This window comes from Salmo salar, chromosome ssa25, assembly GCF_905237065.1.
Source record: "Salmo salar chromosome ssa25, Ssal_v3.1, whole genome shotgun sequence".
NCBI lineage: Eukaryota > Metazoa > Chordata > Actinopteri > Salmoniformes > Salmonidae > Salmo > Salmo salar.
Window position 1 is genome coordinate 39,760,261 of NC_059466.1, and position 67,164 is coordinate 39,827,424.

Here is a 67,164-nt window from a genome sequence, read left to right on the forward strand (position 1 = left end):
ACTCAGTCACCGTATCCGTGTATTCGTCGATGTTATTCTCAGAGGCTACCCGAAACATATCCCAGTCCCCGTGATCAAAACATTCTTGAAGCATGGATTCCGATTGTTCAGACCAGCATTGAATAGACCTTAGCACGGGTACTTCCTGTTTGAGTTTCTGCCTATAGGAAGGAAGGAGCAAAATGGAGTCATGATCAGATTGAGGGTGGGGTAGGGCCTTGTAGGCATTTCATTGAGTAGCAGTGGTCCAAAGTTTTACTAGCGCCAGTATTACAGTCAATGTGTTTGTAGAACTTTGGTAGCGTTTTCCTCAAATTTGCTTTGTTAAAACCATCACTTACAATAAATGCGGCCACAGGATATGTGGTTTCCAATTTGCATAAAGTCCAGTGTAGTTTTTTGAGGGCCGTCGTGGATTAGGCTTGAGGGGAAATATACATGGCTGTGACTATAACTGAAGAGAATCATTTTGGGAGGTGATATGGTCGGCATTTGATTGTGAGGTATTCTAGGTCAGGTGAACAAAAGGACTTGAATTTCTGTATGTTATCATAATCACACCATGAGTGTTTAATCATGAAACATACACCCCCACCTTTCTTCTTCCCGGAGAGTTCTTTATTCCTGTCTGTGTGATGTTGCACCAATTTGTAAGTCGCTCTGGATAAGAGCGTCTGCTAAATGACTTAAATGTAAATGTAAATGATGTACTGAGAACCCAGATGGCTGAATGAACGGGGCCAGTATGTCCCGAGAGAGCCATGTATCCGTGAAACAGAATATGTTACAATCTCTGGAAGTAGATCCTCGCCCAGAGCTCATTTACTTTATTATCCAGAGACTGAAAATTAGCGAGTAATATACTTGGAAGCGGTGGATGGTGTGCACGCCTCCTGAGTTGGACTAGAAGTCCACTCCGAATACCTCTTCTCCGCCAGCGGTGTTTTAGAGCAGCCTTGGGAATAAGTTCAATTGCCCTGGGGGGTACGAACAAAGGATCCAATTCTGGAAAGTCGTATTCCTGGTCGTAATGCGGGTGAGTTACCGTCGCTCTGATATCCAAAAGTTATTTACAGCTGTATGTAATAACACAGAAAAATTCCTAGGTGAATAATGTAAGAAATAGCACACAAAAATACAAAATACTGCAAAGTTGTTTAGGAGCCAGAACAGAGTTGACACATCTGTCAGCACCATCTAAGCAGAGAATATTCAATCGATGTTCTCTTCTCAACCAGCTTCATGAGGTAGTCACCTGGAATGCATTTCAATTAATAGGTGTGCCTTGTTAAAGTTAATTTGTTTTTAAGACAATCAGCTGTGTTGTGACAAGGCAAGGGTGGTATACAGAAGATAGTCCTATTTGGTAAAAGACCAAGTCCATATTATGGCAAGAACAGCTCAAATAAGCAAAGACAAATGACACTCCATCATTACTTTTAGACATGAAGGTCAGTCAGTCTGCAACATTTCAAGAACTTTTAAAGTTTCTTCAAGTGCAGTCGCAAAAACCATCAAGCGCAATGATGAAACTGGCTCTCATGAGGACCGCCACAGGAAAGGAAGACCCAGAGTAATCTCTGATGCAGAGGATATGTTCATTAGAGGTAACTGCACCTCAGAATGCAGCCCAAATATATGCTTCACAGAGTTCAAGTAACAGACACATCTCAACATCAGCTGTTCAGAGGAGACTGCGTCGAATTAGTGCAAATAAACCACTACTAATCAAATCAATTGAAATGTATTTATATAGCCCTTCTTACATCAGCTGATATATCAAAGTGCTGTACAGATCCCAGGCTAAAACCCCAAACAGCAAGCAATGCAGGTGTAGAAGCACGGTGGCTAGGAAAAACTCCCTAGAAAGGCCAAAACCTAGGAAGAAACCTAGAGAGGAACCAGGCTATGAGGGGTGGCCAGTCCTCTTCTGGCTGTGCCGGGTGGAGATTATAACAGAACATGGCCAAGATGTTCAGATGTTCATAAATGACCAGCATGGTCAAATAATAGTAATCACAGTGAACAGTTGGTCAGGGTTCCATAGCCACAGGCAGAACAGTTGAAACTGGAGCAGCAGCACGGCCAGGTGGACTGGGGACAACAAGGAGTCATCATGCCAGGTAGTCCTGAGGCATGGTCCTAGAGCTCATGTCCTCAGAGAGAGAGAGAGAGAAAGAAAGAAAGAATTAGAGAAAGCATACTTAAATTCACACAGGACACTGGATAAGACAGGAGAAATACTCCAGATATAACAGAATGACCCTAGCCCGCCGACACATAAACTACTGCAGCATAAATACTGGAGGCTGAGACAGGATGGGTCAGGAGACACTGTGGCCCCATCCGATGGTACCCCTGGACAGGGCCAAACAGGCAGGATATAACCCCACCCACTTTGCCAAAGCACAGCCCCCACACCACTAGAGGGATACCTTCAATCGCCAACTTACAATCCTGAGACAAGGCCGAGTATACTAAAGGACAACATTAAGAAGCAGAGACTTGCTTGGGCCATGAAACACAAGCAATGGACATTAGACTGGTGGAAATCTGTCCTTTGGTCGGATGAGTCCAAATTTGAGATTTATGGTTCCAACCGCCATGTCTTTGTGAGACGCAGAGTTGGTGAACAGATGATCTCCGCATGTGTGGTTCCCACCGTGAAGCATGGAGGAGGAGGTGTGATGGTATGGGGTTCTTTGCTGGTGACACTGTCAGTGATTTATTTAGAATTCAAGGCACATTTAGCCAGCATGGCTACCACAGCGTTCTGCCACGATACGCCATCCCATCTGGTTTGCGCTTAGTGGGACTATCATTTGTTTTCAACAGGACAATGACCCAACACACCTCCAGGGTGTGTAAGGGTTAGTGGTTAGCCTAGTGGTTAGAGTGTTGGACTTGTGACCAAAAGGTTGCAAGAGCAAATCACTGAGCTGACAAGGTTAAAAAAAAATGTTGCTCTGCCCCTGAACAAGGCAGTTAACCCACTGTTCCTAGGCTGTCATTGAAAATAAGAATTTGTTCTTAACCTGTTGAGGACAGACGTTCTGCTAGCGGAACCCCTAGCCAACAGCCAATGTCATCGCACGGCGCGAAAATACAAAACCAACTAAAATACCACAATTCAATTTTCTCAAACAATCAACTTTTTTACACCATTTTAAAGATAAGACTCTCGTTAATCTAACCACATTGTCCAATTTCAAAAAGGCTTTACAGCGAAAGCAAAACATTAGATTATGTAAGGAGAGTACATAGACACAAATAATCACACAGCCATTTTCCAAGCAAGCATGTATGTCACATAAACCCAAACCACAGCTAAATGCAGCACTAACCTTTGATGATCTTCATCAGATGACACTCCTAGGACATTGTTATACAATACATGCATGTTTTGTTCAATCAAGTTCATATTTATATCAAAAACCAGCTTTTTACATTAGCATGTGATGTTCAGAACTAGCATACCCACCGAAAACTTCCGGTGAATTTACTAAATTACTCATGATAAACGTTGACAAAAAACATAACAATTATTTTAAGAATTATAGATACAGAACTCCTTTATGCAATCGCTATGTCCGATTTTAAAATAGCTTTTCGGCGAAAGCACATTTTGCAATATTCTAAGTACATAGCTCGGCCATCACGGCTAGCTATTTTGACATCTGCCAACTTCGGGGTCACCTAAACTCAGAATTACTATTAGAAAAATTGGATTACCTTTGCTGTTCTTCGTCAGAATGCACTCCCAGGACTTCTACTTCAACAACAAATGTTGTTTTGGTTCCAAATAATCCATAGTTATATCCAAATACCTCTGTTTTGTTCGTGCGTTCAGGTCACTATCCGAAGGGTAACACGTGAGCGCATTTCGTGACAAAACATTTCAAAATATTCCATTACCGTACTTAGAAGCATGTCAAACGCTGTTTAAAATCAATTTTTATGCATTTTTTCTCGTAAAATAGCGATAATATTCCAACCGGGCAACGTTGTATTCATTCAAAGACTGAAAGAAAAACATGGCGAGTTCTCGTGACCGCGCATCTCCAGTCTCACTGTCCCCAGGCTGACCACTTACAAACTCTGCTCCTATACTTTTCCCAGAGACAGCAGACACCCCATTCCACTTTCTGGCGGCTTTAGAGAGCCAATGGAAGCCTTAGAAAGTGTCACGTTACAGCACAGATGCTGTAATGTTGATAGAGATGCAACAGAAGGACAACAAATTGTCAGACAGGGCACTTCCTGTATGGAATCTTCTCAGGTTTTGGCCTGCCATATGAGTTATGTTATACTCACAGACACCATTCAAACAGTTTTAGAAACTTTAGAGTGTTTTCTATCCAAATCTATTAATTATATGCATATTCTAGTTTCTGGGCAGGAGTAGTAACCAGATTAAATCTGGTACGTTTTTTATCCGGCCGTGAAAATACTGCCCCCTATCCCAAAGAAGTTAACTGACTTGCCTAGTTAAATAAATAATAATTTGACCAAAATGGAGTGTTGTGTCAGATGACCTGGCCTCCACAATCACCTGACCTCAACCCGTTTGGGATGAGTTGGACCGCAGAGTGAAGGAAAAGCAGCCAACAAGTGCTCAGCATATGTGGGAACTCCTTCAAGACTGTTGGAAAAGCATTCCTCATGAAGCCAGTTGAGAGAATGCCAAGAGTGTGCAAAGCTGTCATCAAGGCAAAGGGTGGCTACTTTGAAGAGTCTAAAATATATTTTGATTTGTTGAACATGTTTTTGATTACTACATGACTCCATATGTGTTATTTCATAGTTTTGATGTCTACACTATTATTCTACAATGTAGAAATAGTAAAAATAAAGAAAAACCTTGAATGAGTAGGTGTGTCCAAACTTTTGACTGGTACTCTCTACATACAGTTGAAGTCAGAAGTTTACATACACTTAGGTTGGAGTCATTAAAACTTGCTTTTCAACCACTCCACAAATTTCTTGTTAACAAACTATAGTTTTGGCAAGTCGGTTAGGACATCTACTTTGTGCATGACACAATACATTTTTCCAACAATTGTTTACAGACAGATTATTTCACTTACAATTCACTGTATCACAATTCCAGTGAGTCAGAAGTTTACATAAACTAAGTTGACTGTGCCTTTAAACAGCTTGGAAAATTCCAGAAAATGATGTCATGGCTTTAGAAGCTTCTGATAGGCTAATTGACATAATTTGAGTCAATTGGAGGTGTACCTGTGGATGTATTTCAAGGCCTTCCTTCAAACTCAGTGTCTCTTTGCTTGACATCATGGGAAAATCAAAAGAAATCAGCCAAGACCTCAGAAAAAAATTGTCAACCTCCACAAGTCCGTTCATCCTTGGGAGCAATTTCCAAACGCCTGAAGGAACCATGTTCATCTGTACAAACAATAGTACGCAAGTATAAACACCATGGGACCACGCAGCCGTCATACCGCTCAGGAAGGAGATGCGTTCTGTCTCCTAGAGATGAACGTACGTTGGTGCGAAAAGTGCAAATCAATCCCAGAACAACAGCAAAGGACCTTGTGAAAATGCTGGAGGAAACCGGTACAAAAGTATCTATATCCACAGTAAAACGAGTCCTGTACCGACATAACCTGAAAGGCCGCTCAGCAAGGAAGAAGCCACTGCTCCAAAACCGCCATAAAAAACAGACAACGGTTTGCAACTGCACATGGGGACAAAGATCATACTTTTTGAAGAAATGTCCTCTGGTCTGATGAAACAAAAATAGAACTGTTTGGCCATAATGATCATCGTTATGTTTGGAGGAAAAAGGGGGAGGCTTGCAAGCCGAAGAACACCATCCCAACCGTGAAGCACGGGGGTGGCAGCATCATGTTGTGGGGGTGCTTTTCTGAAGGAGGGACCGGTGCATTTCACAAAATAGATGGCATCATTAGCTACGAAAATTATGTGGATATATTGAAGCAACATCTCAAGACATCAGTCAGGAAGTTAAAGCTTGGTTGCAAATGGCCCTTCCAAATGGCAATGACCCCAAGCATACTTCAAAAGTTGTGGCAAAATGGCTTAAGGACAACAAAGTCAAGGTATTGGAGTGGCCATCACAAAGCCCTGACCTCAGAAAATTTGTGGGCAGAACTAAAAAGGCGTGTGCGAGCAAAGGGGCCTACAAACCTTGTTCTTGTTTAAATTTTGGAAGCCTGAAATTGTGATATGCTAATTCATTACTGTATGCTTAAATAGGCTAATTGTAACAATGCTTTTCAATTTCTCTTAATAGTTGCTAGGCTTTCTTGGATTGGGAACATTGTTTTTATTCATTCCATTTATATTAAAACCTCTATAGGGTAGGTGGGACGAAATCGTCCCACACTATTCAACAGCCAGTGAAAAATCAGAGCGTCAGATTTAAAACCACAAAATGTCATAATTCAAAGTTCTCAAACATAGGACTATTTTACACCATTTTATAGATACACTTCTCCTGAATCGAACCACGTTGTCCGATTTCCTAAAGGCTTTACAGCGAAAGAAAAACATTAGATTATGTTAGGAGAGTACATCGACACAATAACCACACAGCCATTTTCTAAGCAAACTACCAACTAAAATAGTAGTTTACAACATTAACAATGTCTACACTGCACTTCTGATGAACCCGATGCCATATAAAACGGACAAAAAAATAGCTTTTCTTTCAAAAACAAGGACACTTCAAAGTGACCCCAAATACACAAAACACAGCTAAATGAAGCACTAACCTTTGACGATCTTCATCAGATGACACTCCTAGGACATTATGTTATAGAATACATGCATTTTTTTGTTCGATAAAGTTCATATTTATATATAAAAATGGCATTTTACATTGGCGCGTGACGTTCAGAAAATATTTTGCCTCCAATACTGCCGGCGAATCAGCACCACAATCTACAAAAATACTCGTCATAACATTGATAAAATATTAAACTGTCATTCAAAGAATTATAGATTAACATCTCCTGAATGCAACCGCATTGCCAGATTTCAAAATAACTTTACTGGGAAATCACACTTTGCAATAATCTGAGTACTGTGCTCAAAAAAAAACACTAGGCGATACAGATAGCCGCCATGTTGGAGTCATCTAAATTAATAAATAGTATTAGAAATATTCACTTACCTTTGATGATCTTCATCAGAAGGCACTTCCAGGAATCCCAGGTACTCAACAAATGTTGTTTTGTTCAATAAAATCCATAATTTATGTGCAAATAGCTTATTGTTGTTCACGCGTTCAGTTCAGCTACTCCAAATGTGCGCGCGGAAAATGTTACTACGACGAAAAGTTGTATTTTTTTAAATTTATGTTCGTTCAAACATGTCAAACGTTGTAAAACATCAATCTTTAGGGCCTTTAGAACGTGAAGATTCAGTAATATTTCAACCGACGGTTCCTGTGTCTTGAAAAAGGTTTTGGAACGGAGGATCCACTCTCATGAACGCGCCCCAATGAAGTGATGTCATTCTCTGGCTGACCAAGTTCCCAGCCTTCTCATTCGGTCTCTGTTCATTGTAGACGCTTCAAACAACTTCCTAAAGACTGTTGACATCTAGTGTAAGCCTTAGGAAGTGCAAAATGAACCCTAACTCACCGTGTGTTTGATTGGCAATGACTTGAAAGGACTACAAGCACCAGAATTCTCACTTCCTGCTTAGAATTTTCTCAGGTTTTTGCCTACCATTTGAGTTCTGTTATACTCACAGACATCATTCAAACAGTTTTAGAAACTTCAGAGTGTTTTTTTCTATCCAAATCTCCTAATAATATGCATATTCCAGTTCCTGGCCCCAAGTAGTAGGCCGTTTAATTTGGGTACGTTTTTCATCCGGCCGTGAAAATACTGCCCCCTACCTTAGAGAAGTTTTAAGAGACTGTCAATAAAATAGACGAAATGGCCTATTCATGAAAAGGCTACATTATGAGGTGGACTACAACCATTATTATTTTGTTAAAGCCTATAGCCCATTGGTCGATTATTGTGAATTTGTATTAGGCTAAGTAAGGTCTCTGATTTAGCCCAGTCCTGAGCTCAATAACCCGCTGTATTGTAGGCTATGTTGTACTTAAAAAATAGCCTATATATTTAAATTGGTCTAATAGTGAGAATGCTAAGCCTAGTTAGGCTTTGAGACTATAGGCATATAAGCACAGCCTAGGCTACATCCCATTCGCGTAGGAAGTTCCCCATGATACAAGTCAGTATTTGACGTCCATCCATGTCTGGTCGGGAGGTGGAAAACGGCCACTAGGGGGGAAAAGTGAGCACTGACGGGGATGGCTGATGGGAATATTTTTGTTTTAAGGCTATCCCAAACCTTAACCCTTACCTTAACCATTCAGAGTTAATGCCTAACCTTAAGAATTCTGAGTTCATGCCTAAACTTAATCCTAACCTTAAGAATTTGGGAATTAATGCCTAAACGTAACCCTAACCTTAAGAATTCAAAGTTAATGCCTAAACTTAACCCTAACCTTAAAAAAATCGAAATTAATCCCTAAATTGAACCTTAAACACATTGAAATTTGACGTTTGGAACAACTTTGAAATTGTACGTTTAAGAAACATGGATGAATGTCTCATTCTGATGTGAGACTGTGAGAGCTGGTTGATTTGCAATGGACAAACCTATGAGCATTTTAGAATGTTTATTGACTGCTGTGTTTTGTCGGTTTCATCCCGGATGTTTGTTTGCGTTTAGTTATCGCTCGCTCTTGACACGTGCGCGCCACAGTTCCATGGCTCGTGGCCAGCGGAGGTCGGCTATCCCAGCTGTCTGCTCACCTTGGCAGCGGTTGTCTAGGGGTGACAGCGTGTCAGAGCCATCTCTTAGTGCTAGGAGCAGTTGAGATGGAAGAGGACCTGTCAGATGATGACCTGTCAGATGATGGGTTTGGCAGTTAGGAGGACAGTCGACATCTCCCACACCCTCCCTCTGGTAAACACACACAAACACACTATATCTCAACTGTCATTTAGGATTTAGATAGAGAGAGAAAATGAAGATAAGTGTATGAAAGGTCTACTGTTGCAGTAGCTATCAGTCTAACCTGTGGACCTGACTGACTGACTGAGGAAAATGGCCCAGGGCACAGGGTTTAATAAGTTATCTTCAGTAGGTACACCGGTACTCACAGTTACCTATTGTTACCCCAGGGCCTTCAATGGGACACGTAGCCTACCAGAGGAACGCGATGCAAACAAAATAGGTCTTGGTTCACAGGCAGACTAATCTATTCACTGTTATGTTGTTGTTCAACCTCTTTCATCGGCTGTGACGAATAGAGGAACTTTGGCCTTGGAGATGGAGAGAGGTGGGAAGGGGACTCTACAGAGTGAGAGGGTGAAAAACATAGGTGTGTGTGTGTGTGTGTGTGTGTGTGTGTGTGTGTGTGTGTGTGTGTGTGTGTGTGTGTGTGTGTGTGTGTGCGGTCGTGTGTGTGGATGGACGGGCGGGCATTGCTGCATGTGTGCGGGCGTGTGTATGTCTGTGTGTATCCCCTCTCTCCTGTACATTGTTAGGGATCAGAGGAAACTCTGGCCTTTAGGTTATAGATAACCCACTCTCTGGCCTTTAGGTTATAGATAACCCACTCTCTGGCCTTTAGGTTATAGATAACCCACTCTCTGGCCTTTAGGTTATAGATAACCCACTCTCTGGCCTTTAGGTTATAGATAACCCACTCTCTGGCCTTTAGGTTATAGATAACCCACTCTCTGGCCTTTAGGTTATAGATAACCCACTCTCTGGCCTTTAGGTTATAGATAACCCACTCTCTGGCCTTTAGGTTATAGATAACCCACTCTCTGGCCTTTAGGTTATAGATAACTCACTCTCTGGCCTTTAGGTTATAGATAACCCACTCTCTGGCCTTTAGGTTATAGATAACCCACTCTCTGGCCTTTAGGTTATAGATAACCCACTCTCTGGCCTTTAGGTTATAGATAACCCACTCTCTGGCCTTTAGGTTATAGATAACCCACTCTCTGGCCTTTAGGTTATAGATAACTCACTCTCTGGCCTTTAGGTTATAGATAACCCACTCTCTGGCCTTTAGGTTATAGATAACCCACTCTCTGGCCTTTAGGTTATAGATAACCCACTCTCTGGCCTTTAGGTTATAGATAACCCACTCTCTGGCCTTTAGGTTATAGATAACTCACTCTCTGGCCTTTAGGTTATAGATAACCCACTCTCTGGCCTTTAGGTTATAGATAACCCACTCTCTGGCCTTTAGGTTATAGATAACCCACTCTCTGGCCTTTAGGTTATAGATAACCCACTCTCTGGCCTTTAGGTTATAGATAACTCACTCTCTGGCCTTTAGGTTATAGATAACCCACTCTCTGGCCTTTAGGTTATAGATAACCCACTCTCTGGCCTTTAGGTTATAGATAACCCACTCTCTGGCCTTTAGGTTATAGATAACCCACTCTCTGGCCTTTAGGTTATAGATAACCCACTCTCTGGCTTAAATGCTGAGGTATGAATGGACTGTTTGACTGAGGCCTCAGATCATGGATCAGAATCAGTCAGGTACTCAGCAGTCACAGCAGGTCAGCTCTATAGGACCAGGCTATATACAGAATAATTAATGGTCCTATGAGAGAGAGAGAGAGAGAGAGAGAGAGAGAGAGAGAGAGAGAAAGAGAGTGAGAGAAAGAGAAAGAGAGAAAAAAGAGAGAGAAAGAGAGAAAGAAAGAGAGAGAGAGGGAGAGCTATTTCACTTGCTTTGGCAATGTAAACATGTTTCCCATGCCAATAAAGCCCTTAAATTGAAAATGTTAATTGAATTGAGAGAGAGAGAAAGAAAAGAGAGAGAAAGAAAGATAGAAAGAAGAGAGAGAAAGAGAAAGAGAAAGAAAAACAGAGAGAAAAAAGAAAGAGAGAGAGAAGAAAGAGATAGAGGGAGTGAAAGGAGAGAGAACAGAGAGGAGAGAAGAGAGCAAAAGAAAAAGTGAGCAAGAGAGAAAAAAGAGAGAGAGAAAGAAAGAGATGGATAGAGAGAGTCCACCCTAATCATGCATGGGCAGCGTATACTGTAAACCCCTAGAGCCCCCCCTTCCCATCCGGCCGCCCGCCCCGGTGATGGAATGGAGGCAAATGTGTAATGTGATCCTGGCAGCAGCTTACTGATGTAAAGATGGGAGATAAAGCTGGAATTATAGGATGAAAGGGCCCCTTTAAAGGGTTCTCTCATCAGGCGTACAATATAGCCGGTCACTCATTGAATCTCAATGCTGGGATCTGAAGGTGTGTGTGTATATCATGGGGCGGTTTGTTACAGATAACTCGTTTTCAAACTCGTCAAACAATAGAAGCCTTGCAGCTTAGATGAAAGCCCCCCTTTAATTGCACTGTTTTAATTGCACTATCGTTTTATCCCCTCTCACAGAAAGAAACGAGAGCAGAACCTGATGTGTGTGTGTGTGTGTGTTTACATTAAATGCATTGCATTGCTATTCTATGTACAGTATAGAAGTGAGTGATTCACAACTGAAAAAGAGGTTGTTAATTGGTGTTACATGGTAAGGACATAATTATCTTTTTAAATAACTGCAGTCCATAATTGTTTGCAATTGTTCTACGAACCTTGCTCAGAAGTACCTTACACCACACAGTTATAACACATCTCACAATGAACCTTTCTTGGAAACTCAGTTGATTGTGACAGTGTATCAAAGCGTGTATGCTGATATAAACACTTTGTCTGTCTCTCACACACACACACACACACACACACACACACACACACACACACACACACACACACACACACACACACACACACCAAGTCCTTGGTCTGTGGTGTTAATTATTTCCACATTGCAGAGGCAGGTTTACCACCAGAGACTAACACTAATTAACACTTTACTGCTCCCACAGAGGGATCCTCCCATTGGATGAGTCTGAAGCTGAATTCCCTGTCCCAGCCCAGCCCACTATACCCTGAGGAGAGAGTCTGACTCCCTGTCCCAGCCCCAGCCCACCATACCCTGAGGAGAGAGTCTGACTCCCTGTCCCAGCCCCAGCCCACCATACCCTGAGGAGAGAGTCTGACTCCCTGTCCCAGCCCCAGCCCACCATACCCTGAGGAGAGTCTGACTCCCTGTCCCAGCCCAGCCCACTATACCCTGAGGAGAGAGTCTGACTCCCTGTCCCAGCCCAGCCCACTATACCCTGAGGAGAGAGTCTGACTCCCTGTCCCAGCCCAGCCCACTATACCCTGAGGAGAGAGTCTGACTCCCTGTCCCAGCCCAGCCCACTATACCCTGAGGAGAGCGTCTGACTCCCTGTCCCAGCCCAGCCCACTATACCCTGAGGAGAGAGTCTGACTCCCTGTCCCAGCCCCAGCCCACCATACCCTGAGGAGAGAGTCTGACTCCCTGTCCCAGCCCAGCCCACTATACCCTGAGGAGAGAGTCTGACTCCCTGTCCCAGCCCCAGCCCACTATACCCTGAGGAGAGAGTCTGACTCCCTGTCCCAGCCCAGCCCACTATACCCTGAGGAGAGATGCCTACAGAGGGAAGCAGCAGTCTGACTACCAACATGGTCTGCTTTCACCATCTTGCCCCATCTGTTGAATGCAGCGGTCATGAGAAGAAAGTGGAAGAGCAACACTGGTCATACAAAAAAAAACAGACAGAAGTCCATCCCCGTCCACACAGGAGTACAATAGATGGGATTAGAGCTAGGTAAAAATCTATAATGGTCTCCCTCCGTTACACAGGAGTACAATAGATGGGATTAGAGCTAGGTAAAAATCTATAATGGTCTCCCTCCGTTACACAGGAGAAGGAGGTTTCCCAAGAAACTGCCCTGCTCTGCACAGTGGGCTAAATGAAAAGTGGTAGGGAGAGATAAGGGAGGAGATGATATGGGGAAAGGTAGAGAGGGAGAGAGGAGAGACAGATGAGGATATATAGAGGTAGAGAGTGGTATGATGTAAGAGAGCAAGAATAGGTTTGCTTTTCATTCTAGTTTTAGCAGCACCACAGGGAGCCTCTCAGTCCTCACGATGGATCCTCGCTTCTGCAGACAGACTGGATATAGATGGAAAAGAGAGGGGTAGAATGGGAGGGGGGGTTGAAGGCCTTGAAATAATTTCAATGTGAGATAGAGGCTCACCCTGGCTTTGAAAGGCTGAGGTTGTTTGAGCATAATGCTTCAATGTTGATGTGTGTGTGTGTGTGTGTGTGTGTGTGTGTGTGTGTGTGTGTGTGTGTGTGTGTGTGTGTGTGTGTGTGTGTGTGTGTGTGTGTGTGTGTGTGTGTGTGTGTGTGTGTGTGTGTGTGTGTGTGTGTGTGTGTGTGTATTTGTGTGTGTGTGTGTATTTGTGTGAGTGTGTGCGTGTGCAAGCGTGAGTGTGTGCATTCATGTGTGCAAGCGTGCTCCTGTGCCTGGTCTCTCCTGACACACCCAACATCTCTCTGGACACATCTCTCTAGAGAGGCCAAGGCCTGGGTTTGACCACATTCTACAACAGCATCAGTGTGTTTACCCTTGACAAGCCAGTAAAGCAAGGGTTTTAAAAAAAACAATACTCAATTATACTCAATTATTTCAATATATTCAGATTCAGTGTTGAATTTCTTTTTTCTCTAGCCTACTCGGTTTGCTCTTGTGGTGAGTGATGTCAAGTATCCAGCTCTCTCCATCAGGAGGGAAGGAAGGAATCTAAGCAAACATCTGTGAAATAATGGCGGGGGAAATTAATTCTCTCACTAGTGTGCGAGAAGCGTAACGTGCCGTGTGGGTGCCATGGAACGTGACCAGAATGCATGTGCCCGGCCAACGGCATGGAACGCGTTTGATGGGTACGTTAGACATGTGGGCGCGATGCCAATTTAGACAAGCATGCATGCCCGCTTGGTATCTCGCTCTGCATGGCAAGTGTGGGGGGAGTGGGTTGTGTGCACGTCTCCGTGTGTGTGAGAGAGAGAGACAGAAAGAGAGAGAGAGAAAGATAAATAGTCTCTATTCCTTTGGAACTTTTGTGAGTGTAATGCTTACTGTACATTTTTTATTGTTATTTCACTTTTGTTTATTATCTATTTCACCTGCTTTGGCAATTTAAGCATATGATTCCCATGCCAATAAAGCCCTTTGAACTGAAAAATTGAATCGAATTGAATCGAGAGAGACCAAGAGAGAGAGAGATTGGCTATAGTTAAACACTTTAACATCATCCTCAGCTCTTGCGTCTTCCCCAATACTTAGAACCAAGGAGTGATCACCCCAATCCACAAAAGTGGAGACAAATTCAACCTTAGTAACTACCGTGTGATATGCGTCAACAGCAAACTCGAGAAAATCCTCTGCATTATCATTAACCTCCGACTCGTACATTTCCTCAGTGAAAACAATGTACTGAGCAAATGCTAAATTGGCTTTTTACCAAATATCATATGACAGACCACGTATTCACCCTGCACACCCTAATTGATAAACGAACATACCAAAACAAAGTCTTCTCATGCTTTGTTGATTTCAAAAAAGCTTTTGACTCAATTTGGCATGAGGGTCTGCTATAAAAATTGATGGAAAGCGGTTTTGGGGGTAAAACATATGACATTATAAAATCCATATACACAAACAACAAGTGTGCAGATGGTTAAAATTGGCAAAAAATAAAAAATGAACAAATTATTTTCCTCATGGCCGAATGGTGAGACATGGATGCAGCTTGAGACCCACCCTCTTCAACATTCATATCAACAAATTGGCAAGGGCGCGAGAACAGTCTGCAGCACCCGGCCCCAGCCTACAAGAATCTGAAGTCAAATGTATACTGTTTTCTGATGATCTGGTGCATCTGTTCCCACCCAAGGAGGTCCTACAGCAGAACCTAGTTCTTCTGCACAGATTCTGTCAGATCTGGGCCCTGACAGTTAATCTCAGTAAGACAAAAATAATGGTGTTACAAAAAAGGTCCAGTTGCCAGGACCACAAATACAAATTCCACCAAGACATTGTTGCCCTAGAGCACACAAAAAAATTATTCCTAGCTCAGACTAAACATCAGTACCACAGGTAACATGTTGCTGCTACTGTCTCTTATGACCAAAAATAACTTCTGGACATCAGAAAAGCGATTACTCACCGCGGACTGGAAGAAACTTTTTCCTTTAATGAGTCCGACGAGAAGGATATCCTGCTTTCACTGGAACAAGCCCAGATCCACGCATTTTGCATGAAGAAAAGACACCGGAAAAGGGGACGCAGATCGGTGATCCTTCTGAGAAGCCGGAGGCGAGCGAGTAAACTCTCAATGCCTTCCATTCTCCTTGCTAATGTGCAATCGTTAGAAAATAAAATTGATGACCTAATACAGTTTTTCTCAATTGCTAAAACACAATTTCTGAAACCTTGCTCCATTTCCTGAAAACATTAAACACAAAACCTCATCTTCAAGCGCTATTTACATAACCTCTGACTCCTCTCGCAAAATGAAACATTCGCCTCAAAACAGTTTTACCTGTGTTCAAAATCAAACACTGCTCTCAAATCATAAACAAAGTGATCAAAATGATATACACTCTCAAGCAGTCAGTAAACAATACACCGAAAAATAGAAAACACATTGTTCAAAACATACAATTCTCAGGGAGAAGTACATTTTTAATCAAAAAAATATTCATATTTATCCGTCAGTCTTTTGATGAACGAAAACATGTTCTATCATAGTAGCTCAAAACTGATCAGAAATTACTGCTCTGCTTTGCTCTTTGCAATTTAGTTTTTTGTTCTTCCTCCTCCTTGTACCCCTATTGTTACAGTACTGTACCCTGCATCTCACAAACTTGTCCTTTGTCTCTGTGATACTGTAATTCTTGTTCTTTGTTGATATGAACCTGCAACCAGTCAAAATCTATTGAGCAGTCAGTACTGTTAATAAATGGAAAGTACAATGTTCAGGGCCATACAATTTGTCCATTGTACAGTATACAGCCTACAATGCACTGTACTACAGTATACAATACTAAAAGGGACAAAAATCAAAGGAGTAAACATGTGATCAATGTGCTTCTTCTTGTCTTTGGGCTGGGTCAGGCCAGAGCACTTCGTCGACATCACAAGCAATATTGTCTCTCCTGAGACAACGGGGAAGAAGCCTCTTGTGTGCCGTATCCAGCCCTGACATGATTCCTCACCTATATCACCACAGGCTAAATCCATGGCTTGCAGCAGATTTACTCTGGTGTAGGGTTGTCTATCATACACTTTCCATCTCCAAGAGGAGAAAAACTCCTCAATCGGATTCAGGAAAGGCGAGTATGGAGGGAGGTACAAGTTCATAAACTGCCCATTGATGTTAAACCATTCCCTTACCTGAGCAGCTCGGTGGAAACTGACATTGTCCCACACTATCACATAGGTGGGAATGGGATTCTCATTTAGCTCTTGAGCCTGCTGCTCTTGAACCTGCTGCTCAAATAAAATACCTCTTAGATTGGCAATAAATGTTAGAAGGTGCTGGGTGTTATATGGCCCGAGTGTAACATGGTGATGTAGAACACCATGGTTGCTGATAGCAGCACAGATTGTGACATTGCCACCTCGTTGACCAGGGACTTCAACAATGGCCCGCTGTCCAATCATGTTTCGGCCTCTCCTTCTGGTCTTTGTTAGATTGAAGCCTGCTTCATCGACAAAGATGAACTCATGGGGTCTGTCCAAGGATTTCAAGTCAAATATTGTCTGTGTAGAAATACAATATACTATATGTAGGATTTTGTAAGTCGTACAGAGACAGTGCTATACTGTAGAGTACAATTAGCCCTACTGTATGCACTTCTGATTCACATACATTGTATGAACTGAAGAGTAATGTCATTCACATAGTATGTGTTAGTACTGTAGACAATCTGGATTACAGTAAATGTTTCTGAATGTACACTTACTTGCACATACTGAGCTCGCAGTTCTTTCACCCTTGGTGAATTGCGCTCAAAAGGTACTCTGTATACTTGTTTCATTCGCATCCTGTTACGATGGAGGACACGGTCAATTGTGGAAATGCTCACACTGTCGATTCCCTGGAAGTGTGTGTTGTCTTGTATCACTCGTTCCTGGATTTCTCTGAGTTGTATTGCATTATCTTGAAGGACCATGCCAACTATAACAGCCTCTTGCTCCCGAGTGAATACAGCTGTCCTTCCACCTGCATGTGGCAGCCTTGCAATTCTACAAAAAGTAGTTGTGCAGTTACAAAACAAATTCATGCAGTACAATACATACAGTGATTAACTTTACAAATGTCTATTGAAACAGCTGCATATAGTGTAGTACAGTAAATTTGCAATTACAAAAATACAGTAGTATACTGTACCTGTTCTCTTCTCTGAATGTCCTTACTATGGTTGACACAGAAAATCGGCTCTGTAACGCGTGTCGTGTGTGGAGGACCAAGACGCAACAGGGAAGTGTATACTCATCTTCTCTTTTTAATATATAAGAAGGAGAAACAAAATAAACATGTATACAATTAACAGAAACGACACTAACAGTTCTGTCCGGTGACAAGCACAAAACAGAATACAACTACCCACAATCCACAATACAAACACACCCCTAATTATAGGACCTTCAATCAGAGGCAACAATAGACAGCTGCCTCCAACTGAAGGCCCCAACACCAATTAGCTAAACATAGAAATACAAACGACTAGACTGGACATAGAAATAAACTAACATAGAACAATAACCAAAACCCTGGACTAATAAATCAAATACCCCTCTACCTGGACACATACACAAAACCACCCTGAACCACATAAAACAAATACCCCCTGCCACGTCCTGACCAAACTAAACACTATCAAATAACACCTTTACAGGTCAGAACGTGACAGTATCCCCCCCCAAAGGTGCAAACCCCGGATGCACCTAACAAAAAGAAAATACAAAAATAAACCCCAAAACAAAAAAAATCCCAGCTTATATGGGAGGGAAGGGAGGGCAGCCACCGTCACCGACGATGCCTCTGCAACGCTCCCCCCTTCCCGCATACTAGTCCCTACGGAGGCGGCTCTGGAGCGGGACGTATCCCTCTTCTTTGCAGACTCTGGGGTGGCTCTGGTGTGGGACGAACCCCTCTTCTTTGCAGACTCTGGGGCGAGGTCCCTCTTTGTCGACCTCGGACTTGGGATCCTCGCTACGGGCAACTCTGGTTGCACCGGACAGGAGGGCGACTCTGGCTGCGTCGGACCGGAGGGCGACTCTGGCTGCGTCGGACCGGAGGGCGACTCTGGCTGCGTCGGACCGGAGGGCGACTCTGGCTGCGTCGGACCGGAGGGCGACTCTGGCTGCGTCGGACCGGAGGGCGACTCTGGCTGCGTCGGACCGGAGGGCGACTCTGGCTGCGTCGGACCGGAGGGCGACTCTGGCCGTGGAGTCGCCCTCACGAAATCGTCCCACACTATTCAACAGCCAGTGACAAATCAGAGCGCCAAATTTAAAACCACAAAATGTCATAATTCAAAGTTCTCAAACATAGGACTATTTTACACCATTTTATAGATACACTTCTCCTGAATCTAACCACGTTGTCCGATTTCCAAAAGGCTTTACAGCGAAAGCAAAACATTAGATTATGTTAGGAGAGTACATAGACACAAAAAACCACACAGCCATTTCCAAGCAACTAGCATGCATCACAAATACCCAAAACCACAGCTAAATGCAGCACTAACCTTTGATGATCTTCATCAGATGACACTCCTAGGACATTATGTTATACAATACATGCATGTTTTGTTCAATCAAGTTCATATTTATATCAAAAACCAGCTTTTTACAATAGCATGTGATGTTCAGAACTAGCATACCCATCGAAAACTTCCGGTGAATTTACTAAATTACTCACGATAAACGTTCACAAAAAACATAACAATTATTTTAAGAATTATAGATACAGAACTCCTTTATGCAATCGCTATGTCCAATTTTAAAAAAGCTTTTTGGCGAAAGCACATTTTGCAATATTCTGAGTACATAGCTCGGCCATCACAGGCTCGCTAATTTGACACCCACCAAGTTTGGGACAACCTAAACTCAGAATTACTATTAGAAAAATTGGATTACCTTTGCTGTTCTTCGTCAGAATGCACTCCCAGGACTTCTTCTTCAACAACAAATGTTGGTTTGGTTCCAAATAATCCATAGTTATATTCAAATAGCTCCGTTTTGTTCGTGCGTTCAGGTCACTATCCGAAGGGTGACGCGCAAGTGCATTTCGTGACAAAAAAATTCAAAATATTCCATTACAGTACTTAGAAGCATGTCAAACGCTGTTTAAAATCAATTTTTATGCAACTTTTCTCGTAAAATAGCGATAATATTCCAACCAGGCAACGTTGTATTCATTCAAAGGCTGAAAGAAAAAAATGGAGTCGTCTCGTGAACGCGCATCTCAGTGTCACTGTCCCCAGGCTGACCACTCACAAATTCTGCTGCCTTTCTTTGCCCAGAGACAGCAGACACCCCATTCCACTTTCTGGCGGCTTTAGAGAGCCAATGGAAGAGTTAGAAAGTGTCACGTTACAGCACAGATGCTGTAATGTCGATAGAGATGCAACAGAAGGACAACAAATTGTCAGACAGGGCCCTTCCTGTATGGAATCTTCTCAGGTTTTGGCCTGCCATATGAGTTCTGTTATGCTCACAGACACCATTCAAACAGTTTTAGAAACTTTAGAGTGTTTCCTATCCAAATCTACTAATCATATGCATATTCTAGTTTCTGGGCAGGAGTAGTAACCAGATTAAAGTTCGTTTTTTTATCCGGCCGTGAAAATACTGCCCCCTATCCCAAAGAAGTTAATACAGTTTTTCTCAATTGCTAAAACACTAAAACCCATTGGCTGAACAAAGTTCTCAGTTGCCTGGACTCATTTAGCTAATTATGCAGTCTGTTGTCAATACCTTAAACCATTTCACATGGTAAAACACAATTTGCAGATCTCACTTCGACTTTTCAGCAAAACTCTAAACACATTCTCATTCTCAAAACACATTCTGCACTCTAATGCACATGTCATCCATACTGGTAAACACAAGTGGCAACAATCAAATACAAATAGAGAACACATGTCATTGATTCAACACAACCACTCAAAATTGATTTAACCTGTTTCAAATGATGCGACACAACCAATATAAGCCAGTTCAGAGAGCAAACAGGTTGTTGAAGGTGGGAAGGAGAAAGTCTGAGAATGGATAGAAGAAACAATGTGAGAGGACGAGGACGAGTGTGTATGCGAGGTGGGCGACGAGGAGGAAGAGGAGGGCAAGAAAGAGGAAGAGGAGGATGAAGAGGAAGAGGAAGACAAAGAGTGGAAATATCTGATGAAATTTGAGCAACAGTTATAGACCATGTTCTTGTCCATGGACTGACAATGAGAGAAGCAGGACTTAGAGTGCAACCCAATTTGAGCCGATTTTCTGTGTCCATCATAGTAAGGACATTCAGAGAAGAGAACAGGTACAGTATACTACTGTATTTTTGTAATTGCAAATTTACTGTACTACACTATATGCAGCTGTTTCAATAGACATTTGTAAAGTTAATCACTGTATGTATTGTACTGCATGAATTTGTTTTGTAACTGCACAACTACTTTTTGTAGAATTGCAAGGCTGCCACATGCAGGTGGAAGGACAGCTGTATTCACTCGGGAGCAAGAGGCTGTTATAGTTGGCATGGTCCTTCAAGATAATGCAATACAACTCAGAGAAATCCAGGAACGAGTGATACAAGACAACACACACTTCCAGGGAATCGACAGTGTGAGCATTTCCACAATTGACCGTGTCCTCCATCGTAACAGGATGCGAATGAAACAAGTATACAGAGTACCTTTTGAGCGCAATTCACCAAGGGTGAAAGAACTGCGAGCTCAGTATGTGCAAGTAAGTGTACATTCAGAAACATTTACTGTAATCCAGATTGTCTACAGTACTAACACATACTATGTGAATGACATTACTCTTCAGTTCATACAATGTATGTGAATCAGAAGTGCATACAGTAGGGCTAATTGTACTCTACAGTATAGCACTGTCTCTGTACGACTTACAAAATCCTACATATAGTATATTGTATTTATACACAGACAATATTTGACTTGAAATCCTTGGACAGACCCCATGAGTTCATCTTTGTCGATGAAGCAGGCTTCAATCTAACAAAGACCAGAAGGAGAGGCCGAAACATGATTGGACAGCGGGCCATTGTTGAAGTCCCTGGTCAACGAGGTGGCAATGTCACAATCTGTGCTGCTATCAGCAACCATGGTGTTCTACATCACCATGTTACACTCGGGCCATATAACACCCAGCACCTTCTAACATTTATTGCCAATCTAAGAGGTATTTTATTTGAGCAGCAGGTTCAAGAGCAGCAGGCTCAAGAGCTAAATGAGAATCCCATTCCCACCTATGTGATAGTGTGGGACAATGTCAGTTTCCACCGAGCTGCTCAGGTAAGGGAATGGTTTAACATCAATGGGCAGTTTATGAACTTGTACCTCCCTCCATACTCGCCTTTCCTGAATCCGATTGAGGAGTTTTTCTCCTCTTGGAGATGGAAAGTGTATGATAGACAACCCTACACCAGAGTAAATCTGCTGCAAGCCATGGATTTAGCCTGTGGTGATATAGGTGAGGAATCATGTCAGGGCTGGATACGGCACACAAGAGGCTTCTTCCCCCGTTGTCTCAGGAGAGACAATATTGCTTGTGATGTCGACGAAGTGCTCTGGCCTGACCCAGCCCAAAGACAAGAAGAAGCACATTGATCACATGTTTACTCCTTTGATTTTTGTCCCTTTTAGTATTGTATACTGTAGTACAGTGCATTGTAGGCTGTATACTGTACAATGGACAAATTGTATGGCCCTGAACATTGTACTTTCCATTTATTAACAGTACTGACTGCTCAATAGATTTTGACTGGTTGCAGGTTCATATCAACAAAGAACAAGAATTACAGTATCACAGAGACAAAGGACAAGTTTGTGAGATGCAGGGTACAGTACTGTAACAATAGGGGTACAAGGAGGAGGAAGAACAAAAAACTAAATTGCAAAGAGCAAAGCAGAGCAGTAATTTCTGATCAGTTTTGAGCTACTATGATAGAACATGTTTTCGTTCATCAAAAGACAATGACGGATAAATATGAATCTTTTTTTAGATTAAAAATGTACTTCTCCCTGAGAATTGTATGTTTTGAACAATGTGTTTTCTATTTTTCGGTGTATTGTTTACTGACTGCTTGAGAGTGTATATCATTTTGATCACTTTGTTTATGATTTGAGAGCAGTGTTTGATTTTGAACACAGGTAAAACTGTTTTGAGGCGAATGTTTTATTTTGCGAGAGGAGTCAGAGGTTATGTAAATAGTGCTTGAAGATGAGGTTTTGTGTTTAATGTTTTCAGGAAATGGAGCAAGGTTTCAGAAATTGTGTTTTAGCAATTGAGAAAAACTGTAATTGAATTTAATGAGAGAGAGTCAGAGAGCGAGAGTATCTATTCTTTTGAAACCTTTGTGAGTGTAATGTTGACTTCATTTCTGAGTGTTTATTTCCCTTTTGTTTATTATCTATTTCACTTGCTTTGGCAATGTAAACACGTTTCCTTTGCCAATAAACTATTTGAATGAGAGAGAGAGAGAGAGAGAGAGAGAGAGAGAGAGAGAGAGAGAGAGAGAGAGAGAGAGAGAGAGAGAGAGAGAGAGAGAGAGAGAGAGAGAGAGAGAGAGAGAGAGAGAGAGAGAGAGAGAGAGAGAGAGAGAGAGAGAGAACTAGCTGACATCACTGTGTCAGGTCAGGAGCATGTAAACAGAGTAACACTATATTGTCATTCAGAAATACTATAGATCTGTGGTATGTCATCTAAGTATCTACATCTCTCAACTACATCTCAAGACGATATACTGTAGATTTCTCCATGAACAGGGAGATGGTGATATAACTACTTTTATAAAAAACACATAATGGGATGCCTACTGTATTTGCATTTATTATGGATCTCCATTAGCTGTTGCCAAGGCAGCAGCTACTCTTCCTGGGGTCCAAACAAGATGAAGGCAGTTACATCACACAAATAAAACAGTGCATCATACAACACCTTGTTACACGACTACTCTGCCACGACATATCTACAATACAAAATTACTGTCTGAGGAGCAGTTGCAATATGAACATTTGGAGTGTGTGTGTGTGTGTGTGTGTGTGTGTGTGTGTGTGTGTGTGTGTGTGTGTGTGTGTGTGTGTGTGTGTGTGTGTGTGTGTGCATATTTGCAAATGGGAGTGTATCCCCCCTGACCTGTGAGAGGCTCCGGAGTGAATGTGCAAATATAGTAAACACTACGACAATGCTGCCATCTACTGGAAGTAACACCGTTTTGCTGCATGTCAATGACATTATTATCGTTACAGTTCTCTCCTCTCTGTCTGTCTGTCTGAGTATCCCACAGTATGAATGTATGAGTGTGTGTGTGTGTGTGTGTGTGTGTGTGTGTGTGTGTGTGTGTGTGTGTGTGTGTGTGTGTGTGTGTGTGTGTGTGTGTGTGTGTGTGTGTTGGTTCTTCTATCCTTGTGGGGACCTAAAATCCCCAAAAGGATTGTAAGAAAAGGAAAATTCTCCCTCGTGGGGACTTTTCCCACATCCGCATGAGGACAAAGGCTATTTTAAGTTTAGGGTTACAATTAAGGTTAGGGTTAGAATTAGGGTTAGGGTAAGAGGTTAGTGGTTAAGTTTAGGGTTAGGATTAGGAGTTAGGTTCACGGGTTAAGGTTAGGGTGAGGGAAAATAGGATTTTGGTCCACACGAAGGTAGAAGAACATAACATGTGTGTGTGTGTGTGTGTGACACAGGCAGGGTACTAATCTCCATACATATGGCTGAAATAGACATTAACATGTTGTACACATGGTAGCCTAAGTAGGTAAACATGTCTAAAGAACAGGCTATTATTGACGTCATGTAGGCTAGGCCATTGTGCTACTGAATACATTGAATATATTGTAGAGGTGATGGTTAAGATGTGTTTAGGCCCAATTGAGTTGCTTATCCATACAGACAGTGGCCTATATCTTTTGACTTTTGACTAGGTAGAGCTAGAACATTGTGGGAAGATCAGTTTCATTCTCACTTTATTCAGTCTCAGATGGTTCGCAAATGAGGGTTATTTAATGATACAGGCAGTGCCCTTTGGAATTACTTGCGTTATTGTCGGCATGTATCGATTTCGTCTTCCATATGTTTTTTCAATATATGGTGTGCTTCCTAAATAAATTAAGAATTCTAATCGACATTCGTCTTAAAATCAACACTTTTAAAACAGCGGACCTGTCCGCGCCTTGCGCGTCAGCAGGCGACTGCACAGCACATGTTTTGATTCCCGATTGCGAAAAGCAAAGCAAAGTGGTTTGGTTGGGGTGGATCCTGGATGGAAGGAGGCGATGGAATGTGTGTGTGCCGTGGACAGTGCGTCTTCCTATAGGTCTTGTAATGATACCTGGATTAGGACAACTGGACAAGCCACCCGAGACTCAACATCAACGGCATTGTGAGTCGCATGATCAAAGGTAGGCTGTTTGATCCGTCATTTTGCACCATTTCTCGATTATAATTATGGCGCTCGAAACAATGCGCATTGTGCTACTCTACTTGCCGAGAATGGAGAAAAATGTGATAATTGTGTAGACTATATTTTTCCTAAATGTATGACAAAACAGTCTCGTTACATTACACAATTCAGTCGAATTAGACAATTGACAAAACGCAATCCTTAATCAGCTATAAAGGTATTCAGAATTAATGAGGGAGAAAAAAATCGGTGGGCATATGATAGCGTGGTGTATGAAACGTCGATCAGAATGCATTTTACCAGGCCTGCATGAATTAATATGGCTATGGGGAGGTGAACAGACAATAGCCTAGGCATTTCGTTCAAGTCTGACTCGGTTCTTACAATGTCTGACTGGATATACTGTCTTCTAATGGACATTGATGTTCTCAGTTGACCCTATCAGCGAGACGTTTTCACAACACAAAGGATGCAACAAACGGTTCCATGTATCAATAATGAGATTTCTGGTGACTCAAACACATACTAATTCTCCATAAACACATACACTGCTACTCTCAAATCAATGCAGGTCTGTGTATCCCAACAACCATATATTGACCTGATGAAGAAGAGGGCTATTCTCACACTATTGCCTGAATTGTAGTCTGCATTCTCATTGGATAGAGTGCATTGAAGTGGTCTAAGTACACCAAACAGTATTCTGTTATCTCATTGGATAGAGTGAATCAATGTGAGTATCCTCCACCAATCAGTGGATGTATAAAAACACAGCCATAGATTTACTACACATTGATTGTGTAGCTGGTACTGAGATGCTCACATTCAGACTGTTGATGTAGTTTATTTGGATCCCCATCAGCTGTTGCATAAGCCGTAGCTATTCTTCCTGGGGTCCTGGAAGGAGTGCAGGCTAGCAGCATATAGAGCAAAAGCCTGATCTGTAACATCTTTTTTTATTTTATTTATTTCACCTTTATTTAACCAGGTAAGCTAGTTGAGAACAAGTTCTCATTTACAACTGCGACCTGGCCAAGATAAAGCAAAGCAGTGCGACAAATTCAACACAGAGTTACACATGGGATAAACAAACTTACAGTCAATAACACAACAGAAAAACCTATATACAGTGTGTGCAAATGTAGTAAGAATATGGAGGTAAGGCAATAAATAGGTCATAGTGGCGAAACTAATTACAATTTAACATTAACACAGGATCATAGGAAATAACAACAAAACAACAAGTGTTTTATTGAATCTGGTTGAAGTCAATGTAGGTGTTAACATGAGAAACATGAGAGAGAGCCAGACTAGGTGACAACAACACAACACACCTGTGGCCAGGTAATAATGACACATACCACCGTCATCCAGCCAATCAGTCCGTCATCCAGCCAATCAGTCCGTCATCCAGCCAATCAGTCCGTCATCCAGCCAATCAGTCCGTCATCCAGCCAATCAGTCCGTCATCCAGCCAATCAGTCAGTCAGTCAGTCAGTCAGTCAGCCAGTCAATCAGCCAGTCAGCCAGCCAGCCAGCCAGCCAGCATGTCTGTCAGTCAGCCAGCCAATCAGTCAGCCAGCCAATCAGTTAGCCAGTCAGCCAGCCAGTCAGTTAGTCAGCCAGCCAGCCAGCCAGCCAGTCATTCAGTCAGTCAATCAGCCAGTTAGTCAGCCAGCCAGCCAGTCAGTCAGTCAGTCAGCCAGTGGCCTTGTCATCTCTGTGTTACATCCTCCTGGTCATAAGCCTACTCTGTGCCAATCCAGGCCCTGTGTTGAGTACACTGGTACAAATGAACTGCACATATCAAGAGTTCAACTGTCCTTTAAATCCATCCATCATTCCTTCCTCCCTGCCTTGAAGTAATCACTGATCTAACACAAGTGGATTGATGAAAGCAAACTTTCCATTAGAAACTTTACACCTATCCATGCACTTTATATCAGTGATTACTCAAAGGAAGGAAGGAAGTATCCCTCACTGGGCACATCAATTCAATATCTATTCCACATTGGTTCAACGTAATGTCATTGAAATGATGTGGAAATAACGTTGATTCAACCAGTGTGTGCCCAGTGGGATGCATTAGAGCTTGACGTCCTGGTTTATGTCACTTTAATACAGGACCTGTTCATTGTGGAGTGAACTTGTAAAATCTAATTAATTTTACTCTATATAGAATTTCTGCTCTGTATGTGATTGTTGATTGTTGTAACACAGGGCACTATTGAAAAAGAGACCCTGGTCTCAATTTGGATTCCCTGTATAAATAAAGGTTAAATAAAAATAAATAAATACAAAAATCTAAAGTAGCACCTTTCCATCTCTGAACAGATAAAGAGCTCTGGAGGAGCACAATCAACTGTCTCTCTCTCATCCCCTCGCTCTCTCTCTCCGTCTTTCCCTCTCTCTTTCATCTGTCTGTAACATTGCCTCATTTATTCTCTCCATCGGGACTATGTGCGTGCACAGAAGTGGGTGAATTTCATCCAATGAGAGATGGAGGGATGGGGAAATGGGGGAGGTAGCTATATTTCTTCCGAACAGGCTCTTCTCGTTCCTATCTCATGTATTTATACCAGAGTTATTTTACTCCAACACTGGAGGAAATGGACTAGTTAGTGAGTGTGGAAGTGCCGGTTTGATATCTGGGTCGCAACAGCCCCACTCACAGACAGACAATGTAATGTCACAGACATTTGCAGAGAGATGGGGATGGGGGGAAGTGGGGGTTGCGTTGTTACCATGGATGTGATGACCTGGTTGCCTCAGCAACGATCAGTAACACTTTTGACGCAAGGTCTTGTATATGAATCCACAGCAGGGATCATTAATCTAGAATTTTCCTTTGTAAAGCTTGAGGCAGAAATATCAATTTTCAAAAGCTTAAAGCACAAAAGCACCCACACACACTACCTCCATATTGATTGGTTGATGAGAGCCATAATGTTGAGACAGTCGTCCTCTTCCAGGTCGTCACCTGCCTTTCAGAGCTGTATAGCTGGGGGAAGCACTGTGTTGAGAAGGGCTCATTTACAGGGTTAAAGGAACCACTAGGTGCATCATGATGGTGCTTAAAGCCACAGTATTCCCCATCCCTCCACCCCACCCCCGGAGCGAGAGAAGGGGTTGCAACCATGGCAACAGCTGTGTCCTGTGAGTGAGCTATTCACTTTCATCTGGATTACATTCTGTAGTGGAGCTGCCCCAGCGGATTAGATTTTATTTTGCCTCGCGAACAAGGTCTGTGTGTGTGATGCAGCGCTTCCCAAACTCGGTCCTGCCCCCCGCTCATAAAACGGGTGACTGCCTGGGTGTGGAAGTGCGCTGCCCAACCTCTTTGTGTTATATAACAGTCTATAAGCGTAAGAGGCACAGGCAAGTCATTCCCCCTCCACTCCTCCACTAAATCGGATCCATCTCTCCTCTGATTCTAATTCACACTGAACAGATAATAACCAGAGCATAGACCCCAGTGTCTGTGACACGCTGATGAGCCATACACTCGCTCCCAGCCAAACACTAGCTTCCCTCCTGTTTGTGTGGGCTTCCCCGGTGTAGAAAACAACAACAACTCTAACGCTACAAGTGTGGACTTCAGTTACTTGTCCACAGCCCGTAGTACTACTAGTAATTCACATGGATAAAACACCATAACGAACGTTGGCCGCAGTAGATTACCTTCTGGATGTCGATGATCAGTGGATATGCAATCCATCTGTCCAGTCTGTTTTTGTTCTTAAGGAACTATGTTGCACTCAAAAGTTTCTAGGATGCAGGTTTTGTTCCAACATGTATTTGACATGTAAAATGTTGCTTCTGTTTCAGGTCTGGCCATGAATGAGGAGACCAGGATGTGTGACTGACCAAGGAAGCTTTGACAACACAACTTTAGACTAAAGAAAAATGATGTGTATCCAGGGTGAAACTGACTGTTAGCCTGATAACCATCACTATGGCGTTTTGCAATGGCAGCCTGCTGGCTAGGTGTGCCCCCCTGATGGAGCTGGAAGAAGAGGAAGGGGTGGTGATTTCACCGCCGCCGCCTCCACCGCCAGGGGTTGGGACTACTAGTCCCCTCATGCCTGTCACCCTGCGTGTGACGCTGGCCGCTATCATGATCTTCATGATCGCCATCGGTTTCCTGGGCAACGCCATCGTGTGTCTGATCGTCTACCAGAAGCCCGCCATGCGTTCTGCCATCAACCTGCTCCTCGCTACGCTGGCATTCTCTGACATCATGCTCTCGCTGCTCTGCATGCCCTTCACCGCCGTCACCGTGGCTACCGCCGACTGGCGCTTCGGGGGCGGGTTCTGCCGTGCTTCCGTCATGCTCTATTGGCTCTTTGTCCTGGAGGGTGTGTCCATCCTCCTCATCATCAGCGTAGACCGTTTCCTTATCATCGTTCAGCGGCAGGACAAGCTGACGCCACACCGTGCCAAGCTGCTCATCGGCGCTTCCTGGGCGCTGTCCCTCTGCGTGGCGCTCCCGTCCGTGATCGGCTGGCGGGCGGGTGCGGCGGGTGTGACGGGCATTGGGGGGGCCTGGGCGCCACAGTGCGTGCTGGGCTACAGTGAGTCGCTGGCCGACCGCTGCTACACGGTGCTGCTGACGGTGGCGGTGTTCTTTGTGCCGTTCGGCATCATGCTCTACTCCTACCTGTGCATCCTCAACACGGTGCGCCGCAACGCCCTGCGCATCCACAACCACACCTCCGACCAGGCCAGCCTCCCAGTCCTCAACCAGGTCAGCAAGCTGGGCCTGACTGGCCTGCAACGTCCCCCGCAGGTCAATGTGGACATGAGCTTCAAGACGCGGGCCTTCACCACCATCCTCATCCTCTTCATCGGCTTCTCTGTGTGCTGGCTGCCCCACACAGTGGTCAGTTTGCTGGCCGTGTTCAGCCGGAGGTTCTACTTCAGCCCTGCCTTCTATCCGGTCAGTGTGGGGGCTCTGTGGCTCAGCTATCTGAAGACAGTGTTTAACCCAGTCATCTACTGCTGGAGGATCAGGAAGTTCCGGGAGGCGTGTCTGGAGTTCATGCCCAAGAGCTGCAGGCTGTGTCCCAGGGTGCCGGGCCGGAGCCACAGGAGGGTGAGACCCAGTAACATCTACGTGTGCAGTGAGACCCAGTCAGCTGTGTGACAGTAACATCTACGTGTGCAGTGAGACCCAGTCAGCTGTGTGACAGTAACATCTACGTGTGCAGTGAGACCCAGTCAGCTGTGTGGAACTAACAGTCACTCTGAGGACACGCCATGCAGCCGTGGAAAGCAGTGGTCACCAACTCTGGTCTTGAAGCTACAGGGTTCTCCACTGGTGTAAAGGACCTACTATACTCTCTATACGATTTGTTAAGACATCAACATTTCAGCAGTATAGACGGCTTGCTGCTGAAACGTTGCTGTCTTTTAACAAATGATTTGCATTGGCGCTTTAGTGGTGAGGACAGTACATTCTTGTGTTTTGTCTAAAGTGCTGTGGACACTGGACAGCCATGAACAGAGGCACTCAAAAGTCTTTGTGTGACTGTCTTTATTTCCCTTCTCCTAAAAAAAGACCTGAAGAGAAATGATGTACAACTGGGAACAGTGTTTTCTATTTAACCGTTTCCATGGTGTTTGTATAATTGTCTGAGTACTATTGGTGATCGTTTACCCAGATGGTTGTTGTATATGTTTAATTATACTGTATGTAAATGAAAACGTTGGATAAAATTGTAAAGAAATGTTGATCAGTATAAAAAAGTGTTTCTGTGAATGAATAATTGATTAATTGAATGAACTAACAATCCAATTGACAGGTGTGTTGACGTCATCAACTATGCATATGTAGGCAATAGACTGAGTAGAAATGAAAGATAACAAATCATGTTAAACACAGTTATAACCGTTGTAAGTTGTCTACATACACTGTAATAGGCTAGCATTGTACCTTAAACCTAATACTGGAACTAAAATATATGTTGGGCATGCTGCTTGACAAAGGTAGAACATGTTGTCGAAAACAAACCACGTACAGCCGTCCCCTGCCTCTACAATGTCAATACAATGACTGTGTTGCTGGGATACTAAAGACCTCTATTGATTGTCGGTTGCGGAGTGCATTTATGTGTGTAAGACCCATATCTTCCACAGCAGAACACACAGTCTGTGCTGTAGGTAATGCATCTCCATATGTACCGTGGTTAAACAGTTTACTGAGAGAAGTTCAAATCTAGGGCACACCATGTCAACTCATACACTTTGCGTAAGGTGTGATTATCTCAATTCTACTGCTTCAATGAGCGAAGAAAGATGTGTACTATGTACACATCATGTAGTAGATGTACACATCGATGCCCAGTTAGAAATGACCTTTAGACACAGATCTAGCATGTTTGCCTTACCCAATCTCATAATAACCTTATGCAAGACCTAAATATATCACCAAAAAAGGCTTTAGATCTAAGGGACAGGCAAAGGTTGCTTCCTTTTCTCAGCACACTGAGCTGCAAGAACTGACAGAGAAAACATCCCTACAGATCCTTTTTATGCAACATGAAAATAAAGTATCTACATTAAGTGTATCAATGGCTTACTTCAAGTGAATGATACATAGACATAAGGAGAGGAAGCCATTATAATTGATTGAGACGTAGCCCATTTGAGCGCTACTTTGATGATGTATCTGATTGATGGGACAGCTGAACTACGTCACAACCAGACGTAGAGGATGCTGGGGCGAGAGGGCAAAGATGGCGCGCTCCACCAACATGGGACGTGAAGGGAAAGACACATCTCAGGGTAGAGGCGCTTCTAACGCAGATCTCTTACTACACCCCGAGCTCCTGTCTCAGGAGTTTATCCAGCTGGTTCTGAATGAGGTAAGAGACGAATCAGGGCTAAATTTGAACAAGGAGAGGGTTGACTTAGCGCTAGTCAGCTAGGTCCCAGCTAGCTAGCAAGTCAGCTAGCTAGCCACCGGTAGTTAACATCAGCCAGCTTGTATTGTAGCCAAAATGTTCCGCTGGTTTAGCTAGTTATTTGCACCCGCGTCAGAACACTAAAGAGGCCATGCAAACCCAGCATGTTGGAAATATCGTCAGAAAAATATTAAATCAGCTTAAAAATGCGTGGATCATGGTTTGTTTAGTCAGGTGTGTTTTAGTTGTTTTGCGCATGCGTCAGGTGAAATAAGGGAGTACCTGGGGTGTATTCACTATTATAAACTGGGTGTTTCGAGCCCTGACTGCTGACTGGCTGACAGCTGTGGTATATCAGACCATATACCACGGGGATGACAAAACATTTACTTTTACTGCTCTAATTATGTTGGTAACCAGTTTATAATAGTAATAAAGGTTTGTGGTGTATGGCCAATATACCACGGCTAAGGGCTTTATCCAGGCACTCTGCGTTGTGTATAAGAACAGCCCTTAGCTGTGGTATATTGACCATTTGCCACAAACCCCTGAGGTGCCTTATTGCTTAAGAGCACACTGTAGCAAAACGTTTGTTATTGAACAGTTAGCTAGGTCCTGCTCTGGCTCTAGTTCATATGTCAGCCGGTGGTTTTAATGAGGCTCTAGCTAACACGTGTTTTGGCCCCTGTCCTGGACAGAAAAAGATAACCAGTGGAGACGATGGGAGCCGCGACCAGCTCACGGCTCTCTACCTCCGGCACGTCATCCCCCTCCCGCAGAGAGCGCTGCCAAACAACCGCTGGGGAAAGAGGATGGCGCAGACTCGAGCGCGACAGAGCACAGCCAGTGGACAGTCTCGTAGGTGGGGAGAGGATATGTTTCTCTAAAACGTGAAATCACCAAGGTGTCTGGACCTATCTATAACATGCCATTTACATCAAAAATACATCCTTTAACTCTGTTACATTGACAATACAAAAATACCACTGAGTCAGACTTGAAATAAAGGTAAACTCAGCATTCGAACAAGGAGATTTGAAAACCATATATATTGAGATGAGCGTGTTGCAAGACTTTGCTCTCAGAGTATTTGTGCATGGGTGTGCTTCATGCTGCTACAACATGGTAGCTACTGGACAAACTCTTAGTTGTTGAGGAAATCAGCCTGATATTAAAGAATGTCTCTGAAGTTTGATGGCCACAGACACCAAACAAAAAAACATTCATTTCAAAGGTTAACAAACCATACAACTCTAGGCATGAGGACTATGCTTAGCAAAACCCCATTTACAGGTGGACCTGTGCAGATAGTTTAGTAACAGAGTAAATCTAATGGTGATGTTTGTTTTTTACTGTGTACATTGTTTAAAGTAGTCTTGTGCATAGAGTTGTAGGGTTTGTTAAACTTTGAAATCAATGTTTTTGGGGGGGGGTTTTGGCATACATTTTCAAGTGTAAAAATCTGAGTCACTGTGGAATTGCCTTACTCCTACTGTAGCCTCAGTCAGTGTCCTGTTTTGTCTTACAGCTTCAGTGATGACCACAACAGGAAGAGGCCTCTGATTGTGTTCGATGGCAGCTCCTCTAAAAGTGGCCCCGTCAGACTGAAAAAGCCAGAGGGTCAGACCTCGGGTTCTGGCGTGACAGATAGATTCAAGCCCCCTCCCTCCATGAACCTCTTCAGCCCCATACGCAAGCTGTCCAGCACCACCCCTAGCCCCTCGTCCTCCCACAGCCCAGGAGGCCCCCATAGGAGTCCCACTGGGAATAAGGGTCTGGGGAGCCCCCCTTCCTCCCCCAAGTCAGTTCATCTGAAACGGGAGGCAGACAGCTCGGTATGGAACCTCAGTATCTACTGGTCTATGCTAAATATTTTTCTAAAGATGATTTTCTGGTCACCAACCGTGGTCCTGGAGAGCTGCAGGATTTCGTTCCAACCAAAACAATGTATTCAGCTAATGGTATACTTAAGCAATAAGGCCCGACGAGGTGTTGTATATGGCCAAAATACCTTGGCTAAGGGCTGTTCTTATGCAAGATGCAATGCGGAGTGTCTGGATATTGGCCTAATACCACAAACCCCAGAGGTGCCTTATTGCTATTATAAACTGGTTATCAATGTAATTGGAGCAGTACAAATACATTTTTGTATACCCGTGGTATACAATCTGCTTTACCACTGCTTTCATCCAATCAGCATTTAGTGCTCGAACCACCCGGTTTATAAATAACATTATAATCAGGGCCCTGATGATTCAACTAAATCAATCAGGTTTTTTACAGTTGGACTGGACCAAATGCTTTCACATTCAGTAGCTCTCCAGAACCAGGGTTGGTGACTGCTTTCATGGGCTTTTTGACTGACTTGGAGAGGTTTGGGAATGTTGATGTTATTAGTGAAGCAGATGTGTGAATGTTGTCGGTGATTGTCTCTGTCTCCTCAGGGTGAACTGAAGGAAAAGAAAAAGATCCAGAAAGTGACCTGGCCCTGACCCTGGACCGTACTGAGAGACCCACCACTCCACTATAGAGCAGTGATGAGCCACCTCACACTGGGGCGTTCTCTGCCAGAGTCAGGACAATCACAGAACTACTCTCTGACCCTTTACCTGACCCTCAAGTGTCCTTACAGTGAGTGCTCTGCTCCTGGGACTTTACTGACTCTTACTGCAGACTTGACACCACAATATTTCTATGTTCATAAGTAGTTTGTGGAATAAGCAGTTTAACCCTCAATTCTGCTCTATGCATTATAATTCTGTGATGTGACCTACCTGAAATCCTCTTAGAATAGTTAGAGTTCAGCCTTCCAGTGCTGTTAGAGGTTGAGTTGAGGAGATTGATGGTGTTTAACTTGATAGGAAAACTTTGGGTCTACAATGCTAAGTTGTTATGCATCTTCATACGTCTGTGTGGCCGTACCATATCCGCAGTGGGGCATGACGGGTAAGGGATTTCTCCGGGTTTTGATACTGATTTAGATGGAATCCTCAGTAGGGGGAAACATTGTCACTGGCCGCCCCACCACAGTTATTGTTCCCGAGGTGAGGAGCATCTTCATTGCAGTACATATTGCGCTCTTCTGTCGCGTGTGCAATGATGTCGGGGGGGACAGTGTTTTGTTGTTTGCAGGAACTTCTTTGTTGCTGTTTCACCATTTAAGGATTCCAGCTTTATTGTATTGGTACTGTGACACTTGCATTTGTAATGGGATGTTTAGCTCGTGTGCCTTGCCTTGAGTGGGGGTGCATTTGAAGTGAACCACTAGATGGTGCCAGAGACTCAGTCCTGCTTGATTTGCAAGTGCCTGAGAAAGGCTTTACTCCTGGTCTAGGATCAGATTAGCCAACCATGAATCCTACTCTTAACCATTAAGGCATCAAAGCATACCTGACCCAGGACCTGCAGTTAGGGGCAACTTGTACTAACGCAATGGCATTGTTCAGCTTTTCCCCAAATGTATTTAGCTGCCACTACATTCCTATAATGTAGATGTATAGAGGGAGTGCCCATCCACTGCCCCTTGTTGGACCCCATCCTCTAACTCTGCCACCGCAGCTAAAAAAAATCCTAGAGGAAACACTTAACTTCATGTCACTTCCTTAGTCATAGAAGGTGTACAGCAGTTGGTGTATTTTTATACTTCTTTATTTGGACTTCACACTGACTTCCTGTCAGAGCCCTTGGAAAATGACTGATAAGAGACATGTCTTAATAGGCATGGCTCATGGTTACCAAGCATTTGCACCAGTGTCAGTCAAATGTATACGTGTTGGGGGTGATAATAAACAGAGCTTAAAAACCAAACTGTCATTATTTACACCATGGTTAATAATGTTTTTTTTTCTTTTAGTTGTAGCTTTTGTTTTATTCCCATCTGAATAACATTACAAACGTTGCAGCAGTGTAAATGCCCGGTAAACCTGTTTCTTTGAGTTAGTTCACATTTTCGCAACTTTGGGACTTATGCTCCCTCATACACACCAGCATATAGCCTTTAAAATCTTAAAGGTATTTGGCACCCAAATTACACAATGACTGCAATAATTGTGTAGTTCAGGTGAAATATTCCTTTAAATACATAAACTCAATATATTAATCTTTAATTATGACAGCCGACATTCATGCGTAAAACCTCAAACTATGTGATGTATCAAGCCAGGGCATGCAGAAAGCAATATTTTCTGTTGCACTCCAAAAAACATTGTAATGTATATTTTTGAACTCATATAGTGTATGATTAGTAGCCTAATAACGGGTGTGTTCCTCTGCCCAGGCGTTGCTGATGCATGCAAGATCTTGCAACGCCCGGATAGGTATTTTACGTATTAGCTAACCACATGATGTTAAGGCAATCTGATGCCGGACTGCCCAGTCGATGACGTGGCACCCAATCATTTGTTGATGCATGCGACGTCTGAGAAGGGGAACGCGACCAGTATCTTGTGTTCACATGTCATATATATATACACAGTTGAAGTCGGAAGTTTACATACACTTAGGTTGGAGTCATTAGAACTTGTTTTTCAACCACTCCACAAATTTCTTGTTAACAAACTATAGTTTTGGCAAGTCGGTTACGACATCTACGTTGTGCATGACAAGTAATTTTTCCAACAATTGTTTAGACAGTTTATTTCACTTACAATTCACTGTATCACAATTCCAGTGGGTCAGAAATGTACATACATTAAGTTGACTGTGCCTTTAAACACCTTGGAAAATTCCAGAAAATGATGTCATGGCTTTAGAAGCTTATGATAGGCTAATTGACATCATTCGAGTCAATTGGAGGTGTACCTGTGGATGTATTTCAAGGCCAAACTTCAAACTCTGCATCTTTGCTTGACATCATGGGAAAATCAAAAGAAATCAGCCAAGTCCTCCATAAATTGTAGACCTCCATAAGTCTGGTTCATCCTTGGGAGCAATTTCCAAATTCCTGAAAGTACCATGTTTATCTGTAGAAACAATAGTACGCAAGTATAAACACCATGGGACCAGGCAGCCGTCACATCGCTCAGGAAGGAGAGGCGTTCTGTCTCCTAGAGATGAATGTACTTTGGTGCGAAAAGTGCAAATCAATCCCAGAATAACAGCAAAGGACCTTGTGAAGATGCTGGAGGAAACAGGTACAAAAGTATCTATATCCACAGTAAACGAGTCCTATATCGACATAACCTGAAAGGCCGCTCAGCAAGGAAGAAGCCACTGCTCCAAAACCGCCATAAAAAAGCCAGAATATGGTTTGCAACTGCACATGGGGACAAAGATCATACTTTTTGGAGAAATGTCCTCTGGTCTGATGAAACAAAAATAGAACTGTTTGGCCATAATGACCATTGTAATGTTTGGAGGAAAAGGGGGGAGGCTTGCAAGCCGAAGAACACCATCCCAACCGTGAAGCAAGGGGGTGCCAGCTTTGCTGCAGGAGGGAGGGACTGGTGCCCTTCACAAAATAGATGGCATCATGAGGTAGGAAAATTATGTGGATATATTGAAGCAACATCTCAAGACATCAGTCAGGAAGTTAAAGCTTGGTCGCAAATGGGTCTTCCAAATGTACAATGACCCCAAGTATACTTCCAAAATTGTGGCAAAATGGCTTAAGGACAACAAAGTTAAGGTATTGGAGTGGCAGAACTGAATTTGTGGGCAGAACTGAAAAAGCGTGTGAGAGCAAGGAGGCCTACAAACCTGATTCAGTTACACCAGCTCTGTCAGGAGGAATGGGCCAAAATTCACCCAACTAATTGTGGGAAACTTGTGGAAGGCTACCCGAAACATTTGACCCAAGTTAAACAATTTAAAGGCAATGCTACCAAATACTAATTGAGTGTATGTAAACTACTGACCCACTGGGAATGTGATGAAAGAAATAAAAGCAGAAATAAATCATTCTCTCTACTATTATTCTGACATTTCACATTCTTAAAATAAAGTGGTGATCCTAACTGACCTAAGACAGGGAATCTTTACTAGGATTTAAATGTCAGGAATTATAAAAAAAACTTAGTTTAAATGTATTAGACTAAGATGTATGTAAACTTCTGACTTCAGCTGTGTGTGTATATATATATATATATATATATATACACAGTGATGCTCAGTTGTGCTCTGATAGGTCATTGTTACTTCCTGGTTGTTTTGTTACTATCCAATCAGACGTGTCGGCCACTCGCTGCCTGCCAATCAGATGTCTTTGCCACACTCGGGGCACAGGATGTCGTCACGCTCGGTGAGGAAACCCCGGCCCACCAGGGAGACGGAGCACTTCTTACAGTTGAAGCAGTCGTTGTGCCACTGGCGCTCTTCAAACGAGATGTACTTACTGCCACCCAGACCTGAGAGACAGGGAGAGATGAACACATAGTGTTATCAAAAGGTGAAGGATGTCTCTGCATCCTAAAACATAGATGCAGGAAACCATAGAGCAGTTATACTGTACCTTGCTTTCTCTTATCCAATGACATAGATCAGTGATTGGGGAAGGAGGAAAGGTGGAGAACTTTAGTAAGGATTCAAACAGGGCCACAGTGTACAGCGTGATGGGGTGAGTAAGTGACTGACTTCCTGATTACAAGTTAGAACTGATTTAAAAGTGAGTATCTAATTGGCTGACTGACTCATTCTGTTAGAGACAGGTACACAATTTCATCGCAGTTCTGCACAGATTATCGGATCGTTCTATCATGTTCCCTTTAGTTCCTGATACACTAAGCACTATTCCACGTGTTGTAAAGATCTGATAATCAGTGCGTGACCTGAGCAGAAAATGTGTATCTGCAACACACCTAGATGGATAGATAGTTTACCGCTGATGGGGGTGGTGCAGGAAGCACACTTCTTGGCATACAGGTTGCAGAAACAGTTGAGGCAGTAGGCAAAGTCGTCACGGGAGGTGAAGCGCTGGCCAGACAGCTGCTGCTTGCAGCCGGTGCACAGGAAGCAGTCCTTATGCCAGGGCTGGTCACGATAGGTCACCCCGCCAGTAGTGATGGGCTATTATAGAAAGAGAGTTAGGTCGAATGTGACTGCACACAAGTAAGCACATACACACCAACCAAGTGCTACAAACCAGGCACCAAGAAATACCAGATTTTAGTGGTTAAGCGATCCATTCAATAAATTGCCACGTGAATGGATACTGATGGCATTTGTGTACATATAAAGTACTAATCGTTCTTGCTCTAGTCTTGCCTGCCAGATTCACAGCCAGTCTTTCAGTAGTTGTAGAAAAAGCCCTGTTTTATATCTCTCTGATGTATACGCCACTTTAGAGGAAAGAAAAAGTGAGGAAGAGATACTACAGTATTTACACTAAGGTTATGACCTTAGACCTACTTTCTTGCAGTGCACACACTGCATGGCAAACTGTTTCTCATAGCAGGGCACACAGAAGTTGTGGTTCTCCTTGGGGATGAAGCTCTTGGTGCCGATGGGCTGCTGGCAACGCTGGCAGGTGAAGCAGGTCTCATGCCAGCTGTTACCCTTATGCTCCATCTTCCTGGAGCCTGCATGAAGGGGAGGGAGAGAGAGAGAGGGAGGGAGGGGAAAGTGGATGAATGAGGGATGGATGGGTGTGTAAAGGAATTAAGAAGTATAGAGAATGGAGAGTGCGAAAGAGGACACACATGCTACTCAGTCCTTGGGTAACACACAGTCCCTCACTGTCTGCCCCCTCAGAGCTGCTCTCTAAAATACTTCCTGGGATTAAAAAAAAATCCAATTACATAAATTCAAATTTTATTGGTCACACACACATGGTTAGCAGATGTTAATGCGAGTGTAGCAAAATGCTTATGCTTCTAGTTCCGACAGTGCTGTAATATCTAACAAGTCCTAAACGATATCATAACCGCCGTCGATAAGAGACAATACTGTGCAGCTGTATTCATCGACCTGGCCAAGGCTTTCGACTCAATCACCACATTCTTATCGGCGGACTCAACAGCCTTGGTTTCTCAAATGACTGCCTCGCCTGGTTCACCAACTACTTGTCAGACAGAGTTCAGTGTGTCAAATTGGAGGGCCTGTTGTCTGGACCTCTGGCAGTCTCTATGGGGGTGCCACAGGGTTCAATTCTCGGGCCGACTCTTTTCTCTGTATACATCAATGATGTCGCTCTTGCTGCTGGTGATTCTCTGATCCACCTCTACGCAGACGACACCATTCTGTATACTTCTGGCCCTTCTTTGGACACTGTGTTAACAAACCTCCAGACGAGCTTCAATGCCATCCAATACTCCTTCCGTGGCCTCCAACTGCTCTTAAATGCAAGTAAAACTAAATGCATGCTCTTCAACCGATCACTGCCCGCACCTGCCCGCCCGTCCAGCATCACTACTCTGGACAGTTCTGACTTAATATGTGGACAACTACAAATACCTAGGTGTCTGGTTAGACTGTAAACTCTCCTTCCAGACTCACATTAAGCATCTCCAATCCAAAGTTAAATCTAGAATCTGCTTCCTATTTCGCAACAAAGCATCCCTCACTCATGCTGCCAAACATATAGTGGGGGGAAAAAAGTATTTGATCCCCTGCTGATTTTGTACGTTTGCCCACTTACAAAGAAATGATCAGTCTATCATTTTAATGGTAGGTTTATTTGAACAGTGAGAGACAGAATAACAACAAAAAAATCCAGAAAAACGCATGTCAAAAATGTTATAAATTGATTTGCATTTTAATGAGGGAAATAAGTGTTTGACCCCTCTGCAAAACATGACTTAGTACTTGGTAGCAAAACCCTTGTTGGCAATCACAGAGGTCAGACGTTTCTTGTAGTTGGCCACCAGGTTTGCACACATCTCAGGAGGGATTTTGTCCCACTCCTCTTTGCAGATCTTCTCCAAGTCATTAAGGTTTCGAGGCTGACGTTTGGCAACTCGAACCTTCGGCTCCCTCCACAGATTTTCTATGGGATTAAGGTCTGGAGACTGGCTAGGCCACTTCAGGACCTTAATGTGCTTCTTCTTGAGCCACTCCTTTGTTGCCTTGGCCGTGTGTTTTGGGTAATTGTCATGCTGGAATACCCATCCACGATCCATTTTCAATGCCCTGGCTGAGGGAAGGATGTTCTCACCCAAGATTTGACGGTACATGGCCCCATCCATCGTACCTTTGATGCAGTGAAGTTGTCCTGTCCCCTTAGCAGAAAAACACCCCCAAAGCATAATGTTTCCACCTCATGTTTGACGGTGGAGATAGTGTTCTTGGGGTCATAGGCAGCATTCCTCCTCCTCCAAACACGGCGAGTTGAGTTGATGCCAAAGAGCTCCATTTTGGTCTCATCTGACCACAACACTTTCACCAGTTGTCCTCTGAATCATTCAGATGTTCATTGGCAAACTTCCGACAGGCATGTATATGTATTCTTGAGCAGGGGGACCTTGCGGGCGCTGCAGGATTTCAGTCCTTCACGGCGTAGTGTGTTACCAATTGTTTTCTTGGTGACTATGGTCCCAGCTGCCTTGAGATCATTGACAAGATCCTCCTGTGTAGTTCTGGGCTGATTCCTCACCGTTCTCATGATCATTGCAACCCCACGAGGTGAGATCTTGCATGGAGCCCCAGGCCGAGGGATACTGACAGTTCTTTTGTGTTTCTTCCATTTGCGAATAATCGCACCAAATCTTGTCACCTTCTCACCAAGCTGCTTGGCGATGGTCTTGTAGCCCATTCCAGCCTTGTGTAGGTCTACAATCTTGTCCCTGACATCCTTGGAGAGCTCTTTGGTCTTGGCCATATTGGAGAGTTTGGAATCTGATTGATTGATTGCTTCTGTGGACAGATGTCTTTTTTACAGGTAACAAGCTGCGGTTAGGAGCACTCCCTTTAAGAGTGTGCTCCTAATCTCAGCTCGTTACCTGTATAAAAGACACCTGGGAGCCAGAAATCTTTCTGATTGAGAGGGGGTCAAATACTTATTTCCCTCATTAAAATGCAAATCAATTTATAACATTTTTGACATGCGTTTTTCTGGATATTTTTGTTGTTATTCTGTCTCTCACTGTTCAAATAAACCTACCATTAAAATTATAGACTGATCCTTTCTTTATCATTTGGCAAACGTACAAAATCAGCAGGGGATCAAATACTTTTTTCCCCCACTGTACCCTCGTAAAACTGACTATCCTGCCAATCCTTGACTTCGGCGATGTCATTTACAAAGTAGCCTCCAACACTCTACTCTACTATCACAGTGCCATCCGTTTGTCACCAAAGCCGCAAATACTACCCACCACTGTGACCTGTATGCTCTCGTTGGCTGGCCCTCACTTCAAATTCGTCGCCAAACCCACTGGCTCCAGGTCATCTATAAGTCTTTGCTAGGTAAAGCCCCGCCTTATCTCAGCTCACTGGTCACCATAGCAGCACCCACCCGTAGCATGTGCTCCAGCAGTTATATCTCACTGGTCATCCCCAAAGCCAATTCTTCCTTTGGCCGCTTTTCCTTCCAGTTCTATGCTGCCAATGACTGGAACGAATTATAAAAATCACTGGAGACTCATATCTCCCTCACTAACTTTAAGCACCAGCTGTCAGAGCAGCTCACAGATCACTGCGCCTGTACATAGCCCATCTGTAAATAGCCCATCCAACTACCTCATCCCCATACTGTTATTTATTTTTGCTCCTTTGCACCCCAGTATCTCTACTTCATTCATCTTCTGTACATCTATCACTCCAGTGTTTAATTGCTAAATTGTAATTATTTCGCCACTATAGCCTATTTATTGACTTATCTCCCTTATCTTACCTCATTTGCTCACATTGCATATATACTTTTTTTCTATTGTGTTATTGATTGTATGTTTGTTTATTCCATGTGTAACTCTGTGTTGTTGTTTGTGTCAAACTGCTTTGCTTTATCTTGGCCAGGTCGCAGTTGTAAATGAGAACTTGTTCTCAACTAGCCTACCTGGTTAAATAAAGGTGAAATAAATATAAATAAAAAAGTAATCTAACAATTCCCCAACAACAACCTAATACACACAAATCTAAAGGGGTGAATGAGAATATGTACTTGGATGAGTATATGGATGAGCGATGGCCGAGAGGCATAGGCAAGGTGCAGTAGATGGTATAAAATACAGTATATACATGTGATATGAGTAATGTAAGATATGTAAACATTATTAATTAAAGTGGCATTATTTAAAGTGGCATTGTTTAAAGTGACTAGTGATCCATTTATTAAAGTGTCCAGTGATTGGGTCTCAATGTAGGCAGCAGCCTCTCTGAGTTAGTGATAGCTGTTTAGCAGTCTGATGGCCTTGAGATAGAAGCTGTTTTTCAATCTCTCGGTCTTTGTATACAAACACAGTGGGGACAGAGGGGCATTGTTGTGTTCAAGGAAGTCTGGAGCAAATGTATTCAGTATCTACAGTACATTCAGTGTTTCTGCTCTGCTGCACCCCAGACCTCACCAGAGTAGAGTTACACTGACTGTCTGTCTGTTTGTCTGAGAGAAGCACCATCCCAAGGAATTATGGAAATGATGATATTTAAAGACGTAGATTAGTTAGAATCATCCAAAACTATCTACTATCACCACTACTACTGGCACTACTACTACTGGTACTGGCACTACTACTACTGGCACTACTACTACTGGCACTACTGGTACTACTACGACTGGCACTACTACTACTGGCACTACTACTACTGGTACTGGCACTACTACTACTGGCACTACTACTACTACTGGTACTGCTACTGGTACTACTACTACTACTGGTACTGGTACTACTACTACTGGCACTACTACTACTACTGGCACTACTACTACTACTGGTACTGCTACTGGTACTACTACTACTACTGGCACTACTACTACTACTACTACTGGTATTGGTACTACTACTGCTACTACTACTACTACTACTACTACTGACACTACTACTACTGGCACTACTACTACGGTCACTACTACTACTGGTACTACTACTGGTACTGCTACTGGTACTACTACTACTACTACTGGCACTACTACTACTGGTACTACTACTACTGGCACTACTACTGGTACTACTACTACTGGCACTACTACTGGCACTACTACTACTGGCACTACTAGTACTGGCACTACTACTACTACTGGTACTGCTACTGGTACTACTACTACTACTGGTACTACTACTACTGGTACTGGTACTACTACTACTGGCACTACTACTACTACTACTGGCACTACTACTACTACTACTACTACTACTACTGGTATTGGTACTACTACTGCTACTACTACTACTACTGGCACTACTACTACTGGCACTACTACTACTACTACTACTACTACTACTGGTACTGCTACTGGTACTACTACTACTTGCACTACTACTACTACTACTACTACTACTGGTACTACTACTACTACTGGTACTGCTACTGGTACTACTACTACTACTGTCACTACTACTACTGGTACTGGTACTACTACTACTACTACTACTGGCACTACTACTACTACTACTGGTACTGCTACTGGTACTACTACTACTACTACTGGCACTACTACTACTACTACTACTGCTGGTACTGGCACTACTAATACTGCTACTACTACTGGTATTGGTACTACTACTGCTACTGCTACTACTACTACTACTACTACTACTACTACTGGCACTACTACTACTACTACTACTACTGGCACTACTACTACTACTGGTACTGCTACTGGTACTACTACTACTTGCACTACTACTACTACTACTACTACTACTGGTACTACTACTACTACTACTGCTTTTACTGGCACTACTACTGGTACTACTGGTACTACTACTACTACTGGTACTACTACTACTGGTACTGGTACTACTACTACTGGTACTACTACTACTACTACTACTGGCACTACTACTACTACTGGTACTGCTACTGGTACTACTACTACTTGCACTACTACTACTACTACTACTACTGGTACTACTACTACTACTACTGCTTTTACTGGCACTACTACTGGTACTACTGGTACTACTACTACTACTGGTACTACTACTACTGGTACTGGTACTACTACTACTACTGGTACTGCTACTGGTACTACTACTACTTGCACTACTACTACTACTACTACTACTGGTACTACTACTACTACTACTGCTTTTACTGGCACTACTACTGGTACTACTGGTACTACTACTACTACTGGCACTACTACTACTACTACTTCTACTGGCACTACTACTGCTAGTACTACTACTACTACTACTGGCACTACTGGTACTACTACTACTACTACTACTGGTACTACTACTACTACTGGCACTACTACTACTACTACTACTACTACTACTGGTACTACTACTACTACTGGTACTACTACTACTACTGGTACTACTACTACTGGTACTACTATTACTGGCACTACTAATACTACTACTACTACTACTGGTACTACTACTACTACTACTGCTACTACTACTACTGGTATTGGTACTACTACTGCTACTGCTACTACTACTACTACTACTGGCACTACTACTACTACTACTACTACTGGCACTACTACTACTACTGGTACTGCTACTGGTACTACTACTACTTGCACTACTACTACTACTACTGGTACTACTACTACTACTGCTTTTACTGGCACTACTACTGGTACTACTGGTACTACTACTACTGGTACTGGTACTACTACTACTGGCACTACTACTACTACTACTACTACTGGCACTACTACTACTACTGGTACTGCTACTGGTACTACTACTACTTGCACTACTACTACTACTACTGGTACTACTACTACTACTGCTTTTACTGGCACTACTACTGGTACTACTGGTACTACTACTACTGGTACTGGTACTACTACTACTGGTACTACTACTACTACTGGTACTACTACTATTGGTACTACTATTACTGGCACTACTAATACTACTACTACTGGTACTACTACTACTGGCACTACTACTACTAATACTTCTACTGGCACTACTACTGCTAGTACTACTACTACTACTACTACTACTGGCACTACTGGTACTACTACTACTACTACTACTACTGGCACTACTACTACTACTACTACTACTACTACTGGTACTACTACTACTACTACTACTACTACTACTGGTACTACTACTACTGGCACTACTACTACTACTACTTCTACTGGCACTACTACTGCTAGTACTACTACTACTACTACTACTACTGGCACTACTGGTACTACTACTACTACTACTACTACTACTGGTACTACTACTACTACTGGCACTACTACTGGCACTACTACTACTACTACTACTACTGGTACTACTACTACTGGTACTACTATTACTGGCACTACTAATACTACTACTACTACTACTGGTACTACTACTACTGGCACTACTACTACTACTACTACTACTGGCACTACTGGTACTACTACTACTACTACTACTACTATTACTACTACTGGTACTACTACTACTACTGGCACTACTACTACTACTACTACTACTACTGGCACTACTACTGCTGGTACTGGTACTACTACTTCTACTTTTACTGGTACTACTACTACTGCTACTACTCAAACAAATCAACTCAAAATGTCAGGTCTGTAAAATAACTTAACTTCCTGAAGATTCATGGGATGCTGTGTTTGTTGGTATTTCATTTTCTTTGATAAGGGCTGATCTAAATTGTGTTTGCAACCATTATGAAGGTTTGTGTACGTTGTGATAGTCCAAGATTAGTCTGTGTACATGCCTGTGTGCACGTCCATGTGTGCATGGAAATGCCTGTCTGTGTGTGTGTGTGTGTTTACTATATGTAGATTAGATGAATGTAGGTTCTCACCAGGCATGATGGTCTTCTTGCACTCGTGGCACTTGGAGGAGTACTCATTGGAGTAGCACTCAGTGCAGAGCAGCTGGTCATCCTTGGTGGAGAAGGGCTTGTCCACCAGAGAGCGTTTACACTGGAAGCACTGGAAACACTCCTCGTGCCAGTGGCGGTCCTTATAGGAAAGGTCCTACGAAGGCATCAGAGGGACAATTTCAGTCTTTATATCAGACAGCATGCTTTGACAATGTTCTTGGATGGAAGGTAAAAGAAAATGAGAGAGAGTGCTAGTGGTTCATCCCTATTTGTTTGTGTCATGCAATGCATACGTGTGTTCCTACCCTGGTGTTGCAGCCGATGGGTTTCTTGCAGTCCTCACAGGTGTTTGAGTACAGGCTCTCGTAGCATTTGACACAGTATGGGTTCTCCTCTCTCAGGACGTATTTCTTCCCGAACAGGGATTCCTTACAGTAGTGGCAGTCATAGCGCTCTGTCATCTTTGCACCGGGAATCCCACCTCACTAACCTGAGGCAAGGGGAGAGAGAGAGTTTGAGAATATAATTTGTCCTACTGTTTCAATAAAAATATTTGATAAAAAAATAAGTGGGCCTTACTGCCCATACGAACGCATTGAATAACATATTCACTACATGGAACAACAGACAGTCCCCCAAAACATATGAAGAGAGTTTGTTCTGAAGTGTCTGTCCTATATCTGAGAGATAGAAGAAAGATCAGGACATTTTATATATATATATATATATATATATATATATATATATATATATATATATATATATATATATTTCCTCCTTATTTTTGGCATAAACAGTCTCCATATATACTTCCATAATTATTTTCAACTGGTACTGGGGAACCTTCAGACAAGTATTGTGAGGCCTGTGGGAAACCTAGAGCAAAACAGTAACAGATACATGTCAACATCAACTGTTCAGAGGAGACTGCGTGAGTCAGGCCTTCATGGTCAAATTGCTGCAAAGAAACCACTACTAAATGACACCAATAAGAAGAAGAGACTTGCTTGGTCTGATGAGTCCAAATTTGAGATTTTTGGTTCCAACCGCCGTGTCTTTGTGAGACGCAGAGTAGGTCTTTGTGAGACTGCATGTGTGGTTCCCACCGTGAAGCATGGAGGAGGAGGTGTGATGGTGTGGGGGTGCTTTCCTGGTGACCCTCTCTGTGATTTATTTAACATCCAATGCAAAACAAAATATCTCTAGTTTAACAGATATCTCTAGTTTAACAGATATCTCTAGTTTAAAAGATATCTCTGGTTTAACAGATATCTCTAGTTTAACAGATATCTCTAGTTTAACAGACATCTCTAGTTTAACAGATATCTCTAGTTTAACAGATATCTCTAGTTTAACAGATATCTCTGGTTTAACAGATATCTCTAGTTTAACAGATATATCTGGTTTAACAGATATCTCTAGTTTAACAGATATCTCTGGTTTAACAGATATCTCTGGTTTAACAGATATCTCTAGTTTAACAGATATCTCTAGTTTAACAGATATCTCTGGTTTAACAAATATCTCTAGTTTAACAGATATCTCTGGTTTAACAGATATCTCTGGTTTAACAGATATCTCTGGTTTAACAGATATCTCTAGTTTAACAGATATCTCTGGTTTAACAGATATCTCTGGTTTAACAGATATCTCTAGTTTAACAGATATCTCTAGTTTAACAGATATCTCTGGTTTAACAGATATCTCTAGTTTAACAGATATCTCTAGTTTAACAGATATCTCTGGTTTAACAGATATCTCTGGTTTAACAGATATCTCTAGTTTAACAGATATCTCTGGTTTAACAGATATCTCTGGTTTAACAGATATCTCTAGTTTAACAGATATCTCTGGTTTAACAGATATCTCTGGTTTAACAGATATCTCTGGTTTAACAGATATCTCTAGTTTAACAGATATCTCTGGTTTAACAGATATCTCTGGTTTAACAGATATCTCTGGTTTAACAGATATCTCTGGTTTAACAGATATCTCTAGTTTAACAGATATCTCTAGTTTAACAGATATCTCTGGTTTAACAGATATCTCTGGTTTAACAGATATCTCTAGTTTAACAGATATCTCTGGTTTAACAGATATCTCTAGTTAAAACTGACAGATTTTTATGGGGATATTTTAATAATGCTAATTGTATTTCCGCGGGCATCAACGCTAGGGGGATAAATGGCTCATTCAAGTTATGGTCAACGACCTTGATCCCTGACCTGCATACTTTTGTAAGTAGGTTTTTAAGAGTCCAACTAGATAAACAGAAGCCAGCTTGTAAAAGCCAAGTGTGTCTGTTGGCCTTCTCTGTGTCAGTGTTTATACAGAGATATCTGCTTCCTGACATTGAGTAGGAACAGAGAGGATACATCCTTCTCACAATCAGTCTGTTATAGTAAATGAGAACTGGATCTCAATTCACTTGCCTGTCACTGCAATGAATATAATATCCACAAAGTGCATTTCCAATTCAAGCAAAGTGGATGCAATGCAATATAGCACAATAGAGATCTCTGACAAGACATTGAGGAAATCACCATACACATCTGCCTATCATCTTTTGAGCCAGTGTTATATTGCCGACAGTTGTAGTATCAAGTTGTACTTTTGTGTACAGTATGTCTCTCTAGAGGGTTTAGTCTTTGACCTCTGTGTGTCAGCAGCCAGTCTTTTGTCTGTTGCTGTGACAGCTGCAGGGTGACAGATGAGAGGAACATTATTAATAGCTCTATCTATCAATCGTACTTAGAGAGGGACAGGGGACCTTCGCCACTGCGCATACCAACACTCACTATGTCACCATGCAGTCAGTCATCCATCACTCCACCTCCAGCTGTCAGCATCACAATGCACCACAACACAGCTCAGATTCCCACAGTGTGTGTGTGACACGGCACACTGGAAGAATGTCTACTCACGCTTTGCAGCTGTTAGCAGTCCAGCCCCTGATAGACCCCTGGTTATCCCTCTCTGTGCTTGGCATGTCACTCTGCTTACCAGTGGTGGGTGGGTGGGTGGGTGGGTGGGTGGCTGGGTGTGTGTGTGTGTGTGTGTGTGTGTGTGTGTGTGTGTGTGTGTGTGTGTGTGTGTGTGTGTGTGTGTGTGTGTGTGTGTGTGTGTGTGTGTGTGTGTGTGTGTGTGTTTGTTTGTTTGTTTGTTTGTTTGTACATACGCGTGTGTGGCCGGCTGCCTCTGGAAGTCCCCAGTGTCCCAAGCACACGACGCTGCATACCTCTCTCCTCTACACTTCTCACCACTTTCCTCTCGCTCTCATTCTTCCCGCTCTCTTTCTTTCTGAGTTCTGACCTACTCCACTCTTGCCCACTGATTCCACCGTCATGGTTTGACCATATAAGGAGGCAAAGGAAAAACAGGAGAACTTGAGAATGTCCCCCCTCACTTTCTTAAATTCCTACTCTCTTATTCTTATTCACCCTCTCATCTCTCGCTAGATCTCTCTTCTTCCCTCTCTCCCTGTCCCTCTCTCTTTTTCTCTGTATTTGCTTTCCCTTGTTTTTCCAACCCGATACTGTCTATTTTTCTGTTTGCATTTCCTCATTACCTCGTTCGGTCCCCCTTTCTCTGGACTAAATCCCCTGTAATATCATGGTATGTTCTTCATGTATTACAGCCTTTGTGTATGAGATCCTCAGATATACCACTTCTTACTCAAGAATAGGGGTCCAAACAAGAGTCCAAACTAAGACTGCATAAGTTAAAGGGCTAGAGAAGGGTCTTGGTACTGGTCCAAATTAGATTGAAACAGGAAGTCAGAGGAATTTTCTGTTCTCTGTCTTCAAGTTTAAAGAGGAATAGATTTACTATCCTATCTACCGGTAATAATGACTCTCCCTCTAATCCCTTTTCCCAGTCTCTCCATCGCTGTTGCTCTTCCTCTCCTCTACTTCCCCTCCATCCATCCATCCTCTCTCGCTCTCTCGTTCTCTCTCGCTTTCTCTCGTTCTCTCTCGCTGTCTGGCTGTCTCTCTCTCTCTCTAACTCACTTAAATCAGGGTTCATCTTGGTCCTAAAATAAAAGACAAACTGAGCCCTAATAAAATCTCCAGCTATTTAAACGGCGGACAGCTGTTGGAGACGGGACTCTGTGTTCTCTCTGATGTCACCCGTCCCAGCGAAGCTAACGAGCACAGAATGAACACCTCAATGTGGAGGAAAAGAGGGTATTTCTTAACTTTTGTCAGACAAGTACAGTACTTTGCTTCTACTTGTAATACAAGTGTCATACAATGTATGTACAAGTATGCTGAACTCCTGGAAAGTACATGCAGTGTCATGGTTCGACCCTTGGCACTGAGGTATGATGAAATGCAGGTTTTATCTAGTTATAGTGAAGCAATGATTTTCTGAGTGGATGATTGAATCAAGTATTTTTCTGTCAATGATTGGATCATATGTTTGTGATGGGATTGAGTGCTGTCTGTGCTGTTGTCACATGTGTGAGTTTGCCCTAATTGTGTTATGCAATGCTGGAGAACCCATCTGAATATCACACACGCGCACACACACACACTAAATTATGAAGATTTCTTATGACTTTCACAAACCTGAGCAGTTAAGCTCTCATTACGCTATCACCTTACTTTAAAAGTTAAAATGTCTTTTGTTTTTCACTATCATAATTAAACCTGTAATTAGATTGACTTGAGATAAGTTTAATATATTTACTGAGCAAGACAAATATCCCACATCCATCCTCTCTCCTCCCCTCAACACCCCAACCCTCCCTCCTCACCATCCATCCTCTCTCCTCCCCTCAACACCCCAACCCTCCCTCCTCACCATCCATCCTCTCTCCTCCCCTCAACACCACAACCCTCCCTCCTCACCCATCCATCCTCTCTCCTCCCCTCAACACCACAACCCTCCCTCCTCACCCATCCATCCTCTCTCCTCCCCTCAACACCCCAACCCTCCCTCCTCACCCATCCATCCTCTCTCCTCCCCTCAACACCACAACCCTCCCTCCTCACCATCCATCCTCTCTCCTCCCCTCAACACCAAGACCCTCCCTCCTCACCATCCATCCTCTCTCCTCCCTTCTTTTCCACTACAAATCGACCACCTCCCAATTTACCCCTAGAGTACCCATACCTGACCCCTGCTCTCTCTCTCAGCAGGGTATCCATCTCCCTCAGTTGGAGGCTTGAGCCACAATGGCGGGAGTGGCCCACAGTGACACGAGTCTCTAATGATAGCCAGTACCCTCAGAGGAAACTGGAATGCTTTTAAGAGCCACGATAGAGGGGCTAGACAGGTGCTCAAAATAGCTCAATGTTTCAACGACAAACTACTACAGAAATACACCATCCCTCAAACATACAGGCCTACTCACATTTAGCATACCCAATGAGCTGAGTGGGCAAGGTTTGCACTTTTGGGACTATTCCATTGGATTCATCCAGCCAGGACAGCACTAAACGCTATCTCTCAGTCTAAAGGGGTGGAACTCTGTTCCCCCAATTGTACCCTCCTTCGCCATACCACTACCCACTCCTAACCATAACTATAGGGTATAGATAATTGGCAGATAGGCACAGAGCATATTATCCCTGTCTGTCTGCCCTGTCTGTCAGCCCTGTCTGTCAGCCCTGTCTGTCAGCCCTGTCTGTCAGCCCTGTCTGTCAGCCCTGTCTGTCTGCCCTGTCTGTCAGCACATTATCCAGGCACACTGATAACACCTACACTTATCCTCTTGTATTAGATATTACAGCATAGCATAGACAGGCTCTGCCACACACACACACACACACACACACACACACACACACACACACACACACACACACACACACACACACACACACACACACACACACACACACACACACACACATTCACACACACATGCATACATTGACTGATGGATCTTGTATCTGCATTGTGACAATGTAAACCTGCTGAGATTATTACCTTACCTTGCCTTTCTAAATAATAGCATTTAAAACAAAGTCCTCTGCATCCAAAATAATTTCCTCTCCAAGGCACAGTGAATGCAGGACAGTAGAGTTAGGCTTTCCAAGGACACAGAAACACATCTTTAACCTAACTAGTTTGATCATGCATGTAATCTGTATCATAGAGAAGTAATTGATACTGACTGAAGCTCAACTGATTACCTCTAATTCAAAGTGACAGTGGCACATTTCTTTAACACAAAAAGTCTATCAAGCCACAGTTGAGTTAGTCAGTGGAGAAATTAGGTCAAATGTCACGCATCAAAGCCGAAATTCAGTCATAGTGTTCAAGGCCTGAATAACCATAATCAGAGAGAGAGAGAGTTGTGGAGATTTAGGAGGGTGAGAGTTATTGTTTGAGCTGAGTGGAGGGTGATTGTTTCAGGTGGTAGAGAAGAAGAGGTAATCAGATGGATGAATAGTGGAAAGATGGAAAGAAAAAGAACATTAAGTAGAGGTAAGAGCTCAGGTGGAGAGAGGGAATGGGCGTGTGAGAGGATGAGTGGAATTAAATGTTTATGTCCCAGAAAAGGAGACAAAAGAGGAGTGAAGAAGGGATGGATGGGTAGAGAAGTGGACAGTGCTGAGTCCTACCTTTCTGTCTGTGGAGGGTGTGTGTCTGTGAGGAGTCTGCTCAGACTGAGACCGGTGAACAGAGGGCGAGCTGTAGTCACTCCTGATTGGATTACCCCACCCATAGACAACTAATTGTGGAGCGGGTGAGGAGGAGGTTGGGGGGTAAGGGGTGGGGGGGGGGGGTTGAAATGGGCTATATATACAATGGCCCTACAGAGATAAAACCCACCCACCCACCCACCCTCTCTCTCTCTCTCTCTCTCTCTCTCTCTCTCTCTCTCTCTCTCTCTCTCTCTCTCTCTCTCTCTCTCTAGACATACACACACTGTCACTCTGCCACACCAACTGCCCTGTGGCCTTGTAAGGCATTGCATTGTAGTTCACTAACCACACACAACTACTAACTACACGGATGAGGAGATCAACTACTAATGAATTTCAGTTTCTATAGTTTCTTCTCTCTCCCTGTAGCCCCATTTCTCTCCCTGTAACCCCCTCTCTCTCCCTGTAACCCCTCTCTCTCCCTGTAACCCCCTCTCTCTCCCTGTAACCCCTCTCTTTCCATGTAACCCCTCTCTCTCCCTGTAACCCCCTCTCTCTCCCTGTAGCCCCCTCTCTCTCCCTGTAGCCCCCTCTCTCTCCCAGTAACCCCTCTCTCTCCCTGTAGCCCCCTTTCTCTCCCTGTAGCCCCCTCTCTCTCCCTGTAGCCCCCTCTCTCTCCCTGTAACCCCCTCTCTCTCCCTGTAACCCCCTCTCTCTCCCAGTAACCCCTCTCTCTCCCTGTAGCCCCCTTTCTCTCCCTGTAGCCCCCTCTCTTCCCATGTAGCCCCCTCTCTCTCCCTGTAGCCCCCTCTCTCTCCCTGTAACCCCCTCTCTCCCAGTAACCCCCTCTCTCTCCCTGTAACCCCCTCTCTCTCCCTGTAACCCCCTCTCTCTCCCTGTAGCCCCTTCTCTCTCTCCCTGTAGCCCCCTTTCTCTCACTGTAGCCCCCTTTCTCTCCCTGTAACCCCCTCTCTCTCCCTGTAACCCCCTCTCTCTCCCTGTAACCCCCTCTCTCTCCATGTAGCCCCCTCTCTCTCCCTGTAGCCCCCTCTCTCTCCCTGTAACCCCCTCTCTCTCCCTGTAGCCCCCTCTCTCTCCCTGTAGCCCCCTCTCTCTCCCTGCAGCCCCCTCTCTCTCCCTGTAGCCCCCTCTCTCTCTCTCTCTCTCTCTCTCTCTCTCTCTCTCTCTCTCTCTCTCTCTATCCCTGTATCCCCCTCTCTTTCCCTGTAGCCCCCTCTCTCTCCCTGTAGCCCCCCTCTCTCTCTCTCCCGCTATCCCTGTATCTCTCTCTCTCTATCCCTGCATCCTCCTCTCTCTCTCTCCCTCTATCCCTGCATCCTCCTCTTTCTCCCTCTATCCCTGCATCCTACTCGCTCCCTCTATCCCTGCATCCTCCTCTCTCTCTCTATCCCTTTATCCTCCTCTCTCTCCCTCTATCCCTGCATCCTCCTCTCTCTCCCTCTATCCCTGCATCCTCCTCTCTCTCTCTATCCCTTTATCCTCCTCTCTCTCCCTCTATCCCTGCATCCTCCTCTCTCTCTCTATCCCTTTATCCTCCTCTCTCTCCCTCTATCCCTGCAGCCTCCTCTCTCTCCCTCTATCCCTGCATCCTCCTCTCTCTCTCTATCCCTTTTTCCTCCTCTCTCTCCCTCTATCCCGCATCCTCCTCTCTCTCTCTCTCTATCCCTGCATCCTACTCTCTCTCCCTCTATCCCTGCATCCTTCTCTCTCTCTATCCCTTTATCCTCCTCTCTCTCCCTCTATCCCTGCATCCTCCTCTCTCTCCCTCTATCCCTGCATCTCCTCTCTCTCTCTATCCCTTTATCCTCCTCTCTCTCCCTCTATCCCTGCATCCTCCTCTCTCTCTCTCTATCCCTGCATCCTCTTCTCTCTCTCTCTATCCCTGCATCCTCCTCTCTCTCTCTATCCCTGCATCCTCCTCTCTCTCCCTCTATCCCTGCATCATCCTCTCTCTCTCTCTATCCCTGCATCCTCCTCTCTCTCTCTCTATCCCTGCATCATCCTCTCTCTCTCTCTCTCTCTCTCTCTCTCTCTCTCTCTCTCTATCCCTGCATCCTCCTCTCTCTCTCTCTCTCTCTCTCCCTGCATCCTCCCCTCTCTCTCTCTCTCTCTCTCTCAGACATACACACACTGTCACTCTGCCACACCAACTGCCCTGTGGCCTTGTAAGGCATTGCATTGTAGTTCACTAACCACACACAACTACTAACTACACGGATGAGGAGATCAACTACTAATGAATTTCAGTTTCTATAGTTTCTTCTCTCTCCCTGTAGCCCCATTTCTCTCCCTGTAACCCCCTCTCTCTCCCTGTAACCCCCTCTCTCTCCCTGTAACCCCCTCTCTCTCCCTGTAACCCCTCTCTTTCCATGTAACCCCCTCTCTCTCCCTGTAACCCCCTCTCTCTCCCTGTAGCCCCCTCTCTCTCCCTGTAGCCCCCTCTCTCTCCCAGTAACCCCCTCTCTCTCCCTGTAGCCCCCTTTCTCTCCCTGTAGCCCCCTCTCTCTCCCTGTAGCCCCCTCTCTCTCCCTGTAGCCCCCTCTCTCTCCCTGTAACCCCCTCTCTCTCCCTGTAACCCCCTCTCTCTCCCAGTAACCCCTCTCTCTCCCTGTAGCCCCCTTTCTCTCCCTGTAGCCCCCTCTCTTCCCATGTAGCCCCCTCTCTCTCCCTGTAGCCCCCTCTCTCTCCCTGTAACCCCCTCTCTCCCAGTAACCCCCTCTCTCTCCCTGTAACCCCCTCTCTCTCCCTGTAACCCCCTCTCTCTCCCTGTAGCCCCTTCTCTCTCTCCCTGTAGCCCCCTTTCTCTCACTGTAGCCCCCTTTCTCTCCCTGTAACCCCCTCTCTCTCCCTGTAACCCCCTCTCTCTCCCTGTAACCCCCTCTCTCTCCATGTAGCCCCCTCTCTCTCCCTGTAGCCCCCTCTCTCTCCCTGTAACCCCCTCTCTCTCCCTGTAGCCCCCTCTCTCTCCCTGTAGCCCCCTCTCTCTCCCTGCAGCCCCCTCTCTCTCCCTGTAGCCCCCTCTCTCTCTCTCTCTCTCTCTCTCTCTCTCTCTCTCTCTCTCTCTCTATCCCTGTATCCCCCTCTCTTTCCCTGTAGCCCCCTCTCTCTCCCTGTAGCCCCCCTCTCTCTCTCTCCCGCTATCCCTGTATCTCTCTCTCTCTATCCCTGCATCCTCCTCTCTCTCTCTCCCTCTATCCCTGCATCCTCCTCTTTCTCCCTCTATCCCTGCATCCTACTCGCTCCCTCTATCCCTGCATCCTCCTCTCTCTCTCTATCCCTTTATCCTCCTCTCTCTCCCTCTATCCCTGCATCCTCCTCTCTCTCCCTCTATCCCTGCATCCTCCTCTCTCTCTCTATCCCTTTATCCTCCTCTCTCTCCCTCTATCCCTGCATCCTCCTCTCTCTCTCTATCCCTTTATCCTCCTCTCTCTCCCTCTATCCCTGCAGCCTCCTCTCTCTCCCCTCTATCCCTGCATCCTCCTCTCTCTCTCTATCCCTTTTTCCTCCTCTCTCTCCCTCTATCCCGCATCCTCCTCTCTCTCTCTCTCTATCCCTGCATCCTACTCTCTCTCCCTCTATCCCTGCATCCTTCTCTCTCTCTATCCCTTTATCCTCCTCTCTCTCCCTCTATCCCTGCATCCTCCTCTCTCTCCCTCTATCCCTGCATCTCCTCTCTCTCTCTATCCCTTTATCCTCCTCTCTCTCCCTCTATCCCTGCATCCTCCTCTCTCTCTCTCTATCCCTGCATCATCCTCTCTCTCTCTCTCTCTCTCTCTCTCTCTCTCTCTCTCTCTCTCTCTCTCTCTCTCTCTCTCTCTATCCCTGCATCCTCCTCTCTCTCTCTCTCTCTCTCTCCCTGCATCCTCCCCTCTCTCTCTCTCTCTCTCTCTCTCTCAGACATACACACACTGTCACTCTGCCACACCAACTGCCCTGTGGCCTTGTAAGGCATTGCATTGTAGTTCACTAACCACACACAACTACTAACTACACGGATGAGGAGATCAACTACTAATGAATTTCAGTTTCTATAGTTTCTTCTCTCTCCCTGTAGCCCCATTTCTCTCCCTGTAACCCCCTCTCTCTCCCTGTAACCCCCTCTCTCTCCCTGTAACCCCCCTCTCTCCCTGTAGCCCCCTCTCTCTCCCTGTAGCCCCCTTTCTCTCCCTGTAGCCCCCTCTCTCTCCCTGTAGCCCCCTCTCTCTCCCTGTAGCCCCCCTCTCTCTCTCTCCCTCTATCCCTGTATCCCTCTCTCTCTCCCTGTAACCCCCTCTCTCTCCCTGTAACCCCCTCTCTCTCCCTGTAGCCCCCTCTCTCTCCCTGTAGCCCCTTCTTTCTCTCCATGTAGCCCCCTCTCTCTCCCTGTAGCCCCCTCTCTCTCCCTGTAGCCCCCTCTCTCTCCCTGTAGCCCCCTCTCTCTCCCTGTAGCCGCCTCTCTCTCCCTGTAGCCCCCCTCTCTCTCTCCCTCTATCCCTGTATCCCCCTCTCTTTCCATGTAGCCCCCTCTCTTTCCATGTAGCCCCCTCTCTCTCCCTGTAGCCCCCCTCTCTCTCTCCCTCTACCCCTGTATCCCTCTCTCTCTCCCTGTAGCCCCCTCTCTTTCCATGTAGCCCCCTCTCTCTCCCTGTAGCCCCCCTCTCTCTCTCTCTCTATCACTGTATCCCTCTCTCTTTTCCTGTAGCCCCCTCTCTCTCCCTGTAGCCTCCTCTCTCTCCCTGTAGCCCCATCTCTTTTCCTGTAGCCCCCTCTCTCTCCCTGTTGCCCCCTCTCTCTCTCTCTCTCTATCCCTGCATCCTCCTCTCTCTCTCTATTCCTGCATCCTCTTCTCTCTCTCTCTATCCCTGCATCCTCCTCTCTCTCTCTATCCCTGCATCCTCCTCTCTCTCCCTCTATCCCTGCATCATCCTCTCTCTCTCTCTATCCCTGCATCCTCCTCTCTCTCTCTCTATCCCTGCATCATCCTCTCTCTCTCTCTCTCTCTCTCTCTCTCTCTCTCTCTATCCCTGCATCCTCCTCTCTCTCTCTCTCTCTCTCTCCCTGCATCCTCCCCTCTCTCTCTCTCTCTCTCTCTCAGACATACACACACTGTCACTCTGCCACACCAACTGCCCTGTGGCCTTGTAAGGCATTGCATTGTAGTTCACTAACCACACACAACTACTAACTACACGGATGAGGAGATCAACTACTAATGAATTTCAGTTTCTATAGTTTCTTCTCTCTCCCTGTAGCCCCATTTCTCTCCCTGTAACCCCCTCTCTCTCCCTGTAACCCCCTCTCTCTCCCTGTAACCCCCTCTCTCTCCCTGTAACCCCTCTCTTTCCATGTAACCCCTCTCTCTCCCTGTAACCCCCTCTCTCTCCCTGTAGCCCCCTCTCTCTCCCTGTAGCCCCCTCTCTCTCCCAGTAACCCCCTCTCTCTCCCTGTAGCCCCCTTTCTCTCCCTGTAGCCCCCTCTCTCTCCCTGTAGCCCCCTCTCTCTCCCTGTAGCCCCCTCTCTCTCCCTGTAACCCCCTCTCTCTCCCTGTAACCCCTCTCTCTCCCAGTAACCCCTCTCTCTCCCTGTAGCCCCCTTTCTCTCCCTGTAGCCCCCTCTCTTCCCATGTAGCCCCCTCTCTCTCCCTGTAGCCCCCTCTCTCTCCCTGTAACCCCCTCTCTCCCAGTAACCCCCTCTCTCTCCCTGTAACCCCCTCTCTCTCCCTGTAACCCCCTCTCTCTCCCTGTAGCCCCTTCTCTCTCTCCCTGTAGCCCCCTTTCTCTCACTGTAGCCCCCTTTCTCTCCCTGTAACCCCCTCTCTCTCCCTGTAACCCCCTCTCTCTCCCTGTAACCCCCTCTCTCTCCATGTAGCCCCCTCTCTCTCCCTGTAGCCCCCTCTCTCTCCCTGTAACCCCCTCTCTCTCCCTGTAGCCCCCTCTCTCTCCCTGTAGCCCCCTCTCTCTCCCTGCAGCCCCCTCTCTCTCCCTGTAGCCCCCTCTCTCTCTCTCTCTCTCTCTCTCTCTCTCTCTCTCTCTCTCTCTATCCCTGTATCCCCCTCTCTTTCCCTGTAGCCCCCTCTCTCTCCCTGTAGCCCCCCTCTCTCTCTCTCCCGCTATCCCTGTATCTCTCTCTCTCTATCCCTGCATCCTCCTCTCTCTCTCTCCCTCTATCCCTGCATCCTCCTCTTTCTCCCTCTATCCCTGCATCCTACTCGCTCCCTCTATCCCTGCATCCTCCTCTCTCTCTCTATCCCTTTATCCTCCTCTCTCTCCCTCTATCCCTGCATCCTCCTCTCTCTCCCTCTATCCCTGCATCCTCCTCTCTCTCTCTATCCCTTTATCCTCCTCTCTCTCCCTCTATCCCTGCATCCTCCTCTCTCTCTCTATCCCTTTATCCTCCTCTCTCTCCCTCTATCCCTGCAGCCTCCTCTCTCTCCCTCTATCCCTGCATCCTCCTCTCTCTCTCTATCCCTTTTTCCTCCTCTCTCTCCCTCTATCCCGCATCCTCCTCTCTCTCTCTCTCTATCCCTGCATCCTACTCTCTCTCCCTCTATCCCTGCATCCTTCTCTCTCTCTATCCCTTTATCCTCCTCTCTCTCCCTCTATCCCTGCATCCTCCTCTCTCTCCCTCTATCCCTGCATCTCCTCTCTCTCTCTATCCCTTTATCCTCCTCTCTCTCCCTCTATCCCTGCATCCTCCTCTCTCTCTCTCTATCCCTGCATCATCCTCTCTCTCTCTCTCTCTCTCTCTCTCTCTCTCTCTCTCTCTCTCTCTCTCTCTCTCTCTCTCTCTCTATCCCTGCATCCTCCTCTCTCTCTCTCTCTCTCTCTCCTGCATCCTCCCCTCTCTCTCTCTCTCTCTCTCTCTCTCAGACATACACACACTGTCACTCTGCCACACCAACTGCCCTGTGGCCTTGTAAGGCATTGCATTGTAGTTCACTAACCACACACAACTACTAACTACACGGATGAGGAGATCAACTACTAATGAATTTCAGTTTCTATAGTTTCTTCTCTCTCCCTGTAGCCCCATTTCTCTCCCTGTAACCCCCTCTCTCTCCCTGTAACCCCCTCTCTCTCCCTGTAACCCCCCTCTCTCCCTGTAGCCCCCTCTCTCTCCCTGTAGCCCCCTTTCTCTCCCTGTAGCCCCCTCTCTCTCCCTGTAGCCCCCTCTCTCTCCCTGTAGCCCCCCTCTCTCTCTCTCCCTCTATCCCTGTATCCCTCTCTCTCTCCCTGTAACCCCCTCTCTCTCCCTGTAACCCCCTCTCTCTCCCTGTAGCCCCCTCTCTCTCCCTGTAGCCCCTTCTTTCTCTCCATGTAGCCCCCTCTCTCTCCCTGTAGCCCCCTCTCTCTCCCTGTAGCCCCCTCTCTCTCCCTGTAGCCCCCTCTCTCTCCCTGTAGCCGCCTCTCTCTCCCTGTAGCCCCCCTCTCTCTCTCCCTCTATCCCTGTATCCCCCTCTCTTTCCATGTAGCCCCCTCTCTTTCCATGTAGCCCCCTCTCTCTCCCTGTAGCCCCCCTCTCTCTCTCCCTCTACCCCTGTATCCCTCTCTCTCTCCCTGTAGCCCCCTCTCTTTCCATGTAGCCCCCTCTCTCTCCCTGTAGCCCCCCTCTCTCTCTCTCTCTATCACTGTATCCCTCTCTCTTTTCCTGTAGCCCCCTCTCTCTCCCTGTAGCCTCCTCTCTCTCCCTGTAGCCCCATCTCTTTTCCTGTAGCCCCTCTCTCTCCCTGTTGCCCCCTCTCTCTCTCTCTCTCTATCCCTGCATCCTCCTCTCTCTCTCTATTCCTGCATCCTCTTCTCTCTCTCTCTATCCCTGCATCCTCCTCTCTCTCTCTATCCCTGCATCCTCCTCTCTCTCCCTCTATCCCTGCATCATCCTCTCTCTCTCTCTATCCCTGCATCCTCCTCTCTCTCTCTCTATCCCTGCATCATCCTCTCTCTCTCTCTCTCTCTCTCTCTCTCTCTCTCTCTATCCCTGCATCCTCCTCTCTCTCTCTCTCTCTCTCTCCCTGCATCCTCCCCTCTCTCTCTCTCTCTCTCTCTCAGACATACACACACTGTCACTCTGCCACACCAACTGCCCTGTGGCCTTGTAAGGCATTGCATTGTAGTTCACTAACCACACACAACTACTAACTACACGGATGAGGAGATCAACTACTAATGAATTTCAGTTTCTATAGTTTCTTCTCTCTCCCTGTAGCCCCATTTCTCTCCCTGTAACCCCCTCTCTCTCCCTGTAACCCCCTCTCTCTCCCTGTAACCCCTCTCTCTCCCTGTAACCCCTCTCTTTCCATGTAACCCCCTCTCTCTCCCTGTAACCCCCTCTCTCTCCCTGTAGCCCCATCTCTCTCCCTGTAGCCCCCTCTCTCTCCCTGTAGCCCCATTTCTCTCCCTGTAGCCCCATTTCTCTCCCTGTAACCCCCTCTCTTTCCATGTAGCCCCCTCTCTCTCCCTGTAGCCCCCTTTCTCTCCCTGTAGCCCCCTCTCTCTCCCTGTAGCCCCCTCTCTCTCCCTGTAGCCCCCTCTCTCTCTCACCCTCTATCCCTGTATCCCTCTCTCTCTCCCTGTAACCCCTCTCTCTCCCTGTAACCCCCTCTCTCTCCCTGTAGCCCCCTCTCTCTCCCTGTAGCCCCTTCTTTCTCTCCATGTAGCCCCCTCTCTCTCCCTGTAGCCCCCTCTCTCTCCCTGTAGCCCCCTCTCTCTCCCTGTAGCCCCCTCTCTCTCCCTGTAGCCGCCTCTCTCTCCCTGTAGCCCCCCTCTCTCTCTCCCTCTATCCCTGTATCCCCCTCTCTTTCCATGTAGCCCCCTCTCTCTCCCTGTAGCCCCCCTCTCTCTCTCCCTCTATCCCTGTATCCCTCTCTCTCTCCCTGTAGCCCCCTCTCTTTCCATGTAGCCCCCTCTCTCTCTCTCTATCACTGTATCCCTCTCTCTTTTCCTGTAGCCCCCTCTCTCTCCCTGTAGCCTCCTCTCTCTCCCTGTAGCCCCCTCTCTCTCCCTGTAGCCCCATCTCTTTTCCTGTAGCCCCTCTCTCTCCCTGTAGCCCCCTCTCTCTCCCTGTTGCCCCCTCTCTCTCTCTCTCTCTATCCCTGCATCCTCTTCTCTCTCTCTCTATCCCTGCATCCTCCTCTCTCTCTCTATCCCTGCATCCTCCTCTCTCTCCCTCTATCCCTGCATCATCCTCTCTCTCTCTCTATCCCTGCATCCTCCTCTCTCTCTCTATCCCTGCATCCCCCTCTCTCTCTCTCTCTCTCTCTATCCCTGCATCCTTCTCTTTCTCTCTATCCCTGCATCATCCTCTCTCTCTCTCTATCCCTGCATCTTCCTCTCTCTCTCTATCCCTGCATCCTCCTCTCTCTCTCTCTATCCCTGCATCCTCCTCTCTCTCTCTCTATCCCTGCATCCTCCTCTCTCTCTCTCTATCCCTGCATCATCCTCTCTCTCTCTATCCCTGCATCTTCCTCTCTCTCTATCCCTGCATCCTCCTCTCTCTCTCTCTATCCCTGCATCCTCCTCTCTCTCTCTCTCTATCCCTGCATCCTTCTCTCTCTCTCTATCCCTGCATCTTCCTCTCTCTCTCTATCCCTGCATCCTCCCCTCTCTCTCTCTATCCCTGCATCCTCCTCTCTCTCTCTCGATCCCTGCATCCTCCTCTCTCTCTCTCTATCCCTGCATCCTCCTCTCTCTCTCTATCCCTGCATAATCCTCTCTCTCTATCCCTGCATCTTCCTCTCTCTCTCTATCCCTGCATCCTCCTCTCTCTCTTTCTATCCCTGCATCCTTCTCTCTCTCTCTATCCCTGCATCATCCTCTCTCTCTCTCTATCCCTGCATCATCCTCTCTCTCTCTCTATCCCTGTACATATCAGATCAATCAGATACATCCCTACCATTCCCTCCCTTTTTTAATATTCTGATCCAGTAAACCTCTCCATCCCTCCCTCAATCCATCCCTTTTCTCTGCCTCAATCTAATCCCAACATCCTTTCATCCCTCCACTAACTCTGTATCCCATTTTTCACAGAGAGGAAAGCCAGGAATAACAAATATCCCAGGATTGTTTCAGAATCCCAGTTCACAGACCTTCCTCCATTTTTGTTTAGTTTGTGTTATCTTCACAAAGAACAATCCTGTCATGAGACATTTTTTATTAGTTTTGAGCCCAGATTGCAACAGTACAGTCATTTAAACAGTTTAATCATTTAAACAGTTTAGTCTTGCTTCTATCCCCAAGTGCATAATGTTGTATAATATTACACACACACACACTTGTACTGTTGTGTACCCCGTGACATTATGGCTCTTTGACGGAGGCTCAGATGGAAAGTATGCCATGGGTTAAATGTTATAGAGCACCGTCCTCCTCTGAGATAGCATTCAGAGAATCTCTATGTCCTGTGTCCTGCGCTGTCTCTCCCTATTCATCCATCTCGATCACCCTCTCTCACATTCTCTCTCTCTCTCACACACACACACACACACACACACACACACACACACACACACACACACACACACACACACACACACACACACACACACACACACACACACACACACACGATGATGATGATGATAGCAGCTTTTCCTGGTCACTGTCCAGAAGGGAAGGAATGAGATCCCCTTGTGTGACTCAAGTGCTACATTTGTAAACTACTTGTGGTGCTTATAGATGTTAATCAACAGGAGGTGTGTGTGTGTGTGTGTGTGTGTGTGTGTGTGTGTGTGTGTGTGTGTGTGTGTGTGTGTGTGTGTGTGTGTGTGTGTGTGTGTGTTGATTATGGCCAACAGTATCACTGATTGACCGTGGGAGCGTATCAGGGAGGTAATGTGGTGTATGATCACATTTTATTTGTCACATGTGCTGAATACAACCTTACAGTTAAATGATTACTTACAATCCCTTGACCAACAATGCAGTTTTAAGAAAAATAGTAAAATAACAATAGCGAGGGTATATACAGGGGGTACCAGTACAGAGTCAATGTGCGGGGGCACCGGTTAGTTGAGGTAATATGTACATGTAGGTAGAATTAGAGTGTCCATGCATAGATAATAAACAAAGAATAGCAGCAGCATAAAGGGGGGGGGGGGGGGTGTAACGGCCGTCGAAAGGAGTAGAACAAGGCGCAGCGTGGTGAGTGCTCATCATTAACTTTTAATAGAACACTTTCAACAAAACAAGAAAACGAACGACAGCTAAACAGTTCTATCAGGAACATGAACTAAACAGAAAGTAACCACCCACAAAACCCAAAGGAAAACAGGCTGCCTAAGTATGGCTCCCAATCAGAGACAACGATATACAGCTGTCCCTGATTGAGAACCATACCCGGCCAAAACAAAGAAATACAAAACATAGAAAAAAGGACATAGAATGTCCACCCTAGTCACACCCTGGCCTAACCAAAATAGAGAATAAAACCCTCTCTATGGCCAGGGCGTGACAGGGGGGCAATGCAAATAGTCTGGGTCGCCATTTGATTAGCTGTTCAGGAGTCTTATGGCTTGGGGATAGAAGCTGTTGAGAAGCCTTTTAGACCTAGACTTGGCGCTCCGGTTGCTGTGTGGTAGCAGAGAGAACAGTCTATGACTAGGCTGGCTGGAGTCTGACAATTTTTAGGGCCTTCCTCTGACACTGCCTGGTATAGAGGTCCTGGATGGCAGGAAGCTTGGTCCCAGTGATGAACTGGGTCGTACGCACTACACCACCGTGTTGATGATCAACGTGGCGGATGTGTTGTTACCTACCCTTACCATTTTGGGGCGGCCCGTCAGGAAGCCTAGGATTCAGTTGCAGAGGGAGGTGTTTAGTCCCATGGTCCTTATCTTAGTGATTAGCTTTGAGGGCACTATGGTGTTGAACGCTGAGCTATTGTCAATGAATAGCATTCTCACATAGGTGTTCCTTTTGTCCAGGTGCGAAAGGACAGTGTAGAGTGCAATAGAGATTGCATCATCTGTGGATCTGTTGGGGCGGTATGCAAATTGGAGTGGGTCTAGGGTTTCTGGGATAATGGTGTTGATGTGTGCCTTTCGAAGCACTTCATGGCTACAAACGTGAGGGCTACAGGTTGGTAGTCATTTAGGCAGGTTACCTTAGTGTTCTTGGGCACAGGCACTATGGTGGTCTGCTTGAAAGATGTAGGTATTACAGACTCAGACAGGGAGAGGTTGAAAATGTCAGTGAAGACACTTGCCATTTGGTCAACGCATGCTCGGAGTAAACGTCCTGGTAATCCGTCTGGCCCTGCGGCCTTGTGAATATTGACCTGTTTAAAGGTCTTATTCATCGGTTATGGAGAGCGAGATCACACAGTCGTCTGGAACAGCTGATGCTTTCATGTATGTTTCAGTGTTACTTGCCTCGAAGCGAGCATAGAAGTAATTTAGCTTGTCTGGTAGGCTCGTGTCACTGGGCAGTTCGCGGCTGTGCTTCCCATTGTAGTCTGTAATAGTTTGCAAGCCCTGCCACATCCGACGAGTGTCAGAGCCGGTGTAGTACGATGCGACCTTAGTCCTGTATTGATGCATTGTCTGTTTGATGGTTCGTCGGAGGGCATAGCGGGATTTCTTATAAACTTCCGGGTTAGAATCCCACTCCTTGAAAGCGGCAGCTCTACCCTTTAGCTCAGTGTGGATGTTGACTGTAATCCATGGCTTCTGGTTGGGGTATGTACGTACAGTCACTGTGGGGACGACGTCATCGATGCACTTATTGATGAAGCCAGTGACTGATGTGGTGTACTCCTCGTGGTGTGTGATGGAGCGTATCGGTGAGGTAACGTGATGTGTGATGGAGCGTATCGGTGAGTTAACGTGATGTGTGATGGAGCGTATCGGTGAGGTAACGTGGTGTGTGATGGAGCGTATCGGTGAGGTAACGGGGTGTGTGATGGAGCGTATCGGTGAGGTAACGTGGTGTGTGATGGAGCGTATCGGTGAGGTAACGGGGTGTGTGATGGAGCGTATCGGTGAGGTAACGTGGTGTGTGATGGAGCGTATCGGTGAGGTAACGTGATGTGTGATGGAGCGTATCGGTGAGGTAACGTGGTGTGTGATGGAGCGTATCGGTGAGGTAACGGGGTGTGTGATGGAGCGTATCGGTGAGGTAACGTGGTGTGTGATGGAGCGTATCGGTGAGGTAACGTGATGTGTGATGGAGCGTATCGGTGAGGTAACGTGGTGTGTGATGGAGCGTATCGGTGAGGTAACGTGATGTGTGATGGAGCGTATCGGTGAGGTAACGTGATGTGTGATGGAGCGTATCGGTGAGGTAACGTGATGTGTGATGGAGCGTATCGGTGAGGTAACGTGGTGTGTGATGGAGCGTATCGGTGCGGTAACGTGGTGTCTGTGTTTGTGTGCTGAGATTCAGCTGTAAATTAGACTGTATTGCTGATAATCACTGTGTGGAATTAAAGTCAACCCGACTACCACACTCACTAATAGATGTTCTGTCATGTTTCATTGCTGCCAATGCCAGGATGCTTATATTGACATTATATTATATTGACACAATTCATCTCGCTGTCACTCCCAGCCCCAAGCTCTGGCTCCGGCACCAGCGCTTAGCTCCAGCCCCATTCCTGGCCCCAGCCCTTGACCCCCTTCCCAACCCCTCAATTCCCCATCCCCACCCCAACTCTTCGCCCAGCCCAATGTGTCCTCGTTCCAGCCCTAATTCCCTCCCCACAACCATCCCCTTTCCCCCATGCTACTCAACACCCCCTCAACCCCCCCATCCCATCCCTGGCCCCCATTTATCCTCATCCCTGGGCTATCAGCCTAGTCAATAAGCCCAGCAGGGGGGGAATAACGCTGCAGCTGTCTGGGCACTACCAGGGTCCATGGTGCTGTTAAAGCCTGGTGCTTACCGATGCCGCAAATACAGCCAGGACGGAAAGGTCAGGTCGCCCAGCCCCTGTCATCACCAGACCCCCGTTAATCATTTCCCCCCCAACAGGCTCATGGAGCCAGACCCTCCCTGGGTTACACCAGAGCCCAGCTGATCCCCTGGAAGGGGAATCTTTCGAACCTTTGAACCGGCCAGAGCTCCAGCACACTGACATGGATCCCTTGATAGAGATTGCTTTGATGGACCGGCCGTGACACAAGGTCACCAGGAGGAGGGACCCAAATGAGCAATCAGAGGTAATGGAAATTGAGGAAGTCATTTTGGAAAACAT

At 45.2% G+C, this 67,164-nt stretch overlaps 3 protein-coding genes across 4 annotated transcripts; 2 read left to right on the top strand and 1 right to left on the bottom strand.

Moving 5' to 3' along the window:
* Positions 1-24,123: 24,123 nt before the first annotated feature.
* gpr45 (G protein-coupled receptor 45) lies at positions 24,124-31,501 on the top strand. The gene is made up of 2 exons (XM_014174383.2): positions 24,124-24,633; positions 28,464-31,501. Exon 2 carries the CDS (start codon positions 28,591-28,593, stop codon positions 29,779-29,781), a length of 1,191 nt encoding a protein of 396 aa, XP_014029858.1. The 5' UTR covers positions 24,124-24,633; positions 28,464-28,590; the 3' UTR covers positions 29,782-31,501.
* Positions 31,314-35,347, top strand: cssa25h2orf49 (chromosome ssa25 C2orf49 homolog). The gene is made up of 4 exons (XM_014174387.2): positions 31,314-31,501; positions 32,239-32,402; positions 33,069-33,375; positions 33,985-35,347. The coding sequence occupies exons 1-4, from the start codon at positions 31,373-31,375 to the stop codon at positions 34,030-34,032; spliced, it is 648 nt and encodes a 215-aa protein (XP_014029862.2). The 5' UTR covers positions 31,314-31,372; the 3' UTR covers positions 34,033-35,347.
* Positions 35,348-37,550: 2,203 nt separating this feature from the next.
* Positions 37,551-53,083, bottom strand: fhl2a (four and a half LIM domains 2a). 2 transcript variants are annotated; one of them, XM_014174381.2, is made up of 6 exons: positions 49,557-49,793; positions 46,684-46,868; positions 46,358-46,532; positions 38,885-39,054; positions 38,356-38,542; positions 37,551-37,884 (listed from the first exon to the last, which is right to left on the bottom strand). In XM_014174381.2, exons 2-6 carry the CDS (start codon positions 46,837-46,839, stop codon positions 37,733-37,735), a joined length of 840 nt encoding a protein of 279 aa, XP_014029856.1. In that variant the 5' UTR covers positions 46,840-46,868; positions 49,557-49,793; the 3' UTR covers positions 37,551-37,732. The 2 variants fall into 2 exon arrangements, with proteins under 2 accessions (XP_014029856.1, XP_014029855.1); XM_014174380.2 differs by lacking the exon at positions 49,557-49,793 and adding an exon at positions 52,954-53,083 and having other exon boundaries at positions 37,553-37,884.
* Between the last annotated feature and the right edge of the window lie 14,081 nt (positions 53,084-67,164).

Bases quoted from the DNA above. Each gene is read 5' to 3' on its own strand.
- gpr45 (XM_014174383.2), top strand. From the start codon at position 28,591: ATGGCGTTTTGCAATGGCAGCCTGCTGGCTAGGTGTGCCCCCCTGATG.
- cssa25h2orf49 (XM_014174387.2), top strand. From the start codon at position 31,373: ATGGCGCGCTCCACCAACATGGGACGTGAAGGGAAAGACACATCTCAG. The intron at 31,502-32,238 runs GTAAGAGACGAA...TGTCCTGGACAG, and splicing joins TCCAGCTGGTTCTGAATGAG to AAAAAGATAACCAGTGGAGA. The intron at 32,403-33,068 runs GTGGGGAGAGGA...TTTGTCTTACAG, and splicing joins GCCAGTGGACAGTCTCGTAG to CTTCAGTGATGACCACAACA.
- fhl2a (XM_014174381.2), bottom strand. From the start codon at position 46,839: ATGACAGAGCGCTATGACTGCCACTACTGTAAGGAATCCCTGTTCGGG. The intron at 46,533-46,683 runs GTAGGAACACAC...ATGCCTTCGTAG, and splicing joins CCATCGGCTGCAACACCAGG to GACCTTTCCTATAAGGACCG. The intron at 39,055-46,357 runs GTGAGAACCTAC...CCCTTCATGCAG, and splicing joins CAAGAAGACCATCATGCCTG to GCTCCAGGAAGATGGAGCAT.